At 43.8% G+C, this 70,737-nt stretch overlaps 10 non-coding genes across 10 annotated transcripts; all 10 read right to left on the bottom strand.

The window, feature by feature from the left end:
• Positions 1 to 9,845: 9,845 nt before the first annotated feature.
• trnas-aga (transfer RNA serine (anticodon AGA)) lies at positions 9,846 to 9,927 on the bottom strand. The gene has a single exon. It is a non-coding gene; the product is annotated as a tRNA-Ser (tRNA).
• Positions 9,928 to 12,663: 2,736 nt separating this feature from the next.
• On the bottom strand, positions 12,664 to 12,745 carry trnas-aga (transfer RNA serine (anticodon AGA)). The gene has a single exon. It is a non-coding gene; the product is annotated as a tRNA-Ser (tRNA).
• A 2,443-nt stretch (positions 12,746 to 15,188) lies between these two features.
• Positions 15,189 to 15,261, bottom strand: trnav-aac (transfer RNA valine (anticodon AAC)). Its single transcript has one exon. It is a non-coding gene; the product is annotated as a tRNA-Val (tRNA).
• Positions 15,262 to 15,517: 256 nt separating this feature from the next.
• trnas-aga (transfer RNA serine (anticodon AGA)) lies at positions 15,518 to 15,599 on the bottom strand. The gene has a single exon. It is a non-coding gene; the product is annotated as a tRNA-Ser (tRNA).
• Positions 15,600 to 17,939: 2,340 nt separating this feature from the next.
• Positions 17,940 to 18,012, bottom strand: trnav-aac (transfer RNA valine (anticodon AAC)). The gene has a single exon. It is a non-coding gene; the product is annotated as a tRNA-Val (tRNA).
• Positions 18,013 to 18,268: 256 nt separating this feature from the next.
• Positions 18,269 to 18,350, bottom strand: trnas-aga (transfer RNA serine (anticodon AGA)). The gene has a single exon. It is a non-coding gene; the product is annotated as a tRNA-Ser (tRNA).
• Positions 18,351 to 20,924: 2,574 nt separating this feature from the next.
• Positions 20,925 to 21,006, bottom strand: trnas-aga (transfer RNA serine (anticodon AGA)). Its single transcript has one exon. It is a non-coding gene; the product is annotated as a tRNA-Ser (tRNA).
• Positions 21,007 to 26,361: 5,355 nt separating this feature from the next.
• trnas-aga (transfer RNA serine (anticodon AGA)) lies at positions 26,362 to 26,443 on the bottom strand. The gene has a single exon. It is a non-coding gene; the product is annotated as a tRNA-Ser (tRNA).
• A 2,271-nt stretch (positions 26,444 to 28,714) lies between these two features.
• On the bottom strand, positions 28,715 to 28,787 carry trnav-aac (transfer RNA valine (anticodon AAC)). The gene has a single exon. It is a non-coding gene; the product is annotated as a tRNA-Val (tRNA).
• Positions 28,788 to 39,601: 10,814 nt separating this feature from the next.
• On the bottom strand, positions 39,602 to 39,674 carry trnav-aac (transfer RNA valine (anticodon AAC)). The gene has a single exon. It is a non-coding gene; the product is annotated as a tRNA-Val (tRNA).
• Between the last annotated feature and the right edge of the window lie 31,063 nt (positions 39,675 to 70,737).

Genomic DNA, 70,737 nt, shown 5'->3' on the forward strand with positions numbered 1-70,737 from the left:
GGTAATGCTGCTGGGGTCTGGTGGTGGAGCTAGTGGGGTCTGGTGGTGATGCTGCTGGGGTCTGGTGGAAGCTCCTGGGGTCTGGTGGTGGAAGCTCCTGAGGTCTGGTGGTGGAAGCTCCTGGGGTCTGGTGGTGGAAGCTCCTGGGGTCTGGTGGTGATGCTGCTGGGGTATGGTGGTGGAGCTAGTGGGGTCTGGTGTTGGAAGCTCCTGGGGTCTGGTGGTGGAGCTAGTGGGGTCTGGTGTTAATGCTGCTGGGGTTTGGTGGTGGAGTTAGTGACTTACATGTTTTGAAAAAGGCGGGCATGACGAAAAGATCCTGTAAAAAATCTCTGTAATATGTTTCTTTTTTTCCTGTAAAGTTGGACATTTGAAAGATTAGGTAAATGGGGAATGACTGGCTTTTAATCAGTTGCCATCAAGATGGCCACATCTGAGTGAGCGTCTGTTGCAGACTCCAGATTGCTGCATTAATTTGGGCTGCTTAAACCTCTTTAAAACCCTCACCAAAGTGCACAGATATAAGGTTATCGACTAGATTTGTTTACTGTCGTTTTAGCCATTGTTAAGCCCTACTGTGGAGTTACCTGGTCTCCTGTAGTGAGGGAATTGTTTGTACAGCGGCATGGCGGAGAAGGTCGACCTCTATTCAATCTGGCAAGCCATTCAACAAGTCAAAGTTGATATGACGGCTCATTTTGACAGTAAAATTGAGACCATCCAAACTGGTCTGATCAACATTCAGGGATCATTATCAACAATGTGTGAACAAATATCGGAGGTCCAACAGCGTGTGAGCGCTAATGAAGACAACCTCAGTGATTTGACAAAACGAGTGCAAGTGCTGGAAAAAGAGAACATCTACCTGAGGGATAAAGCCGAGGAAGCCGAGAACAGAAGCCGGTCGTCCAACTTGCGGTTCATCGGTATTCCAGAGCATAAAGAAGGGGGAGACGTGATCGCCTTCATGAGCCAGCTGATTCTTCAACTTCTGGGAAAAGACAACTTTTCAGCGGCACCGGTCATTGAAAGAGCCCATCGCACTCCCACCTTCAGCTCCAACACCAGCTCCGCTCCTCCCCGACCCATCCTGGTCAAGTTTCTGCAGTTCCAGGACAAAGTGAAGATTTTACGGCTGGCCAGGATGAAAGGTGAGCTCATCCATATGGGTGCGCGTATCCATGTGTATCCTGATTTCAGCGCTGGGTTAGTGAAGAAACGGCGGCAGTTTGACGCTGTCAAAAAGTCTCTCCGTGCCGCGGACATGAAGTACTCTCTGATGTATCCTGCCAAGTTGAGAGTGATGGTGGAGGGAAAGCCAAAATTCTTCAGTTCTCCTAAAGAGGCTGAGTCCTTCTTCCATCATCTTTCCTCCCCGTCCTCGTCATCCTCCTCCCCTGGATGAAGTTGTGAGTAGCGTTGCCATGTCCTGAAGTTGCCAGCTTCGCAACTTATTCCGCTTGAGGGATGACTTCTTTTTTTATTTTTTCTCTCTACTTTTAGTTCTTTCCTTCTCTCTTTTTCTTTCTCTCTCTCGCTCTCTCTCCCCGCTCTCTCCCAGACTATTATTGACTTTTGAGACTGTCATTTGGGGTAACCCGGAGTCAGATATGGCTCGACCATAGACATATATGGGCTCGACTATGTGTTTGCCGTAAACAGACACTGAAAACTCCGTAAAGAAAGAAGCACTCAAAGCACGCAAAGTTAAAACTGTTGCAAAGACTGTGAAACTAAGGGTGCTTGAACGTTACTGGACAGGGGCGGAGCCACCATTGTAAAGTTATGAGGGAGTAATATAATAACATAATAGAACATTAAATGCAATAGGCTACAATTTGAGTTGGGGGGGAGGGGGGGGGGTAATTGTGCCAAGTGATTATTTGAATAAATTGAAAAAAAAGAAAAAAAGGGAAGGCGCTTTTGTTTTGTATTGTTGGAAATGTGTTATGTCTGACTTTGTTATTGAGCTTATAGCCTAGTTTAAAACTGCATGATCTTAACAAGCTCAGTTAGCTGGTTTTTGTGTGTGAGCATGCTCATAGAGGTATGCTGATGCATGTGTGCATTCAGATGCAGCATAAATGTTTTTGTTCTGTTTAAAAAAAAAGGGAGAGAAAAGAAAAAAAAAAGGGTCCTTTTTTTAATTTATTTTATAGTATAAAAGTGCCCTCTTATTTGTAATTTTTTCTTTCACCTATTAGTTAGGCAGCAATCTGAGTCTGCGGTAGATAGCTCAGCTATCCTGCCTCTCGTCTTTATGTGGTTGTGTGTGAGTCTTTATGTGTCTATGTGTGTATCTGTGTGTTTTGTTTGTCTGTCTGTCTGTCCAATGTGTTGCTCTTGCTCCTCACCCAATATCACTGACTACTTCCCTGTTGATCTACTTCTGGAATTTGTTGTCCATGTCTGGCGTTGATTGTGACCACTCAGCTTCATCTGATGATGAGGTAGATGGGGAAACGTCCACAAGTGTTGATTGTGATAGTTTGGAACTGGAAACTTTCATTTACACGGATTATAAACAGCAAAGTATGGTGAATGAAATTGATCCTGATAATAACTTTTTTGCGAATATAAGTAATGATTGTAAGTACTATACGGATATGAAATTTAATAGAATGATTAATACTGAAAACAAAATTTCATTTATCCATTTTAACAGCAGAAGTCTGTATACAAATTATAGTTCCATTAAAGAATACTTAGAGCATTTTGATTCACCATTTAATGTAATTGCCATGTCTGAGACCTGGTTAAATACTGAAAAAGGTACAGAATTCAATATGTGTGGTTACGAAATGTTTTACACAAACAGACAACACAAAAAAGGAGGGGGTGTCGCACTCTATATTAACAAAAACTTTGACTGTAAAATCATAGAAAACATGTCACTGGCTGTGGATGAGGTATTTGAATGTGTAACAGTTGAAATTCAATTGAAAAGAAGAAAGAATATTATTATAAGCTGTATCTATAGGGCCCCGGGTTCAAATATTGATCTATTCAAAGAGTGGATGGAGAAAATGTTTTCTGTAATTAACCAAAAGGATTTGTTCATATGTGGGGATTTTAATATTGACCTTTTAAATGCTAAGAAGCATAAACCAACAGAGGAATTTGTTGATGTAATGTTTAGCATGTGTTTGTTCCCAAAAATCACCAGACCAAGCAGAATAACGTCACACAGTGCTACCTTAATAGATAACATCTTCACTAACATTTTGGATAACAATACTGTGAGTGGACTATTACTTAACGATACTAGTGATCACCTTCCAGTTTTTGTAGTGTATGATATCAAGTATAGATGGGTAAAGAACCTAGACAGATGCAAATATATAAGAGTTAAAACAGAAGAATCAATCAATGCATTGAAAACTGATCTAATTACTCAAAACTGGGAATTAATATATCAAGAAAATGACTGTGATAAAGCGTATGACTTATTTCTTGAAACTTTAAAAAAATTGTATGACAGAAATTGTCCGATTAAAAAATATGTCAAGAAACAAAAGTATGTAAATCCATGGTTAACAAAAGGACTAATAAATGCTTGCAAAAAGAAAAATCTTCTATATAGAAAATTCATCAAAGTTAGAACTAAAGATGCTGAAGCCAAATATAAAATATATAAAAATAAATTAATTAATATCATTAGGAATTGTAAAAAGGATTACTATACTACATTACTTGAAAATAATAAAAGCAATATCAAGGGTTTATGGAAGGTGCTCAATACAATTATTAGAAACGGATCAAAGGAGGAGAACTATCCAGATTATTTTGGCATTGATCCGGTTGAGTGAACGCTGGCACGTCTGGCTGCCGCTGCTCTCCGGTTGTTCTTTAAAAGTTTTATGATTCCACGCATCGTCGACAGCAGACCATCTACTTCAACTGGAACCTGGTACTGTTGTTGCATTCCACGGGACTATAACAGAAACATACTGCATCACCAGTTTTGTATTCTCCGGGCAAGCTCGTAGCGTGCTGGGGTTCCTTACCTTGAATACCCGGCTACTGCTGCTGCTGCTCGGCTCACCATCCCGTGGACCATGGCGCTGATTCACAAGCTCGCTGTGAGCCTTGTGCTCCTGTGGACAGTCTTGTCCCTTTTAATTCATCCGGCGTCTACATTGATCCAGTACATGAGCGCGGAGCTCCTCCAACTCCGGTTCCTCCGCCCCGCCGCTCCCCCGTCTGTGCTGCACCTCTTCCCGGACATCTCTCACCTTCCTCCCCGTCGGAGACACATCCACCGCGGAGCCGGACGGAGCTATACTATCAACGACTCCACTGCCATTCATTCCATCTGGTCCTCCGGTCGCCGTCGTCCTCCGAGAAACACCAGCAGGAAAGTGGATCACAGCGCGTTAGCCAGCCTAGCCAGGTCGGCTAGCATTAGCTTCACCAACCAACACTCCGACGTCAACTTTGGTCTCCTCAACACCCGCTCTCTCACCGGCAAAGGGCAGCTACTCCAGGACCTCCTCACCGACCGCAAGCTCGACTGTCTCTGTCTCTGTGAGACTTGGCAAACCCCGGACGACTATTCACAACTCAACGAATGCATTCCACCCGGCTTTGTTTACACCAGCAAACCACGTCTCTCCGGAAGAGGAGGCGGTCTCGCGATCTTGCATCGCGAGACTTGGAAAGCTACTGCCGTTGCCATGCCAACTGAGTCACAATCCTTCGAGGCCGTGGCTCTGCAATTGAATGGACCCATTCCTACCATTTTAGTTAATATTTACCGTCCCCCCAAACCAAACAAGGACTTTATTAATGATTTCACCACACTTCTCACTCACATCTGTGCACTTTCACCCAACATAATTCTGCTTGGCGACATAAATATTCACTTGGACAATAATAATCTTGCTCTCACCAAGGACTTCATTTCATGTCTGGACAGTTTTGGACTCAAACAATTTATCAATTTCCCCACACATTGTAAAGGACACTCATTGGACACCGTTTGCTGCTCTGGTCTCATTCCCCTCAACTTCTCTGCTGCTGACCTCCCCTTCTCCGACCACAAACTCATCTCATTTAACCTCAGTCTAACCCTGTCCAAAACCAAGCAATCCCGTGTCATAACCCTCCGTAACACCAAAAACATAAACCCAGATGACCTCACAACAGGTCTTGAAAATCTCTCCATCATTACCCCCCCATACACCCCAGACCAGCTGGTAAATCATTACAATGACGGCCTCCACTCCCTGCTCAACTCACTTGCCCCCCTCAAAACCCGGAACATCACATTTCGCCACTCTGCCCCCTGGTTCTCCCCCCACCTGCGCCAGCTGAAGGCCAAAGGCCGTCAGCTGGAGCGGCTTCACCATAAAACCGGTCTCACCATCCACCAACAAATGTATCATGCCCACATCCTACAGTATAAAAACGCCATCTCCTCAGCCAAAAACTTATACTTTGCAGCCAAAATCAATGCCGGTGCCGGGAACACCCGAGCTTTGTTTTCTGTCATTAATAACTCCCTCCGCCCCCCTGACTCCCTCCCCCCACACTTCTACTCCACAGACTACTGCAACTCCATTTTGTCATTTTTCAACGCTAAAATATCCACCATTCATCAGCAACTAGCCCCCCTCGCATCCGGTTGTCCTCCTCCCTATGTTCCAAACCCCCCAGTCTCTGTACCTCTCTCCTGTTTCCAACTCCCCTCTCCCACAGACCTCTCCAAACTCATCCGGACTTCCAAACCAACAACCTGTCAACTCGACCCCCTGCCATCCCCCCTTGTCATAGCTTCCCTTCCCTCTATACTTCCCCTGATAACAGCCATTATTCACTCATCTCTCACATCTGGTTCTGTCCCATCCCCACTCAAAAATGCCTCTATCACACCGTTATTAAAGAAACCTGGTTCAGACCCCAACAATTTCAATAATCTCCGCCCCATCTCCAATCTACCATTCCTCTCAAAAATCCTGGAAAAAGTTGTCGCCTCTCAACTACAGGCCCACCTCTCCACCAACAACCTCTACGAACAGTTTCAATCCGGTTTCCGCCCCCGCCATAGCACAGAAACAGCACTCATTAAAATCACAAACGACCTCCTGCTGGCATCTGACTCTGGACATTTATCCATCCTCATACTCCTCGACATGACCGCAGCATTTGACACCATCTCACACTCCATCCTCCTCGACCGCCTAGCATCCATTGGCATATCTGACACACCCCTACACTGGTTCCACTCCTACCTCACCAACCGCACCCAGTTTATACAGTTAAAATCATTCTCATCCCATTCCTCTCCCCTCTCCTCTGGTGTTCCCCAGGGCTCTGTCCTCGGCCCCATTCTATTCATCATCTACCTCCTCCCACTTGGCTCAATATTCCGTAAATATAACATCAACTTTCATTGCTACGCGGACGACACCCAGCTCTATATCTCCTCCAAACCCACTCCCACCCTCCCACCTCCCTCCCTCTGTGACTGTCTCCATGACATCAAAGACTGGTTCACCTCATCCCTCCTCAAACTAAACGGCAATAAAACAGAGTTAGCCCTCATTGGCACCAAAACCACACTCACCAAACAGCCCAGCTTCACACTTACCATCGACAACTCCTCGGTTTCCCCCTCCCCTCAGGTCAAGAGCCTGGGTGTCGTCCTCGACAGTACCCTTTCATTCCACACACAAATCAATAACACCATCCGGTCCGCCTACTTCCACCTCCGCAACATAAACCGCCTCCGCCCCTCACTCACCCCCAACAGCACTGCCATCCTGGTTCACTCTCTGGTCACCTCCCGTCTCGACTATTGCAACTCCCTTCTATTCGGTCTCCCCCACAAACTCCTCCATAAAATCCAGCTGGTCCAGAATGCTTCAGCCCGCATCATCACCAAAACCTCTGCCATCTCCCACATCACCCCCGTTCTTCACCAACTCCACTGGCTTCCCATCAAATACCGCATAGATTACAAAATCCTCATCAACACCTTCAACGCCATCCATAATCTTGCCCCCCCTTACCTGTCAGACCTCATCCATGTCAACACTCCCACCCGGTCACTCAGGTCTGCCTCCTCCACCAACCTCACTGTTCCCCCAGCCCGCCTGTCCACCATGGGGGGTAGAGCTTTCAGCCGCTCTGCCCCTCGCCTCTGGAACAGCCTCCCCCCCGACATCAGGAACATGGACACTCTTCCCACTTTTAAATCTCACCTCAAAACCCATCTATTTAGGCAGGCTTATGATTTATGATTTGGATTAGACTCTGCTGTCGATAATGTGTTTTTATACTTGTTTTTAACTGTTGTAATTTGTATTTTTATTGTTGTTTTCTTGCTCTGTCAGGCGACCTTGAGTATCTTGAAAGGCGCCATACAAATAAAATGTATTATTATTATTATTATTATTTTGTAGATAAAGACAAGACTATTAGGAACATGGACGATGTGGTGGATGGTTTTAATAAATTCTTTGTTGGGATTGGACCGGAGTTGGCACAAAAGATTATCGAAAGGGTTCCAATGGAAAATGAAAAACTAGACTACCTAATAGATCAAAATCCAGGTTCAATGTTCCTTAATCCTGTTGATGAAAATGAAATTATGGAAATCATTAGGAGCTGTAGCAATAAAACATCAACAGATCTTCATGGGATTGACATGGCAATAGTGAAAAAGGTCATAGATGGAATTTTAAAACCTTTCACGCACATCTGTAATCTGTCCTTCCAGTCAGGAAAATTCCCAAATTCAATGAAAACTGCGAAAGTAATACCATTGTTTAAATCTGGGGACAGCCATCTATTTACAAACTACAGACCAGTCTCCCTATTGCCGCAATTCTCCAAGTTACTGGAGAAGCTATTTGCTGCCAGATTAAATAGCTTTGTAGAGAAGCATAATTTGTTATCGGATAGTCAGTATGGGTTCAGAAAAAACAGATCTACTTCACATGCACTTATTGATTTAATAGAAGAAATAACCACACATTTAGACAAAGGGAGGTTCACCATTGGAGTTTTTATTGATTTGAAAAAAGCTTTTGACACCATAGATCATGATATTTTGCTAAAAAAGATGGAGAGATATGGCACTAGGGGGACTGTTTTGAACTGGCTGAGAAGCTATCTAGGTAACAGGAAACAGTCTGTCCAAATCGGCAATCATATTTCCTCAGAAAGAAATATCACTTGTGGTGTGCCTCAAGGGTCAATATTGGGGCCTTTACTCTTTATTTTGTACATAAATGACATCTGTAAAGTTTCAAAAGTTATGAAATTTGTACTTTTCGCCGATGATACCAACATGATTTGTTCTGGTGAGGGCTTGCAGCAGCTTTTACAAGAAATCACGCAGGAAATGAATAAATTGAAAGACTGGTTTGATTATAACAAATTGTCACTTAATCTAGAAAAAACAAAACTAATTTTATTTGGCAGACGTAAAGTTGACATTCCAGTGCAAATAATAATAGATAATATAAGTATCGAAAGAGTGAATCATATCACATTTCTTGGCGTGATAATTGATAAAAAAATCTGCTGGAAAACTCACATTGGCTATGTATGTTCCAAGATTGCAAAGAGTGTGGGTGTTATGAGGCGATCTAGGTTCATACTTAACCAACAGTCTCTACTTATTTTATATTATTCTTTTGTTTTGCCATATTTGAGTTACTGTGTGGAAGTCTGGGGTAATGCATATAAAACCAACCTGTTGCCTCTATATATATTACAAAAAAGAGCCATACGAACAGTTTTCAATGTCAGGTTCAATGATCACACTAATTTACTTTTTCTTAAGGCCTCTGCGTTAAAATTTTTTGATTTGGTCAAATTGAAAACTGCATTAATCATGTACAAAGCTAAAAACTATCTTCTGCCAAGTTTAATTCAAAAATTATTTTATGACAGGGAAGGTGGTAAAAGGTATGACTTAAGAGGAAAACTTAAATTACAACAACAAAGTGTAAGATCAACTCTTAAGAGTATGTGTGTTTCTGTTGGAGGGGTTATTCTGTGGAACAGCCTTGAAGATGAAATTAAACTTAGTCAAAGTGTCAGTCAATTTAAAAGCAAGTACAGAAAAGCAGTCTTTGAATTGTATAAAAGGGAAGAAGAGAGAAACTGATGAAATGATTGAGGGGAAGAGGTTTTAAGGGAGTAACTTTGTGTTATGGTTGTCTTTGTTATATGTGTGTTGGCGGGGGATGGAAATGAATAAGCTTTGCTTCTGCCATCCCCTTTTCAAACAGTGTTTGTTTTTGTTTTGTTATAGTGTCTGTTGTTGGTATTGTTGTTTGTTCTGTTCAATGGTGTCCTGTAACTTTCTGTTCTTGTTTTGTAGTACAAGAGTTGTGGTTTTGTTGGTTTGAAATAAATAAAATGATATTGTGGAACTGCAACGAAATTCATTTCTGCATAAGACCCAATGCGAGAAAGAGATGGTCGACCTTCCTGTGCCGAGCACCAAGAAGAGGATTAGAGGGGTTTTACAAGTCCAAATAATATTATTGCAGTAATACATGTTTGCCCCCAGTTTCGAACAGGGGACCTTTCGCGTGTTAGGCAAACTTGATAACCACTACACTACAGAAACTTGCATGCTTTGAAAATGGCGGGCGTAACGAAAAAAAAATCCTATCTTCAAATCATTCATGTTAGAAATAAATGCGTGATTTCATATAAGTTGTCCTGGTGCGGTAAAATTAAAAATCATCCATCGGTATTACCATGCTGGGTAGAAAATACAAAATGTACCACAAGGGAAGCCAACTGATTACTTTTGAAAGACAGTACTGGATATGCTTAATAACTGCAAATTAGGCTGTCGTCTTGCACATTCAAACATTACTCGTTGTTGGCAGGATTCGAACCTGCGCGGGGAATCCCCAATGGATTTCTAGTCCATCGCCTTAACCACTCGGCCACAACAACCTGTCAGCTGTGTGTATGTGTGTGTGTGTGTGTGTGTGTGTGTGTGTGTGTGTGTGTGTGTGTGTGTGTGTGTGTGAATCTTCAGAAATAGACAATTTAGAGTCTTTATTTTAAAATGGTTGGTTTTACTTTATTTTAAAATGGTTGGTTTTACTTTATTAGGTTGAGACATATTTTCATCCTCATTTTGATTAAATGCATTTTCATCAACAGTCAGTGCAGTATGTTCATAGATCATACATCCACTTTCTTGTTTCCAAAAAGCTCTGGATAGATTTCAGTTAATCTCTCACATCTCATGTATGAGAGGATCTCTTAAGTAGCAGAGGATGGTTTCGATCCATCGACCTCTGGGTTATGGGCCCAGCACGCTTCCGCTGCGCCACTCTGCTGTATAACCAGGATGTGACTCCGCCACACAGTGGGGGGGAGGGGGGTAGGGGACTTAAAAGCGGGTCCCCTGGTTCGGACGGTGAGCCGGGTCTCTGGGTGGCTCCAGGTGAGCCGGGTTGTTGAGGTTGTTGAGTTGTTGTTGGGGTCTGGTGGTGGAAGCTCCTGAGGTGTGGTGGTGATGCTGCTGGGGTCTGGTGGTGCAGCTAGTGGGGTCTGGTGGTGGAAGCTCCTGGGGTCAGGTGATGGAAGCTCCTGGGGTCAGGTGATGGAAGCTCCTTGGGTCTGGTGATGGAAATTCCTGGGGTCTGGTGGTGGAAGCTCCTGGGGTCTGGTGGTGATGCTGCTGGGGTCTGGTGGTGATGCTGCTGGGGTCTGGTGGTGGAGCTAGTGGTGTCTGGTGGTGGAAGCTCCTGAGGTGTGGTGGTGATGCTGCTGTCGTCTGGTGGTGGAGCTAGTGGTGTCTGGTGGTGGAAGCTCCTGGGGTCAAAGTCCAGAGTGCTAACCATTACACCATGGAACCCTGTTCAGCTTTTATTGTGTTTTTATTGTGGTCCTGAAACCAGAACATGAGTAAAAAACAATATGCGCTTGAGCATCTGACAGAGTGCTGTCCATGGTGCTAGGAGCGTCTGGGTGTTTATGGTACCAGGGCCCTGGTCCTCCAGGCCCAAGGGCTGGCTCTTTCACTCCAGTGGCCGGTCGGTGGGGGGCTTAAAAGCGGGTCCCCGGGTTCGGACGGTGAGCCGGGTCTTTGGGTGGCTCCAGGTGAGCCGGGTTTTTGAGGTTGTTGAGTTGTTGTTAGGGTTTGGTGGTGGAAGCTCCTGAGGTGTGGTGGTGATGCTGCTGGGGTCTGGTGGTGCAGCTAGAGGGGTCTGGTGGTGGAAGCTCCTGGGGTCTGGTGATGGAAGCTCCTGGGGTGTGGTGGTGGAAGCTCCTGGGTTCTGGTGGTGATGCTGCTGGGGTCTGGTGCTGATGCTGCTGGGGTCTGGTGGTGGAAGCTCCTGGGGTCTGGTGGTGGAAGCTCCTGAGGTCTGGTGGTGGAAGCTCCTGGGGTCTGGTGGTGGAAGCTCCTGGGGTCTGGTGGTGGAAGCTCCTGGGGTCTGGTGGTGGAAGCTCCTGGGGTCTGGTGCTGATGCTGCTGGGGTCTGGTGGTGGAGCTAGTGGGGTCTGGTGTTGGAAGCTCCTGGGGTCTGGTGGTGGAGCTAGTAGGGTCTGGTGGTGGATGGGGTCTGGTGGTGATGCTGCTGGGGTCTGGTGGTGGAGCTAGTGGGGTCTTGTGGTGGATGGGGTCTGGTGGTAATGCTGCTGGGGTCTGGTGGTGGAGCTAGTAGGGTCTGGTGGTGGATGGGGTCTGGTGGTAATGCTGCTGGGGTCTGGTGGTGGAGCTAGTGGGGTCTGGTGGTGATGCTGCTGGGGTCTGGTGGAAGCTCCTGGGGTCTGGTGGTGGAAGCTCCTGGGGTCTGGTGGTGGAAGCTCCTGGGGTCTGGTGGTGGAAGCTCCTGGGGTCTGGTGGTGATGCTGCTGGGGTCTGGTGGAAGCTCCTGGGGTCTGGTGGTGGAAGCTCCTGAGGTCTGGTGGTGGAAGCTCCTGGGGTCTGGTGGTGGAAGCTCCTGGGGTCTGGTGGTGATGCTGCTGGGGTATGGTGGTGGAGCTAGTGGGGTCTGGTGTTGGAAGCTCCTGGGGTCTGGTGGTGGAGCTAGTGGGGTCTGGTGTTAATGCTGCTGGGGTTTGGTGGTGGAGCTAGTGACTTACATGTTTTGAAAAAGGCGGGCATGACGAAAAGATCCTGTAAAAAATCTCTGTAATATGTTTCTTTTTTTCCTGTAAAGTTGGACATTTGAAAGATTAGGTAAATGGGGAATGACTGGCTTTTAATCAGTTGTGGAACTGCAACGAAATTCATTTCTGCATAAGACCCAATGCGAGAAAGAGATGGTCGACCTTCCTGTGCCGAGCACCAAGAAGAGGATTAGAGGGGTTTTACAAGTCCAAATAATATTATTGCAGTAATACATGTTTGCCCCCAGTTTCGAACAGGGGACCTTTCGCGTGTTAGGCAAACTTGATAACCACTACACTACAGAAACTTGCATGCTTTGAAAATGGCGGGCGTAGCGAAAAAAAAATCCTATCTTCAAATCATTCATGTTAGAAATAAATGTGTGATTTCATATAAGTTGTCCTGGTGCGGTAAAATTAAAAATCATCCATCGGTATTACCATGCTGGGTAGAAAATACAAAATGTACCACAAGGGAAGCCAACTGATTACTTTTGAAAGATAGTACTGGATATGATTAATAACTGCAAATTAGGCTGTCGTCTTGCACATTCAAACATTACTCGTTGTTGGCGGGATTCGAACCTGCGCGGGGAATCCCCAATGGATTTCTAGTCCATCGCCTTAACCACTCGGCCACAACAACCTGTCAGCTGTGTGTATGTGTGTGTGTGTGTGTGTGTGTGTGTGTGTGTGTGTGTGTGTGTGTGAATCTTCAGAAATAGACAATTTAGAGTCTTTATTTTAAAATGGTTGGTTTTACTTTATTTTAAAATGGTTGGTTTTACTTTATTAGGTTGAGACATATTTTCATCCTCATTTTGATTAAATGCATTTTCATCAACAGTCAGTGCAGTATGTTCATAGATCATACATCCACTTTCTTGTTTCCAAAAAGCTCTGGATAGATTTCAGTTAATCTCTCACATCTCATGTATGAGAGGATCTCTTAAGTAGCAGAGGATGGTTTTGATCCATCGACCTCTGGGTTATGGGCCCAGCACGCTTCCGCTGGGCCACTCTGCTGTATAACCAGGATGTGACTCCGCCACACAGTGGGGGGGAGGGGGGTAGGGCTCTTAAAAGCGGGTCCCCTGGTTCGGACGGTGAGCCGGGTCTCTGGGTGGCTCCAGGTGAGCCGGGTTGTTGAGGTTGTTGAGTTGTTGTTGGGGTCTGGTGGTGGAAGCTCCTGAGGTGTGGTGGTGATGCTGCTGGGGTCTGGTGGTGCAGCTAGTGGGGTCTGGTGGTGGAAGCTCCTGGGGTCTGGTGATGGAAGCTCCTGGGGTCAGGTGATGGAAGCTCCTTGGGTCTGGTGATGGAAATTCCTGGGGTCTGGTGGTGGAAGCTCCTGGGGTCTGGTGGTGATGCTCCTGGGGTCTGGTGGAGATGCTGCTGGGGTCTGGTGGTGGAGCTAGTGGTGTCTGGTGGTGGAAGCTCCTGAGGTGTGGTGGTGATGCTGCTGTCGTCTGGTGGTGGAGCTAGTGGTGTCTGGTGGTGGAAGCTCCTGGGGTCAAAGTCCAGAGTGCTAACCATTACACCATGGAACCCTGTTCAGCTTTTATTGTGTTTTTATTGTGGTCCTGAAACCAGAACATGAGTAAAAAACAATATGCGCTTGAGCATCTGACAGAGTGCTGTCCATGGTGCTAGGAGCGTCTGGGTGTTTATGGTACCAGGGCCCTGGTCCTCCAGGCCCAAGGGCTGGCTCTTTCACTCCAGTGGCTGGTCGGTGGGGGGCTTAAAAGCGGGTCCCCGGGTTCGGACGGTGAGCCGGGTCTTTGGGTGGCTCCAGGTGAGCCGGGTTTTTGAGGTTGTTGAGTTGTTGTTAGGGTTTGGTGGTGGAAGCTCCTGAGGTGTGGTGGTGATGCTGCTGGGGTCTGGTGGTGCAGCTAGAGGGGTCTGGTGGTGGAAGCTCCTGGGGTCTGGTGATGGAAGCTCCTGGGGTGTGGTGGTGGAAGCTCCTGGGTTCTGGTGGTGATGCTGCTGGGGTCTGGTGCTGATGCTGCTGGGGTCTGGTGGTGGAAGCTCCTGGGGTCTGGTGGTGGAAGCTCCTGAGGTCTGGTGGTGGAAGCTCCTGGGGTCTGGTGGTGATGCTGCTGGGGTCTGGTATTGATGCTGCTGGGGTCTGGTGGTGGAAGCTCCTGGGGTCTGGTGGTGGAAGCTCCTGGGGTCTGGTGGTGGAAGCTCCTGAGGTCTGGTGGTGGAAACTCCTGGGGTCTGGTGGTGGAAGCTCCTGGGGTCTGGTGGTGGAAGCTCCTGGGGTCTGGTGGTGGAAGCTCCTGGGGTCTGGTGGTGGAAGCTCCTGGGGTCTGGTGCTGATGCTGCTGGGGTCTGGTGGTGGAGCTAGTGGGGTCTGGTGTTGGAAGCTCCTGGGGTCTGGTGGTGGAGCTAGTAGGGTCTGGTGGTGGATGGGGTCTGGTGGTGATGCTGCTGGGGTCTGGTGGTGGAGCTAGTGGGGTCTTGTGGTGGATGGGGTCTGGTGGTAATGCTGCTGGGGTCTGGTGGTGGAGCTAGTAGGGTCTGGTGGTGGATGGGGTCTGGTGGTAATGCTGCTGGGGTCTGGTGGTGGAGCTAGTGGGGTCTGGTGGTGATGCTGCTGGGGTCTGGTGGAAGCTCCTGGGGTCTGGTGGTGGAAGCTCCTGAGGTCTGGTGGTGGAAGCTCCTGGGGTCTGGTGGTGGAAGCTCCTGGGGTCTGGTGGTGATGCTGCTGGGGTATGGTGGTGGAGCTAGTGGGGTCTGGTGTTGGAAGCTCCTGGGGTCTGGTGGTGGAGCTAGTGGGGTCTGGTGTTAATGCTGCTGGGGTTGTGTGGTGGAGCTAGTGACTTACATGTTTTGAAAAAGGCGGGCATGACGAAAAGATCCTGTAAAAAATCTCTGTAATATGTTTCTTTTTTTCCTGTAAAGTTGGACATTTTAAAGATTAGGTAAATGGGGAATGACTGGCTTTTAATCAGTTGTGGAACTGCAACGAAATTCATTTCTGCATAAGACCCAATGCGAGAAAGAGATGGTCGACCTTCCTGTGCCGACCACCAACAAGAGGATTAGAGGGGTTTTCCAAGTCCAAATAATATTATTGCAGTAATACATGTTTCCGCCCAGTTTCGAACAGGGGACCTTTCGCGTGTTAGGCGAACGTGATAACCACTACACTACGGAAACTTGCATGCTTTGAAAATGGCGGGCGTAACGAAAAAAAAATCCTATCTTCAAATCATTCATGTTAGAAATAAATGTGTGATTTCATATAAGTTGTCCTGGTGCGGTAAAATTAAAAATCATCCATCGGTATTACCATGCTGGGTAGAAAATACAAAATGTACCACAAAGGAAGCCAACTGATTACTTTTGAAAGACAGTACTGGATATGATTAATAACAGCAAATTAGGCTGTCGTCTTGCACATTCAAACATTACTCGTTGTTGGCAGGATTCGAACCTGCGCGGGGAATCCCCAATGGATTTCTAGTCCATCGCCTTAACCACTCGGCCACAACAACTTGTCAGCTGTGTGTGTGTGTGTGTGTGTGTGTGTGTGTGTGTGTGTGTGAATCTTCAGAAATAGACAATTTAGAGTCTTTATTTTAAAATGGTTGGTTTTACTTTATTTTAAAATGGTTGGTTTTACTTTATTAGGTTGAGACATATTTTCATCCTCATTTTGATTAAATGCATTTTCATCAACAGTCAGTGCAGTATGTTCATAGATCATACATCCACTTTCTTGTTTCCAAAAAGCTCTGGATAGATTTCAGTTAATCTCTCACATCTCATGTATGAGAGGATCTCTTAAGTAGCAGAGGATGGTTTCGATCCATCGACCTCTGGGTTATGGGCCCAGCACGCTTCCGTTGCGCCACACTGCTGTATAACCAGGATGTGACTCCGCCACACAGTGGGGGGGTGGGGGGTAGGGGACTTAAAAGCGGGTCCCCTGGTTCGGACGGTGAGCCGGGTCTCTGGGTGGCTCCAGGTGAGCCGGGTTGTTGAGGTTGTTGAGTTGTTGTTGGGGTCTGGTGGTGGAAGCTCCTGAGGTGTGGTGGTGATGCTGCTGGGGTCTGGTGGTGCAGCTAGTGGGGTCTGGTGGTGGAAGCTCCTGGGGTCTGGTGATGGAAGCTCCTGGGGTCAGGTGATGGAAGCTCCTTGGGTCTGGTGATGGAAATTCCTGGGGTCTGGTGGTGGAAGCTCCTGAGGTGTGGTGGTGATGCTGCTGTCGTCTGGTGGTGGAGCTAGTGGTGTCTGGTGGTGGAAGCTCCTGGGGTCAAAGTCCAGAGTGCTAACCATTACACCATGGAACCCTGTTCAGCTTTTATTGTGTTTTTATTGTGGTCCTGAAACCAGAACATGAGTAAAAAACAATATGCGCTTGAGCATCTGACAGAGTGCTGTCCATGGTGCTAGGAGCGTCTGGGTGTTTATGGTACCAGGGCCCTGGTCCTCCAGGCCCAAGGGCTGGCTCTTTCACTCCAGTGGCCGGTCGGTGGGGGGCTTAAAAGCGGGTCCCCGGGTTCGGACGGTGAGCCGGGTCTTTGGGTGGCTCCAGGTGAGCCGGGTTTTTGAGGTTGTTGAGTTGTTGTTAGGGTTTGGTGGTGGAAGCTCCTGAGGTGTGGTGGTGATGCTGCTGGGGTCTGGTGGTGCAGCTAGACGGGTCTGGTGGTGGAAGCTCCTGGGGTCTGGTGATGGAAGCTCCTGGGGTGTGGTGGTGGAAGCTCCTGGGTTCTGGTGGTGATGCTGCTGGGGTCTGGTGCTGATGCTGCTGGGGTCTGGTGGTGGAAGCTCCTGGGGTCTGGTGGTGGAAGCTCCTGAGGTCTGGTGGTGGAAGCTCCTGGGGTCTGGTGGTGATGCTGCTGGGGTCTGGTGCTGATGCTGCTGGGGTCTGGTGGTGGAAGCTCCTGGGGTCTGGTGGTGGAAGCTCCTGGGGTCTGGTGGTGGAAGCTCCTGAGGTCTGGTGGTGGAAGCTCCTGGGGTCTGGTGGTGGAAGCTCCTGGGGTCTGGTGGTGGAAGCTCCTGGGGTCTGGTGGTGGAAGCTCCTGGGGTCTGGTGGTGGAAGCTCCTGGGGTCTGGTGCTGATGCTGCTGGGGTCTGGTGGTGGAGCTAGTGGGGTCTGGTGTTGGAAGCTCCTGGGGTCTGGTGGTGGAGCTAGTAGGGTCTGGTGGTGGATGGGGTCTGGTGGTGATGCTGCTGGGGTCTGGTGGTGGAGCTAGTGGGGTCTTGTGGTGGATGGGGTCTGGTGGTAATGCTGCTGGGGTCTGGTGGTGGAGCTAGTAGGGTCTGGTGGTGGATGGGGTCTGGTGGTAATGCTGCTGGGGTCTGGTGGTGGAGCTAGTGGGGTCTGGTGGTGATGCTGCTGGGGTCTGGTGGAAGCTCCTGGGGTCTGGTGGTGGAAGCTCCTGAGGTCTGGTGGTGGAAGCTCCTGGGGTCTGGTGGTGGAAGCTCCTGGGGTCTGGTGGTGATGCTGCTGGGGTATGGTGGTGGAGCTAGTGGGGTCTGGTGTTGGAAGCTCCTGGGGTCTGGTGGTGGAGCTAGTGGGGTCTGGTGTTAATGCTGCTGGGGTTTGGTGGTGGAGCTAGTGACTTACATGTTTTGAAAAAGGCGGGCATGACGAAAAGATCCTGTAAAAAATCTCTGTAATATGTTTCTTTTTTTCCTGTAAAGTTGGACATTTTAAAGATTAGGTAAATGGGGAATGACTGGCTTTTAATCAGTTGTGGAACTGCAACGAAATTCATTTCTGCATAAGACCCAATGCGAGAAAGAGATGGTCGACCTTCCTGTGCCGAGCACCAACAAGAGGATTAGAGGGGTTTTCCAAGTCCAAATAATATTATTGCAGTAATACATGTTTCCGCCCAGTTTCGAACAGGGGACCTTTCGCGTGTTAGGCGAACGTGATAACCACTACACTACGGAAACTTGCATGCATTGAAAATGGCGGGCGTAACGAAAAAAAAATCCTATCTTCAAATCATTCATGTTAGAAATAAATGTGTGATTTCATATAAGTTGTCCTGGTGCGGTAAAATTAAAAATCATCCATCGGTATTACCATGCTGGGTAGAAAATACAAAATGTACCACAAGGGAAGCCAACTGATTACTTTTGAAAGACAGTACTGGATATGATTAATAACTGCAAATTAGGCTGTCGTCTTGCACATTCAAACATTACTCGTTGTTGGCAGGATTCAAACCTGCGCGGGGAATCCCCAATGGATTTCTAGTCCATCGCCTTAACCACTCGGCCACAACAACCTGTCAGCTGTGTGTATGTGTGTGTGTGTGTGTGTGTGTGTGTGTGTGAATCTTCAGAAATAGACAATTTAGAGTCTTTATTTTAAAATGGTTGGTTTTACTTTATTTTAAAATGGTTGGTTTTACTTTATTAGGTTGAGACATATTTTCATCCTCATTTTGATTAAATGCATTTTCATCAACAGTCAGTGCAGTATGTTCATAGATCATACATCCACTTTCTTGTTTCCAAAAAGCTCTTGATAGATTTCAGTTAATCTCTCACATCTCATGTATGAGAGGATCTCTTAAGTATCAGAGGATGGTTTCGATCCATCGACCTCTGGGTTATGGGCCCAGCACGCTTCCGCTGCGCCACTCTGCTGTATAACCAGGATGTGACTCCGCCACACAGTGATGGGGAGGGGGGTAGGGGACTTAAAAGCGGGTCCCCTGGTTCGGACGGTGAGCCGGGTCTCTGGGTGGCTCCAGGTGAGCCGGGTTGTTGAGGTTGTTGAGTTGTTGTTGGGGTCTGGTGGTGGAAGCTCCTGAGGTGTGGTGGTGATGCTGCTGGGGTCTGGTGGTGCAGCTAGTGGGGTCTGGTGGTGGAAGCTCCTGGGGTCTGGTGATGGAAGCTCCTGGGGTCAGGTGATGGAAGCTCCTTGGGTCTGGTGATGGAAATTCCTGGGGTCTGGTGGTGGAAGCTCCTGGGGTCTGGTGGTGATGCTGCTGGGGTCTGGTGGTGATGCTGCTGGGGTCTGGTGGTGGAGCTAGTGGTGTCTGGTGGTGGAAGCTCCTGAGGTGTGGTGGTGATGCTGCTGTCGTCTGGTGGTGGAGCTAGTGGTGTCTGGTGGTGGAAGCTCCTGGGGTCAAAGTCCAGAGTGCTAACCATTACACCATGGAACCCTGTTCAGCTTTTATTGTGTTTTTATTGTGGTCCTGAAACCAGAACATGAGTAAAAAACAATATGCGCTTGAGCATCTGACAGAGTGCTGTCCATGGTGCTAGGAGCGTCTGGGTGTTTATGGTACCAGGGCCCTGGTCCTCCAGGCCCAAGGGCTGGCTCTTTCACTCCAGTGGCCGGTCGGTGGGGGGCTTAAAAGCGGGTCCCCGGGTTCGGACGGTGAGCCGGGTCTTTGGGTGGCTCCAGGTGAGCCGGGTTTTTGAGGTTGTTGAGTTGTTGTTAGGGTTTGGTGGTGGAAGCTCCTGAGGTGTGGTGGTGATGCTGCTGGGGTCTGGTGGTGCAGCTAGAGGGGTCTGGTGGTGGAAGCTCCTGGGGTCTGGTGATGGAAGCTCCTGGGGTGTGGTGGTGGAAGCTCCTGGGTTCTGGTGGTGATGCTGCTGGGGTCTGGTGCTGATGCTGCTGGGGTCTGGTGGTGGAAGCTCCTGGGGTCTGGTGGTGGAAGCTCCTGAGGTCTGGTGGTGGAAGCTCCTGGGGTCTGGTGGTGGAAGCTCCTGGGGTCTGGTGGTGGAAGCTCCTGGGGTCTGGTGGTGGAAGCTCCTGGGGTCTGGTGCTGATGCTGCTGGGGTCCGGTGGTGGAGCTAGTGGGGTCTGGTGTTGGAAGCTCCTGGGGTCTGGTGGTGGAGCTAGTAGGGTCTGGTGGTGGATGGTGTCTGGTGGTGATGCTGCTGGGGTCTGGTGGTGGAGCTAGTGGGGTCTTGTGGTGGATGGGGTCTGGTGGTAATGCTGCTGGGGTCTGGTGGTGGAGCTAGTAGGGTCTGGTGGTGGATGGGGTCTGGTGGTAATGCTGCTGGGGTCTGGTGGTGGAGCTAGTGGGGTCTGGTGGTGATGCTGCTGGGGTCTGGTGGAAGCTCCTGGGGTCTGGTGGTGGAAGCTCCTGAGGTCTGGTGGTGGAAGCTCCTGGGGTCTGGTGGTGATGCTGCTGGGGTATGGTGGTGGAGCTAGTGGGGTCTGGTGTTGGAAGCTCCTGGGGTCTGGTGGTGGAGCTAGTGGGGTCTGGTGTTAATGCTGCTGGGGTTTGGTGGTGGAGCTAGTGACTTACATGTTTTGAAAAAGGCGGGCATGACGAAAAGATCCTGTAAAAAATCTCTGTAATATGTTTCTTTTTTTCCTGTAAAGTTGGACATTTGAAAGATTAGGTAAATGGGGAATGACTGGCTTTTAATCAGTTGTGGAACTGCAACGAAATTCATTTCTGCATAAGACCCAATGCGAGAAAGAGATGGTCGACCTTCCTGTGCCGAGCACCAAGAAGAGGATTAGAGGGGTTTTCCAAGTCCAAATAATATTATTGCAGTAATACATGTTTCCTCCCAGTTTCGAACAGGGGACCTTTCGCGTGTTAGGCGAACGTGATAACCACTACACTACGAAAACTTGCATGCTTTGAAAATGGCGGGCGTAACGAAAAAAAAATCCTATCTTCAAATCATTCATGTTAAAAATAAATGTGTGATTTCATATAAGTTGTCCTGGTGCGGTAAAATTAAAAATCATCCATCGGTATTACCATGCTGGGTAGAAAATACAAAATGTACCACAAGGGAAGCCAACTGATTACTTTTGAAAGACAGTACTGGATATGATTAATAACTGCAAATTAGGCAGTCGTCTTGCACATTCAAACATTACTCGTTGTTGGCAGGATTCGAACCTGCGCGGGGAATCCCCAATGGATTTCTAGTCCATCGCCTTAACCACTCGGCGACAACAACCTGTCAGCTGTGTGTATGTGTGTGTGTGTGTGTGTGAATCTTCAGAAATAGACAATTTAGAGTCTTTATTTTAAAATGGTTGGTTTTACTTTATTTTAAAATGGTTGGTTTTACTTTATTAGGTTGAGACATATTTTCATCCTCATTTTGATTAAATGCATTTTCATCAACAGTCAGCATCAACAGCCAGTATGTTCATAGTTCATAGATCATACATCCACTTTCTTGTTTCCAAAAAGCTCTGGATAGATTTCAGTTAATCTCTCACATCTCATGTATGAGAGGATCTCTTAAGTAGCAGAGGATGGTTTCGATCCATCGACCGCTGGGTTATGGGCCCAGCACGCTTCCGCTGCGCCACTCTGCTGTATAACCAGGATGTGACTCCGCCACACAGTGGGGGGGAGGGGGGTAGGGGACTTAAAAGCGGGTCCCCTGGTTCGGACGGTGAGCCGGGTCTCTGGGTGGCTCCAGGTGAGCCGGGTTGTTGAGGTTGTTGAGTTGTTGTTGGGGTCTGGTGGTGGAAGCTCCTGAGGTGTGGTGGTGATGCTGCTGGGGTCTGGTGGTGCAGCTAGTGGGGTCTGGTGGTGGAAGCTCCTGGGGTCTGGTGATGGAAGCTCCTGGGGTCAGGTGATGGAAGCTCCTTGGGTCTGGTGATGGAAATTCCTGGGGTCTGGTGGTGGAAGCTCCTGGGGTCTGGTGGTGATGCTGCTGGGGTCTGGTGGTGATGCTGCTGGGGTCTGGTGGTGGAGCTAGTGGTGTCTGGTGGTGGAAGCTCCTGAGGTGTGGTGGTGATGCTGCTGTCGTCTGGTGGTGGAGCTAGTGGTGTCTGGTGGTGGAAGCTCCTGGGGTCAAAGTCCAGAGTGCTAACCATTACACCATGGAACCCTGTTCAGCTTTTATTGTGTTTTTATTGTGGTCCTGAAACCAGAACATGAGTAAAAAACAATATGCGCTTGAGCATCTGACAGAGTGCTGTCCATGGTGCTAGGAGCGTCTGGGTGTTTATGGTAGCAGGGCCCTGGTCCTCCAGGCCCAAGGGCTGGCTCTTTCACTCCAGTGGCCGGTCGGTGGGGGGCTTAAAAGCGGGTCCCCGGGTTCGGACGGTGAGCCGGGTCTTTGGGTGGCTCCAGGTGAGCCGGGTTTTTGAGGTTGTTGAGTTGTTGTTAGGGTTTGGTGGTGGAAGCTCCTGAGGTGTGGTGGTGATGCTGCTGGGGTCTGGTGGTGCAGCTAGAGGGGTCTGGTGGTGGAAGCTCCTGGGGTCTGGTGATGGAAGCTCCTGGGGTGTGGTGGTGGAATATCCTGGGTTCTGGTGGTGATGCTGCTGGGGTCTGGTGCTGATGCTGCTGGGGTCTGGTGGTGGAAGCTCCTGGGGTCTGGTGGTGGAAGCTCCTGAGGTCTGGTGGTGGAAGCTCCTGGGGTCTGGTGGTGGAAGCTCCTGGGGTCTGGTGGTGGAAGCTCCTGGGGTCTGGTGGTGGAAGCTCCTGGGGTCTGGTGCTGATGCTGCTGGGGTCTGGTGGTGGAGCTAGTGGGGTCTGGTGTTGGAAGCTCCTGGGGTCTGGTGGTGGAGCTAGTAGGGTCTGGTGGTGGATGGGGTCTGGTGGTGATGCTGCTGTGGTCTGGTGGTGGAGCTAGTGGGGTCTTGTGGTGGATGGGGTCTGGTGGTAATGCTGCTGGGGTCTGGTGGTGGAGCTAGTAGGGTCTGGTGGTGGATGGGGTCTGGTGGTAATGCTGCTGGGGTCTGGTGGTGGAGCTAGTGGGGTCTGGTGGTTATGCTGCTGTGGTCTGGTGGAAGCTCCTGGGGTCTGGTGGTGGAAGCTCCTGGGGTCTGGTGGTGGAAGCTCCTGGGGTCTGGTGGTGGAAGCTCCTGGGGTCTGGTGGTGATGCTGCTGGGGTATGGTGGTGGAGCTAGTGTGGTCTGGTGTTGGAAGCTCCTGGGGTCTGGTGGTGGAGCTAGTGGGGTCTGGTGTTAATGCTGCTGGGGTTTGGTGGTGGAGCTAGTGACTTACATGTTTTGAAAAAGGCGGGCATGACGAAAAGATCCTGTAAAAAATCTCTGTAATATGCTTCTTTTTTTCCTGTAAAGTTGGACATTTGAAAGATTAGGTAAATGGGGAATGACTGGCTTTTAATCAGTTGTGGAACTGCAACGAAATTCATTTCTGCATAAGACCCAATGCGAGAAAGAGATGGTCGACCTTCCTGTGCCGAGCACCAAGAAGAGGATTAGAGGGGTTTTCCAAGTCCAAATAATATTATTGCAGTAATACATGTTTCTGCCCAGTTTCGAACAGGGGGCCTTTCGCGTGTTAGGCGAACGTGATAACCACTACACTACGGAAACTTGCATGCTTTGAAAATGGCGGGCGTAACGAAAAAACAATCCTATCTTCAAATCATTCATGTTAGAAATAAATGTGTGATTTAATATAAGTTGTCCTGGTGCGGTAAAATTAAAAATCATCCATCGGTATTACCATGCTGGGTAGAAAATACAAAATGTACCACAAGGGAAGCCAACTGATTACTTTTGAAAGACAGTACTGGATATGATTAATAACTGCAAATTAGGCAGTCGTCTTGCACATTCAAACATTACTCGTTGTTGGCAGGATTCGAACCTGCGCGGGGAATCCCCAATGGATTTCTAGTCCATCGCCTTAACCACTCGGCCACAAAAACCTGTCAGCCGCGTGTGTGTGTGTGTGTGTGTGTGTGTGTGTGTGTGTGTGTGTGTGTGTGTGTGTGTGTGTGTGTGTGTGTGTGTGTGTGTGTGTGTGTGTGTGTGTGTGTGTGTGTGTGTGTGTGTGTGTGTGTGTGTGTGTGTGAATCTTCAGAAATAGACAATTTAGAGTCTTTATTTTAAAATGGTTGGTTTTACTTTATTTTAAAATGGTTGGTTTTACTTTATTAGGTTGAGACATATTTTCATCCTCATTTTGATTAAATGCATTTTCATCAACAGTCAGTGCAGTATGTTCATAGATCATACATCCACTTTCTTGTTTCCAAAAAGCTCTGGATAGATTTCAGTTAATCTCTCACATCTCATGTATGAGAGGATCTCTTAAGTAGCAGAGGATGGTTTCGATCCATCGACCTCTGGGTTATGGGCCCAGCACGCTTCCGCTGCGCCACTCTGCTGTATAACCAGGATATGACTCCGCCACACAGTGATGGGGAGGGGGGTAGGGGACTTAAAAGCGGGTCCCCTGGTTCGGACGGTGAGCCGGGTCTCTGGGTGGCTCCAGGTGAGCCGGGTTGTTGAGGTTGTTGAGTTGTTGTTGGGGTCTGGTGGTGGAAGCTCCTGAGGTGTGGTGGTGATGCTGCTGGGGTCTGGTGGTGCAGCTAGTGGGGTCTGGTGGTGGAAGCTCCTGGGGTCTGGTGATGGAAGCTCCTGGGGTCAGGTGATGGAAGCTCCTTGGGTCTGGTGATGGAAATTCCTGGGGTCTGGTGGTGGAAGCTCCTGGGGTCTGGTGGTGATGCTGCTGGGGTCTGGTGGTGATGCTGCTGGGGTCTGGTGGTGGAGCTAGTGGTGTCTGGTGGTGGAAGCTCCTGAGGTGTGGTGGTGATGCTGCTGTCGTCTGGTGGTGGAGCTAGTGGTGTCTGGTGGTGGAAGCTCCTGGGGTCAAAGTCCAGAGTGCTAACCATTACACCATGGAACCCTGTTCAGCTTTTATTGTGTTTTTATTGTGGTCCTGAAACCAGAACATGAGTAAAAAACAATATGCGCTTGAGCATCTGACAGAGTGCTGTCCATGGTGCTAGGAGCGTCTGGGTGTTTATGGTACCAGGGCCCTGGTCCTCCAGGCCCAAGGGCTGGCTCTTTCACTCCAGTGGCCGGTCGGTGGGGGGCTTAAAAGCGGGTCCCCGGGTTCGGACGGTGAGCCGGGTCTTTGGGTGGCTCCAGGTGAGCCGGGTTTTTGAGGTTGTTGAGTTGTTGTTAGGGTTTGGTGGTGGAAGCTCCTGAGGTGTGGTGGTGATGCTGCTGGGGTCTGGTGGTGCAGCTAGAGGGGTCTGGTGGTGGAAGCTCCTGGGGTCTGGTGATGGAAGCTCCTGGGGTGTGGTGGTGGAAGCTCCTGGGTTCTGGTGGTGATGCTGCTGGGGTCTGGTGCTGATGCTGCTGGGGTCTGGTGGTGGAAGCTCCTGGGGTCTGGTGGTGGAAGCTCCTGAGGTCTGGTGGTGGAAGCTCCTGGGGTCTGGTGGTGGAAGCTCCTGGGGTCTGGTGGTGGAAGCTCCTGGGGTCTGGTGGTGGAAGCTCCTGGGGTCTGGTGCTGATGCTGCTGGGGTCCGGTGGTGGAGCTAGTGGGGTCTGGTGTTGGAAGCTCCTGGGGTCTGGTGGTGGAGCTAGTAGGGTCTGGTGGTGGATGGTGTCTGGTGGTGATGCTGCTGGGGTCTGGTGGTGGAGCTAGTGGGGTCTTGTGGTGGATGGGGTCTGGTGGTAATGCTGCTGGGGTCTGGTGGTGGAGCTAGTAGGGTCTGGTGGTGGATGGGGTCTGGTGGTAATGCTGCTGGGGTCTGGTGGTGGAGCTAGTGGGGTCTGGTGGTGATGCTGCTGGGGTCTGGTGGAAGCTCCTGGGGTCTGGTGGTGGAAGCTCCTGAGGTCTGGTGGTGGAAGCTCCTGGGGTCTGGTGGTGATGCTGCTGGGGTATGGTGGTGGAGCTAGTGGGGTCTGGTGTTGGAAGCTCCTGGGGTCTGGTGGTGGAGCTAGTGGGGTCTGGTGTTAATGCTGCTGGGGTTTGGTGGTGGAGCTAGTGACTTACATGTTTTGAAAAAGGCGGGCATGACGAAAAGATCCTGTAAAAAATCTCTGTAATATGTTTCTTTTTTTCCTGTAAAGTTGGACATTTGAAAGATTAGGTAAATGGGGAATGACTGGCTTTTAATCAGTTGTGGAACTGCAACGAAATTCATTTCTGCATAAGACCCAATGCGAGAAAGAGATGGTCGACCTTCCTGTGCCGAGCACCAAGAAGAGGATTAGAGGGGTTTTCCAAGTCCAAATAATATTATTGCAGTAATACATGTTTCCTCCCAGTTTCGAACAGGGGACCTTTCGCGTGTTAGGCGAACGTGATAACCACTACACTACGAAAACTTGCATGCTTTGAAAATGGCGGGCGTAACGAGAAAAAAAATCCTATCTTCAAATCATTCATGTTAAAAATAAATGTGTGATTTCATATAAGTTGTCCTGGTGCGGTAAAATTAAAAATCATCCATCGGTATTACCATGCTGGGTAGAAAATACAAAATGTACCACAAGGGAAGCCAACTGATTACTTTTGAAAGACAGTACTGGATATGATTAATAACTGCAAATTAGGCAGTCGTCTTGCACATTCAAACATTACTCGTTGTTGGCAGGATTCGAACCTGCGCGGGGAATCCCCAATGGATTTCTAGTCCATCGCCTTAACCACTCGGCGACAACAACCTGTCAGCTGTGTGTATGTGTGTGTGTGTGTGTGTGAATCTTCAGAAATAGACAATTTAGAGTCTTTATTTTAAAATGGTTGGTTTTACTTTATTTTAAAATGGTTGGTTTTACTTTATTAGGTTGAGACATATTTTCATCCTCATTTTGATTAAATGCATTTTCATCAACAGTCAGCATCAACAGCCAGTATGTTCATAGTTCATAGATCATACATCCACTTTCTTGTTTCCAAAAAGCTCTGGATAGATTTCAGTTAATCTCTCACATCTCATGTATGAGAGGATCTCTTAAGTAGCAGAGGATGGTTTCGATCCATCGACCGCTGGGTTATGGGCCCAGCACGCTTCCGCTGCGCCACTCTGCTGTATAACCAGGATGTGACTCCGCCACACAGTGGGGGGGAGGGGGGTAGGGGACTTAAAAGCGGGTCCCCTGGTTCGGACGGTGAGCCGGGTCTCTGGGTGGCTCCAGGTGAGCCGGGTTGTTGAGGTTGTTGAGTTGTTGTTGGGGTCTGGTGGTGGAAGCTCCTGAGGTGTGGTGGTGATGCTGCTGGGGTCTGGTGGTGCAGCTAGTGGGGTCTGGTGGTGGAAGCTCCTGGGGTCTGGTGATGGAAGCTCCTGGGGTCAGGTGATGGAAGCTCCTTGGGTCTGGTGATGGAAATTCCTGGGGTCTGGTGGTGGAAGCTCCTGGGGTCTGGTGGTGATGCTGCTGGGGTCTGGTGGTGATGCTGCTGGGGTCTGGTGGTGGAGCTAGTGGTGTCTGGTGGTGGAAGCTCCTGAGGTGTGGTGGTGATGCTGCTGTCGTCTGGTGGTGGAGCTAGTGGTGTCTGGTGGTGGAAGCTCCTGGGGTCAAAGTCCAGAGTGCTAACCATTACACCATGGAACCCTGTTCAGCTTTTATTGTGTTTTTATTGTGGTCCTGAAACCAGAACATGAGTAAAAAACAATATGCGCTTGAGCATCTGACAGAGTGCTGTCCATGGTGCTAGGAGCGTCTGGGTGTTTATGGTAGCAGGGCCCTGGTCCTCCAGGCCCAAGGGCTGGCTCTTTCACTCCAGTGGCCGGTCGGTGGGGGGCTTAAAAGCGGGTCCCCGGGTTCGGACGGTGAGCCGGGTCTTTGGGTGGCTCCAGGTGAGCCGGGTTTTTGAGGTTGTTGAGTTGTTGTTAGGGTTTGGTGGTGGAAGCTCCTGAGGTGTGGTGGTGATGCTGCTGGGGTCTGGTGGTGCAGCTAGAGGGGTCTGGTGGTGGAAGCTCCTGGGGTCTGGTGATGGAAGCTCCTGGGGTGTGGTGGTGGAATCTCCTGGGTTCTGGTGGTGATGCTGCTGGGGTCTGGTGCTGATGCTGCTGGGGTCTGGTGGTGGAAGCTCCTGGGGTCTGGTGGTGGAAGCTCCTGAGGTCTGGTGGTGGAAGCTCCTGGGGTCTGGTGGTGGAAGCTCCTGGGGTCTGGTGGTGGAAGCTCCTGGGGTCTGGTGGTGGAAGCTCCTGGGGTCTGGTGCTGATGCTGCTGGGGTCTGGTGGTGGAGCTAGTGGGGTCTGGTGTTGGAAGCTCCTGGGGTCTGGTGGTGGAGCTAGTAGGGTCTGGTGGTGGATGGGGTCTGGTGGTGATGCTGCTGTGGTCTGGTGGTGGAGCTAGTGGGGTCTTGTGGTGGATGGGGTCTGGTGGTAATGCTGCTGGGGTCTGGTGGTGGAGCTAGTAGGGTCTGGTGGTGGATGGGGTCTGGTGGTAATGCTGCTGGGGTCTGGTGGTGGAGCTAGTGGGGTCTGGTGGTTATGCTGCTGGGGTCTGGTGGAAGCTCCTGGGGTCTGGTGGTGGAAGCTCCTGGGGTCTGGTGGTGGAAGCTCCTGGGGTCTGGTGGTGGAAGCTCCTGGGGTCTGGTGGTGATGCTGCTGGGGTATGGTGGTGGAGCTAGTGTGGTCTGGTGTTGGAAGCTCCTGGGGTCTGGTGGTGGAGCTAGTGGGGTCTGGTGTTAATGCTGCTGGGGTTTGGTGGTGGAGCTAGTGACTTACATGTTTTGAAAAAGGCGGGCATGACGAAAAGATCCTGTAAAAAATCTCTGTAATATGCTTCTTTTTTTCCTGTAAAGTTGGACATTTGAAAGATTAGGTAAATGGGGAATGACTGGCTTTTAATCAGTTGTGGAACTGCAACGAAATTCATTTCTGCATAAGACCCAATGCGAGAAAGAGATGGTCGACCTTCCTGTGCCGAGCACCAAGAAGAGGATTAGAGGGGTTTTCCAAGTCCAAATAATATTATTGCAGTAATACATGTTTCTGCCCAGTTTCGAACAGGGGGCCTTTCGCGTGTTAGGCGAACGTGATAACCACTACACTACAGAAACTTGCATGCTTTGAAAATGGCGGGCGTAACGAAAAAACAATCCTATCTTCAAATCATTCATGTTAGAAATAAATGTGTGATTTAATATAAGTTGTCCTGGTGCGGTAAAATTAAAAATCATCCATCGGTATTACCATGCTGGGTAGAAAATACAAAATGTACCACAAGGGAAGCCAACTGATTACTTTTGAAAGACAGTACTGGATATGATTAATAACTGCAAATTAGGCAGTCGTCTTGCACATTCAAACATTACTCGTTGTTGGCAGGATTCGAACCTGCGCGGGGAATCCCCAATGGATTTCTAGTCCATCGCCTTAACCACTCGGCCACAAAAACCTGTCAGCCGCGTGTGTGTGTGTGTGTGTGTGTGTGTGTGTGTGTGTGTGTGTGTGTGTGTGTGTGTGTGTGTGTGTGTGTGTGTGTGTGTGTGTGTGTGTGTGTGTGTGTGTGTGTGTGTGTGTGTGTGTGTGTGTGTGAATCTTCAGAAATAGACAATTTAGAGTCTTTATTTTAAAATGGTTGGTTTTACTTTATTTTAAAATGGTTGGTTTTACTTTATTAGGTTGAGACATATTTTCATCCTCATTTTGATTAAATGCATTTTCATCAACAGTCAGTGCAGTATGTTCATAGATCATACATCCACTTTCTTGTTTCCAAAAAGCTCTGGATAGATTTCAGTTAATCTCTCACATCTCATGTATGAGAGGATCTCTTAAGTAGCAGAGGATGGTTTCGATCCATCGACCTCTGGGTTATGGGCCCAGCACGCTTCCGCTGCGCCACTCTGCTGTATAACCAGGATATGACTCCGCCACACAGTGATGGGGAGGGGGGTAGGGGACTTAAAAGCGGGTCCCCTGGTTCGGACGGTGAGCCGGGTCTCTGGGTGGCTCCAGGTGAGCCGGGTTGTTGAGGTTGTTGAGTTGTTGTTGGGGTCTGGTGGTGGAAGCTCCTGAGGTGTGGTGGTGATGCTGCTGGGGTCTGGTGGTGCAGCTAGTGGGGTCTGGTGGTGGAAGCTCCTGGGGTCTGGTGATGGAAGCTCCTGGGGTCAGGTGATGGAAGCTCCTTGGGTCTGGTGATGGAAATTCCTGGGGTCTGGTGGTGGAAGCTCCTGGGGTCTGGTGGTGATGCTGCTGGGGTCTGGTGGTGATGCTGCTGGGGTCTGGTGGTGGAGCTAGTGGTGTCTGGTGGTGGAAGCTCCTGAGGTGTGGTGGTGATGCTGCTGTCGTCTGGTGGTGGAGCTAGTGGTGTCTGGTGGTGGAAGCTCCTGGGGTCAAAGTCCAGAGTGCTAACCATTACACCATGGAACCCTGTTCAGCTTTTATTGTGTTTTTATTGTGGTCCTGAAACCAGAACATGAGTAAAAAACAATATGCGCTTGAGCATCTGACAGAGTGCTGTCCATGGTGCTAGGAGCGTCTGGGTGTTTATGGTACCAGGGCCCTGGTCCTCCAGGCCCAAGGGCTGGCTCTTTCACTCCAGTGGCCGGTCGGTGGGGGGCTTAAAAGCGGGTCCCCGGGTTCGGACGGTGAGCCGGGTCTTTGGGTGGCTCCAGGTGAGCCGGGTTTTTGAGGTTGTTGAGTTGTTGTTAGGGTTTGGTGGTGGAAGCTCCTGAGGTGTGGTGGTGATGCTGCTGGGGTCTGGTGGTGCAGCTAGAGGGGTCTGGTGGTGGAAGCTCCTGGGGTCTGGTGATGGAAGCTCCTGGGGTGTGGTGGTGGAAGCTCCTGGGTTCTGGTGGTGATGCTGCTGGGGTCTGGTGCTGATGCTGCTGGGGTCTGGTGGTGGAAGCTCCTGGGGTCTGGTGGTGGAAGCTCCTGAGGTCTGGTGGTGGAAGCTCCTGGGGTCTGGTGGTGGAAGCTCCTGGGGTCTGGTGGTGGAAGCTCCTGGGGTCTGGTGGTGGAAGCTCCTGGGGTCTGGTGCTGATGCTGCTGGGTTCCGGTGGTGGAGCTAGTGGGGTCTGGTGTTGGAAGCTCCTGGGGTCTGGTGGTGGAGCTAGTAGGGTCTGGTGGTGGATGGTGTCTGGTGGTGATGCTGCTGGGGTCTGGTGGTGGAGCTAGTGGGGTCTTGTGGTGGATGGGGTCTGGTGGTAATGCTGCTGGGGTCTGGTGGTGGAGCTAGTAGGGTCTGGTGGTGGATGGGGTCTGGTGGTAATGCTGCTGGGGTCTGGTGGTGGAGCTAGTGGGGTCTGGTGGTGATGCTGCTGGGGTCTGGTGGAAGCTCCTGGGGTCTGGTGGTGGAAGCTCCTGAGGTCTGGTGGTGGAAGCTCCTGGGGTCTGGTGGTGATGCTGCTGGGGTATGGTGGTGGAGCTAGTGGGGTCTGGTGTTGGAAGCTCCTGGGGTCTGGTGGTGGAGCTAGTGGGGTCTGGTGTTAATGCTGCTGGGGTTTGGTGGTGGAGCTAGTGACTTACATGTTTTGAAAAAGGCGGGCATGACGAAAAGATCCTGTAAAAAATCTCTGTAATATGTTTCTTTTTTTCCTGTAAAGTTGGACATTTGAAAGATTAGGTAAATGGGGAATGACTGGCTTTTAATCAGTTGTGGAACTGCAACGAAATTCATTTCTGCATAAGACCCAATGCGAGAAAGAGATGGTCGACCTTCCTGTGCCGAGCACCAAGAAGAGGATTAGAGGGGTTTTCCAAGTCCAAATAATATTATTGCAGTAATACATGTTTCCTCCCAGTTTCGAACAGGGGACCTTTCGCGTGTTAGGCGAACGTGATAACCACTACACTACGAAAACTTGCATGCTTTGAAAATGGCGGGCGTAACGAAAAAAAAATCCTATCTTCAAATCATTCATGTTAAAAATAAATGTGTGATTTCATATAAGTTGTCCTGGTGCGGTAAAATTAAAAATCATCCATCGGTATTACCATGCTGGGTAGAAAATACAAAATGTACCACAAGGGAAGCCAACTGATTACTTTTGAAAGACAGTACTGGATATGATTAATAACTGCAAATTAGGCAGTCGTCTTGCACATTCAAACATTACTCGTTGTTGGCAGGATTCGAACCTGCGCGGGGAATCCCCAATGGATTTCTAGACCATCGCCTTAACCACTCGGCGACAACAACCTGTCAGCTGTGTGTATGTGTGTGTGTGTGTGTGTGAATCTTCAGAAATAGACAATTTAGAGTCTTTATTTTAAAATGGTTGGTTTTACTTTATTTTAAAATGGTTGGTTTTACTTTATTAGGTTGAGACATATTTTCATCCTCATTTTGATTAAATGCATTTTCATCAACAGTCAGCATCAACAGCCAGTATGTTCATAGTTCATAGATCATACATCCACTTTCTGGTTTCCAAAAAGCTCTGGATAGATTTCAGTTAATCTCTCACATCTCATGTATGAGAGGATCTCTTAAGTAGCAGAGGATGGTTTCGATCCATCGACCGCTGGGTTATGGGCCCAGCACGCTTCCGCTGCGCCACTCTGCTGTATAACCAGGATGTGACTCCGCCACACAGTGGGGGGGAGGGGGGTAGGGGACTTAAAAGCGGGTCCTCTGGTTCGGACGGTGAGCCGGGTCTCTGGGTGGCTCCAGGTGAGCCGGGTTGTTGAGGTTGTTGAGTTGTTGTTGGGGTCTGGTGGTGGAAGCTCCTGAGGTGTGGTGGTGATGCTGCTGGGGTCTGGTGGTGCAGCTAGTGGGGTCTGGTGGTGGAAGCTCCTGGGGTCTGGTGATGGAAGCTCCTGGGGTCAGGTGATGGAAGCTCCTTGGGTCTGGTGATGGAAATTCCTGGGGTCTGGTGGTGGAAGCTCCTGGGGTCTGGTGGTGATGCTGCTGGGGTCTGGTGGTGATGCTGCTGGGGTCTGGTGGTGGAGCTAGTGGTGTCTGGTGGTGGAAGCTCCTGAGGTGTGGTGGTGATGCTGCTGTCGTCTGGTGGTGGAGCTAGTGGTGTCTGGTGGTGGAAGCTCCTGGGGTCAAAGTCCAGAGTGCTAACCATTACACCATGGAACCCTGTTCAGCTTTTATTGTGTTTTTATTGTGGTCCTGAAACCAGAACATGAGTAAAAAACAATATGCGCTTGAGCATCTGACAGAGTGCTGTCCATGGTGCTAGGAGCGTCTGGGTGTTTATGGTAGCAGGGCCCTGGTCCTCCAGGCCCAAGGGCTGGCTCTTTCACTCCAGTGGCCGGTCGGTGGGGGGCTTAAAAGCGGGTCCCCGGGTTCGGACGGTGAGCCGGGTCTTTGGGTGGCTCCAGGTGAGCCGGGTTTTTGAGGTTGTTGAGTTGTTGTTAGGGTTTGGTGGTGGAAGCTCCTGAGGTGTGGTGGTGATGCTGCTGGGGTCTGGTGGTGCAGCTAGAGGGGTCTGGTGGTGGAAGCTCCTGGGGTCTGGTGATGGAAGCTCCTGGGGTGTGGTGGTGGAATCTCCTGGGTTCTGGTGGTGATGCTGCTGGGGTCTGGTGCTGATGCTGCTGGGGTCTGGTGGTGGAAGCTCCTGGGGTCTGGTGGTGGAAGCTCCTGAGGTCTGGTGGTGGAAGCTCCTGGGGTCTGGTGGTGGAAGCTCCTGGGGTCTGGTGGTGGAAGCTCCTGGGGTCTGGTGGTGGAAGCTCCTGGGGTCTGGTGCTGATGCTGCTGGGGTCTGGTGGTGGAGCTAGTGGGGTCTGGTGTTGGAAGCTCCTGGGGTCTGGTGGTGGAGCTAGTAGGGTCTGGTGGTGGATGGGGTCTGGTGGTGATGCTGCTGTGGTCTGGTGGTGGAGCTAGTGGGGTCTTGTGGTGGATGGGGTCTGGTGGTAATGCTGCTGGGGTCTGGTGGTGGAGCTAGTAGGGTCTGGTGGTGGATGGGGTCTGGTGGTAATGCTGCTGGGGTCTGGTGGTGGAGCTAGTGGGGTCTGGTGGTTATGCTGCTGGGGTCTGGTGGAAGCTCCTGGGGTCTGGTGGTGGAAGCTCCTGGGGTCTGGTGGTGGAAGCTCCTGGGGTCTGGTGGTGGAAGCTCCTGGGGTCTGGTGGTGATGCTGCTGGGGTATGGTGGTGGAGCTAGTGTGGTCTGGTGTTGGAAGCTCCTGGGGTCTGGTGGTGGAGCTAGTGGGGTCTGGTGTTAATGCTGCTGGGGTTTGGTGGTGGAGCTAGTGACTTACATGTTTTGAAAAAGGCGGGCATGACGAAAAGATCCTGTAAAAAATCTCTGTAATATGCTTCTTTTTTTCCTGTAAAGTTGGACATTTGAAAGATTAGGTAAATGGGGAATGACTGGCTTTTAATCAGTTGTGGAACTGCAACGAAATTCATTTCTGCATAAGACCCAATGCGAGAAAGAGATGGTCGACCTTCCTGTGCCGAGCACCAAGAAGAGGATTAGAGGGGTTTTCCAAGTCCAAATAATATTATTGCAGTAATACATGTTTCTGCCCAGTTTCGAACAGGGGGCCTTTCGCGTGTTAGGCGAACGTGATAACCACTACACTACGGAAACTTGCATGCTTTGAAAATGGCGGGCGTAACGAAAAAACAATCCTATCTTCAAATCATTCATGTTAGAAATAAATGTGTGATTTAATATAAGTTGTCCTGGTGCGGTAAAATTAAAAATCATCCATCGGTATTACCATGCTGGGTAGAAAATACAAAATGTACCACAAGGGAAGCCAACTGATTACTTTTGAAAGACAGTACTGGATATGATTAATAACTGCAAATTAGGCAGTCGTCTTGCACATTCAAACATTACTCGTTGTTGGCAGGATTCGAACCTGCGCGGGGAATCCCCAATGGATTTCTAGTCCATCGCCTTAACCACTCGGCGACAACAACCTGTCAGCTGTGTGTATGTGTGTGTGTGTGTGTGTGAATCTTCAGAAATAGACAATTTAGAGTCTTTATTTTAAAATGGTTGGTTTTACTTTATTTTAAAATGGTTGGTTTTACTTTATTAGGTTGAGACATATTTTCATCCTCATTTTGATTAAATGCATTTTCATCAACAGTCAGCATCAACAGCCAGTATGTTCATAGTTCATAGATCATACATCCACTTTCTGGTTTCCAAAAAGCTCTGGATAGATTTCAGTTAATCTCTCACATCTCATGTATGAGAGGATCTCTTAAGTAGCAGAGGATGGTTTCGATCCATCGACCGCTGGGTTATGGGCCCAGCACGCTTCCGCTGCGCCACTCTGCTGTATAACCAGGATGTGACTCCGCCACACAGTGGGGGGGAGGGGGGTAGGGGACTTAAAAGCGGGTCCCCTGGTTCGGACGGTGAGCCGGGTCTCTGGGTGGCTCCAGGTGAGCCGGGTTGTTGAGGTTGTTGAGTTGTTGTTGGGGTCTGGTGGTGGAAGCTCCTGAGGTGTGGTGGTGATGCTGCTGGGGTCTGGTGGTGCAGCTAGTGGGGTCTGGTGGTGGAAGCTCCTGGGGTCTGGTGATGGAAGCTCCTGGGGTCAGGTGATGGAAGCTCCTTGGGTCTGGTGATGGAAATTCCTGGGGTCTGGTGGTGGAAGCTCCTGGGGTCTGGTGGTGATGCTGCTGGGGTCTGGTGGTGATGCTGCTGGGGTCTGGTGGTGGAGCTAGTGGTGTCTGGTGGTGGAAGCTCCTGAGGTGTGGTGGTGATGCTGCTGTCGTCTGGTGGTGGAGCTAGTGGTGTCTGGTGGTGGAAGCTCCTGGGGTCAAAGTCCAGAGTGCTAACCATTACACCATGGAACCCTGTTCAGCTTTTATTGTGTTTTTATTGTGGTCCTGAAACCAGAACATGAGTAAAAAACAATATGCGCTTGAGCATCTGACAGAGTGCTGTCCATGGTGCTAGGAGCGTCTGGGTGTTTATGGTAGCAGGGCCCTGGTCCTCCAGGCCCAAGGGCTGGCTCTTTCACTCCAGTGGCCGGTCGGTGGGGGGCTTAAAAGCGGGTCCCCGGGTTCGGACGGTGAGCCGGGTCTTTGGGTGGCTCCAGGTGAGCCGGGTTTTTGAGGTTGTTGAGTTGTTGTTAGGGTTTGGTGGTGGAAGCTCCTGAGGTGTGGTGGTGATGCTGCTGGGGTCTGGTGGTGCAGCTAGAGGGGTCTGGTGGTGGAAGCTCCTGGGGTCTGGTGATGGAAGCTCCTGGGGTGTGGTGGTGGAATCTCCTGGGTTCTGGTGGTGATGCTGCTGGGGTCTGGTGCTGATGCTGCTGGGGTCTGGTGGTGGAAGCTCCTGGGGTCTGGTGGTGGAAGCTCCTGAGGTCTGGTGGTGGAAGCTCCTGGGGTCTGGTGGTGGAAGCTCCTGGGGTCTGGTGGTGGAAGCTCCTGGGGTCTGGTGGTGGAAGCTCCTGGGGTCTGGTGCTGATGCTGCTGGGGTCTGGTGGTGGAGCTAGTGGGGTCTGGTGTTGGAAGCTCCTGGGGTCTGGTGGTGGAGCTAGTAGGGTCTGGTGGTGGATGGGGTCTGGTGGTGATGCTGCTGTGGTCTGGTGGTGGAGCTAGTGGGGTCTTGTGGTGGATGGGGTCTGGTGGTAATGCTGCTGGGGTCTGGTGGTGGAGCTAGTAGGGTCTGGTGGTGGATGGGGTCTGGTGGTAATGCTGCTGGGGTCTGGTGGTGGAGCTAGTGGGGTCTGGTGGTTATGCTGCTGGGGTCTGGTGGAAGCTCCTGGGGTCTGGTGGTGGAAGCTCCTGGGGTCTGGTGGTGGAAGCTCCTGGGGTCTGGTGGTGGAAGCTCCTGGGGTCTGGTGGTGATGCTGCTGGGGTATGGTGGTGGAGCTAGTGTGGTCTGGTGTTGGAAGCTCCTGGGGTCTGGTGGTGGAGCTAGTGGGGTCTGGTGTTAATGCTGCTGGGGTTTGGTGGTGGAGCTAGTGACTTACATGTTTTGAAAAAGGCGGGCATGACGAAAAGATCCTGTAAAAAATCTCTGTAATATGCTTCTTTTTTTCCTGTAAAGTTGGACATTTGAAAGATTAGGTAAATGGGGAATGACTGGCTTTTAATCAGTTGTGGAACTGCAACGAAATTCATTTCTGCATAAGACCCAATGCGAGAAAGAGATGGTCGACCTTCCTGTGCCGAGCACCAAGAAGAGGATTAGAGGGGTTTTCCAAGTCCAAATAATATTATTGCAGTAATACATGTTTCTGCCCAGTTTCGAACAGGGGGCCTTTCGCGTGTTAGGCGAACGTGATAACCACTACACTACGGAAACTTGCATGCTTTGAAAATGGCGGGCGTAACGAAAAAACAATCCTATCTTCAAATCATTCATGTTAGAAATAAATGTGTGATTTAATATAAGTTGTCCTGGTGCGGTAAAATTAAAAATCATCCATCGGTATTACCATGCTGGGTAGAAAATACAAAATGTACCACAAGGGAAGCCAACTGATTACTTTTGAAAGACAGTACTGGATATGATTAATAACTGCAAATTAGGCAGTCGTCTTGCACATTCAAACATTACTCGTTGTTGGCAGGATTCGAACCTGCGCGGGGAATCCCCAATGGATTTCTAGTCCATCGCCTTAACCACTCGGCCACAAAAACCTGTCAGCCGCGTGTGTGTGTGTGTGTGTGTGTGTGTGTGTGTGTGTGTGTGTGTGTGTGTGTGTGTGTGTGTGTGTGTGTGTGTGTGTGTGTGTGTGTGTGTGTGTGTGTGTGTGTGTGTGTGTGTGTGTGTGTGTGTGTGTGTGTGTGTGTGTGTGTGTGTGTGTGAATCTTCAGAAATAGACAATTTAGAGTCTTTATTTTAAAATGGTTGGTTTTACTTTATTTTAAAATGGTTGGTTTTACTTTATTAGGTTGAGACATATTTTCATCCTCATTTTGATTAAATGCATTTTCATCAACAGTCAGTGCAGTATGTTCATAGATCATACATCCACTTTCTTGTTTCCAAAAAGCTCTGGATAGATTTCAGTTAATCTCTCACATCTCATGTATGAGAGGATCTCTTAAGTAGCAGAGGATGGTTTCGATCCATCGACCTCTGGGTTATGGGCCCAGCACGCTTCCGCTGCGCCACTCTGCTGTATAACCAGGATATGACTCCGCCACACAGTGATGGGGAGGGGGGTAGGGGACTAAAAGCGGGTCCCCTGGTTCGGACGGTGAGCCGGGTCTCTGGGTGGCTCCAGGTGAGCCGGGTTGTTGAGGTTGTTGAGTTGTTGTTGGGGTCTGGTGGTGGAAGCTCCTGAGGTGTGGTGGTGATGCTGCTGGGGTCTGGTGGTGCAGCTAGTGGGGTCTGGTGGTGGAAGCTCCTGGGGTCTGGTGATGGAAGCTCCTGGGGTCAGGTGATGGAAGCTCCTTGGGTCTGGTGATGGAAATTCCTGGGGTCTGGTGGTGGAAGCTCCTGGGGTCTGGTGGTGATGCTGCTGGGGTCTGGTGGTGATGCTGCTGGGGTCTGGTGGTGGAGCTAGTGGTGTCTGGTGGTGGAAGCTCCTGAGGTGTGGTGGTGATGCTGCTGTCGTCTGGTGGTGGAGCTAGTGGTGTCTGGTGGTGGAAGCTCCTGGGGTCAAAGTCCAGAGTGCTAACCATTACACCATGGAACCCTGTTCAGCTTTTATTGTGTTTTTATTGTGGTCCTGAAACCAGAACATGAGTAAAAAACAATATGCGCTTGAGCATCTGACAGAGTGCTGTCCATGGTGCTAGGAGCGTCTGGGTGTTTATGGTACCAGGGCCCTGGTCCTCCAGGCCCAAGGGCTGGCTCTTTCACTCCAGTGGCCGGTCGGTGGGGGGCTTAAAAGCGGGTCCCCGGGTTCGGACGGTGAGCCGGGTCTTTGGGTGGCTCCAGGTGAGCCGGGTTTTTGAGGTTGTTGAGTTGTTGTTAGGGTTTGGTGGTGGAAGCTCCTGAGGTGTGGTGGTGATGCTGCTGGGGTCTGGTGGTGCAGCTAGAGGGGTCTGGTGGTGGAAGCTCCTGGGGTCTGGTGATGGAAGCTCCTGGGGTGTGGTGGTGGAAGCTCCTGGGTTCTGGTGGTGATGCTGCTGGGGTCTGGTGCTGATGCTGCTGGGGTCTGGTGGTGGAAGCTCCTGGGGTCTGGTGGTGGAAGCTCCTGAGGTCTGGTGGTGGAAGCTCCTGGGGTCTGGTGGTGGAAGCTCCTGGGGTCTGGTGGTGGAAGCTCCTGGGGTCTGGTGGTGGAAGCTCCTGGGGTCTGGTGCTGATGCTGCTGGGGTCCGGTGGTGGAGCTAGTGGGGTCTGGTGTTGGAAGCTCCTGGGGTCTGGTGGTGGAGCTAGTAGGGTCTGGTGGTGGATGGTGTCTGGTGGTGATGCTGCTGGGGTCTGGTGGTGGAGCTAGTGGGGTCTTGTGGTGGATGGGGTCTGGTGGTAATGCTGCTGGGGTCTGGTGGTGGAGCTAGTAGGGTCTGGTGGTGGATGGGGTCTGGTGGTAATGCTGCTGGGGTCTGGTGGTGGAGCTAGTGGGGTCTGGTGGTGATGCTGCTGGGGTCTGGTGGAAGCTCCTGGGGTCTGGTGGTGGAAGCTCCTGAGGTCTGGTGGTGGAAGCTCCTGGGGTCTGGTGGTGATGCTGCTGGGGTATGGTGGTGGAGCTAGTGGGGTCTGGTGTTGGAAGCTCCTGGGGTCTGGTGGTGGAGCTAGTGGGGTCTGGTGTTAATGCTGCTGGGGTTTGGTGGTGGAGCTAGTGACTTACATGTTTTGAAAAAGGCGGGCATGACGAAAAGATCCTGTAAAAAATCTCTGTAATATGTTTCTTTTTTTCCTGTAAAGTTGGACATTTGAAAGATTAGGTAAATGGGGAATGACTGGCTTTTAATCAGTTGTGGAACTGCAACGAAATTCATTTCTGCATAAGACCCAATGCGAGAAAGAGATGGTCGACCTTCCTGTGCCGAGCACCAAGAAGAGGATTAGAGGGGTTTTCCAAGTCCAAATAATATTATTGCAGTAATACATGTTTCCGCCCAGTTTCGAACAGGGGACCTTTCGCGTGTTAGGCGAACGTGATAACCACTACACTACGAAAACTTGCATGCTTTGAAAATGGCGGGCGTAACGAAAAAAAAATCCTATCTTCAAATCATTCATGTTAGAAATAAATGTGTGATTTCATATAAGTTGTCCTGGTGCGGTAAAATTAAAAATCATCCATCGGTATTACCATGCTGGGTAGAAAATACAAAATGTACCACAAGGGAAGCCAACTGATTACTTTTGAAAGACAGTACTGGATATGATTAATAACTGCAAATTAGGCAGTCGTCTTGTTTCAGGTACAAAATGACTGTTTCTCGCTGAGAAAATGCCAAAAAGCGGATTTCTGTCATAACATTGTTTTACCTTCTGATTTTTTAAGGCAAGCTATTGAAAACGTTAGAAAATTGGAAAAAGGAGTCTATGTAGTTGATTTGAGAGACTCATTTCATTATTGGACTCACCAAACCACTTACAGTGTTTCAGGTACAAAATGACTGTTTCTCGCTGAGAAAATGCAAAAAAGCGGATTTCTGTCATAACATTGATTTACCTTCTGATTTTTTAAGGCAAGCTATTGAAAACGTCAGAAAATTGGAGAAAGGAGTCTATGTAGTTCATTTGAGAGACTCATTTCATTATTGGACTCACCAAACCACTTACAGTGTTTCAGGTACAAAATGACCGTTTCTCGCTGAGAAAATGCCAAAAAGCGGATTTCTGTAATAACATTGTTTTACCTTCTGATTTTTTAAGGCAAGCTATTGAAAACGTCAGAAAATTGGAGAAAGGAGTCTATGTAGTTGATTTGAGAGACTCATTTCATTATTGGACTCACCAAACCACTTACAGTGTTTCAGGTACAAAATGACTGTTTCTCGCTGAGAAAATGCCAAAAAGCGGATTTTTGTCATAACATTGATTTACCTTCTGATTTTTCAAGGCAAGCTATTGAAAACGTTAGAAAATTGGAGAAAGGTGTCTATGTAGTTGATTTGAGAGACTCATTTCATTATTGGACTCACCAAACCACTTACAGTGTTTCAGGTACAAAATGACTGTTTCTCGCTGAGAAAATGCCAAAAAGCGGATTTCTGTCATAACATTGATATACCTTCTGATTTTTTAAGGCAAGCTATTGAAAACGTTAGAAAATTGGAGAAAGGTGTCTATGTAGTTGATTTGAGCGACTCATTTCATTATTGGACTCACCAAACCACTTACAGTGTTTCAGGTACAAAATGACTGTTTCTCGCCTAGAAAATGCCAAAAAGCGGATTTCTGTAATAACATTGTTTTACCTTCTGAATTTTTAAGGCAACCTATTGAAGACGTCAGAAAATTGGAGAAAGGAGTCTATGTAGTTGATTTGAGGGACTCATTTCATTATTGGACTCACCAAACCACTTACAGTGTTTCAGGTACAAAATGACTGTTTCTCGCTGAGAAACTGCCAAAAAGCGGATTTCTGTCATAACATTGATTTACCTTCTGATTTTTTAAGGCAAGCTATTGAAAACGTTAGAAAATTGGAGAAAGTTGTCTATGTAGTTGATTTGAGCGACTCATTTCATTATTGGACTCACCAAACCACTTACAGTGTTTCAGGTACAAAATGACCGTTTCTCGCTGAGAAAATGCCAAAAAGCGGATTTCTGTAATCACATTGTTTTACCTTCTGATTTTTTAAGGCAAGCTATTGAAAACGTTAGAAAATTGGAAAAACTAGTCTATGTAGTTGATTTGAGAGACTCATTTCATTATTGGACTCACCAAACCACTTACAGTGTTTCAGGTACAAAATGACTGTTTCTCGCTGAGAAAATGCCAAAAAGCGGATTTCTGTCATAACATTGATTTACCTTCTGATTTTTCAAGGCAAGCTATTGAAAACGTTAGAAAATTGGAGAAAGGTGTCTATGTAGTTGATTTGAGAGACTCATTTCATTATTGGACTCACCAAACCACTTACAGTGTTTCAGGTACAAAATGACTGTTTCTCGCTGAGAAAATGCCAAAAAGCGGATTTCTGTCATAACATTGTTTTACCTTCTGATTTTTTAAGGCAAGCTATTGAAAACGTTAGAAAATTGGAGAAAGGAGTCGAAGTAGTTGATTTGAGAGACTCATTTCATTATTGGACTCACCAAACCACTTACAGTGTTTCAGGTACAAAATGACTGTTTCTCGCCTAGAAAATGCCAAAAAGCGGATTTCTGTAATAACATTGTTTTACCTTCTGAATTTTTAAGGCAACCTATTGAAAACGTCAGAAAATTGGAGAAAGGAGTCTATGTAGTTGATTTGAGGGACTCATTTCATTATTGGACTCACCAAACCACTTACAGTGTTTCAGGTACAAAATGACTGTTTCTCGCTGAGAAACTGCCAAAAAGCGGATTTCTGTCATAACATTGATTTACCTTCTGATTTTTTAAGGCAAGCTATTGAAAACGTTAGAAAATTGGAGAAAGGTGTCTATGTAGTTGATTTGAGCGACTCATTTCATTATTGGACTCACCAAACCACTTACAGTGTTTCAGGTACAAAATGACTGTTTCTCGCTGAGAAAATGCCAAAAAGCGGATTTCTGTCATAACATTGATTTACCTTCTGATTTTTCAAGGCAAGCTATTGAAAACGTCAGAAAATTGGAGAAAGTAGTCTATGTAGTTGATTTGAGAGACTCATTTCATTATTGGACTCACCAAACCACTTACAGTGTTTCAGGTACAAAATGACTGTTTCTCGCTGAGAAAATGCCAAAAAGCGGATTTCTGTCATAACATTGATTTACCTTCTGATTTTTCAAGGCAAGCTATTGAAAACGTTAGAAAATTGGAGAAAGGTGTCTATGTAGTTGATTTGAGAGACTCATTTCATTATTGGACTCACCAAACCACTTACAGTGTTTCAGGTACAAAATGACTGTTTCTCGCTGAGAAAATGCCAAAAAGCGGATTTCTGTCATAACATTGATTTACCTTCTGATTTTTCAAGGCAAGCTATTGAAAACGTCAGAAAATTGGAGAAAGGAGTCTAAGTAGTTGATTTGAGAGACTCATTTCATTATTGGACTCACCAAACCACTTACAGTGTTTCAGGTACAAAATGACTGTTTCTCACTGAGAAACTGCCAAAAAGCGGATTTCTGTCATAACATTGATTTACCTTCTGATTTTTTAAGGCAAGCTATTGAAAACGTTAGAAAATTGGAGAAAGGTGTCTATGTAGTTGATTTGAGCGACTCATTTCATTATTGGACTCACCAAACCACTTACAGTGTTTCAGGTACAAAATGACTGTTTCTCGCTGAGAAAATGCCAAAAAGCGGATTTCTGTCATAACATTGATTTACCTTCTGATTTTTCAAGGCAAGCTATTGAAAACGTCAGAAAATTGGAGAAAGGAGTCTAAGTAGTTGATTTGAGAGACTCATTTCATTATTGGACTCACCAAACCACTTACAGTGTTTCAGGTACAAAATGACTGTTTCTCGCCTAGAAAATGCCAAAAAGCGGATTTCTGTAATAACATTGTTTTACCTTATGAATTTTTAAGGCAACCTATTGAAAACGTCAGAAAATTGGAGAAAGGAGTCTATGTAGTTGATTTGAGGGACTCATTTCATTGTTGGACTCACCAAACCACTTACAGTGTTTCAGGTACAAAATGACTGTTTCTCGCTGAGAAACTGCCAAAAAGCGGATTTCTGTCATAACATTGATTTACCTTCTGATTTTTTAAGGCAAGCTATTGAAAACGTTAGAAAATTGGAGAAAGGTGTCTATGTAGTTGATTTGAGCGACTCATTTCATTATTGGACTCACCAAACCACTTACAGTGTTTCAGGTACAAAATGACTGTTTCTCGCTGAGAAAATGCCAAAAAGCGGATTTCTGTCATAACATTGATTTACCTTCTGATTTTTCAAGGCAAGCTATTGAAAACGTCAGAAAATTGGAAAAAGGAGTCTATGTAGTTGATTTGAGAGACTCATTTCATTATTGGACTCACCAAACCACTTACAGTGTTTCAGGTACAAAATGACTGTTTCTCGCTGAGAAAATGCCAAAAAGCGGATTTCTGTCATAACATTGTTTTACCTTCTGATTTTTTAAGGCAAGCTATTGAAAACGTTAGAAAATTGGAAAAACTAGTCTATGTAGTTGATTTGAGAGACTCATTTCATTATTGGACTCACCAAACCACTTACAGTGTTTCAGGTACAAAATGACTGTTTCTCGCTGAGAAAATGCCAAAAAGCGGATTTCTGTCATAACATTGATTTACCTTCTGATTTTTCAAGGCAAGCTATTGAAAACGTTAGAAAATTGGAGAAAGGTGTCTATGTAGTTGATTTGAGAGACTCATTTCATTATTGGACTCACCAAACCACTTACAGTGTTTCAGGTACAAAATGACTGTTTCTCGCCTAGAAAATGCCAAAAAGCGGATTTCTGTCATAACATTGTTTTACCTTCTGAATTTTTAAGGCAACCTATTGAAAACGTTAGAAAATTGGAGAAAGGAGTCTATGTAGTTGATTTGAGGGACTCATTTCATTATTGGACTCACCAAACCACTTACAGTGTTTCAGGTACAAAATGACTGTTTCTCGCTGAGAAACTGCCAAAAAGCGGATTTCTGTCATAACATTGATTTACCTTCTGATTTTTTAAGGCAAGCTATTGAAAACGTTAGAAAATTGGAGAAAGGTGTCTATGTAGTTGATTTGAGCGACTCATTTCATTATTGGACTCACCAAACCACTTACAGTGTTTCAGGTACAAAATGACTGTTTCTCGCTGAGAAAATGCCAAAAAGCGGATTTCTGTCATAACATTGATTTACCTTCTGATTTTTCAAGGCAAGCTATTGAAAACGTCAGAAAATTGGAGAAAGGAGTCTATGTAGTTGATTTGAGAGACTCATTTCATTATTGGACTCACCAAACCACTTACAGTGTTTCAGGTACAAAATGACTGTTTCTCGCTGAGAAAATGCCAAAAAGCGGATTTCTGTCATAACATTGATTTACCTTCTGATTTTTCAAGGCAAGCTATTGAAAACGTTAGAAAATTGGAGAAAGGTGTCTATGTAGTTGATTTGAGAGACTCATTTCATTATTGGACTCACCAAACCACTTACAGTGTTTCAGGTACAAAATGACTGTTTCTCGCTGAGAAAATGCCAAAAAGCGGATTTCTGTCATAACATTGATTTACCTTCTGATTTTTCAAGGCAAGCTATTGAAAACGTCAGAAAATTGGAGAAAGGAGTCTAAGTAGTTGATTTGAGAGACTCAATTCATTATTGGACTCACCAAACCACTTACAGTGTTTCAGGTACAAAATGACTGTTTCTCACTGAGAAACTGCCAAAAAGCGGATTTCTGTCATAACATTGATTTACCTTCTGATTTTTTAAGGCAAGCTATTGAAAACGTTAGAAAATTGGAGAAAGGTGTCTATGTAGTTGATTTGAGCGACTCATTTCATTATTGGACTCACCAAACCACTTACAGTGTTTCAGGTACAAAATGACTGTTTCTCGCTGAGAAAATGCCAAAAAGCGGATTTCTGTCATAACATTGATTTACCTTCTGATTTTTCAAGGCAAGCTATTGAAAACGTCAGAAAATTGGAGAAAGGAGTCTAAGTAGTTGATTTGAGAGACTCATTTCATTATTGGACTCACCAAACCACTTACAGTGTTTCAGGTACAAAATGACTGTTTCTCACTGAGAAACTGCCAAAAAGCGGATTTCTGTCATAACATTGATTTACCTTCTGATTTTTTAAGGCAAGCTATTGAAAACGTTAGAAAATTGGAGAAAGGTGTCTATGTAGTTGATTTGAGCGACTCATTTCATTATTGGACTCACCAAACCACTTACAGTGTTTCAGGTACAAAATGACTGTTTCTCGCTGAGAAAATGCCAAAAAGCGGATTTCTGTCATAACATTGATTTACCTTCTGATTTTTCAAGGCAAGCTATTGAAAACGTCAGAAAATTGGAGAAAGGAGTCTAAGTAGTTGATTTGAGAGACTCATTTCATTATTGGACTCACCAAACCACTTACAGTGTTTCAGGTACAAAATGACTGTTTCTCGCCTAGAAAATGCCAAAAAGCGGATTTCTGTAATAACATTGTTTTACCTTCTGAATTTTTAAGGCAACCTATTGAAAACGTCAGAAAATTGGAGAAAGGAGTCTATGTAGTTGATTTGAGGGACTCATTTCATTGTTGGACTCACCAAACCACTTACAGTGTTTCAGGTACAAAATGACTGTTTCTCGCTGAGAAACTGCCAAAAAGCGGATTTCTGTCATAACATTGATTTACCTTCTGATTTTTTAAGGCAAGCTATTGAAAACGTTAGAAAATTGGAGAAAGGTGTCTATGTAGTTGATTTGAGCGACTCATTTCATTATTGGACTCACCAAACCACTTACAGTGTTTCAGGTACAAAATGACTGTTTCTCGCTGAGAAAATGCCAAAAAGCGGATTTCTGTCATAACATTGATTTACCTTCTGATTTTTCAAGGCAAGCTATTGAAAACGTCAGAAAATTGGAGAAAGGAGTCTATGTAGTTGATTTGAGAGACTCATTTCATTATTGGACTCACCAAACCACTTACAGTGTTTCAGGTACAAAATGACTGTTTCTCGCTGAGAAAATGCCAAAAAGCGGATTTCTGTCATAACATTGTTTTACCTTCTGATTTTTTAAGGCAAGCTATTGAAAACGTTAGAAAATTGGAAAAACTAGTCTATGTAGTTGATTTGAGAGACTCATTTCATTATTGGACTCACCAAACCACTTACAGTGTTTCAGGTACAAAATGACTGTTTCTCGCTGAGAAAATGCCAAAAAGCGGATTTCTGTCATAACATTGATTTACCTTCTGATTTTTCAAGGCAAGCTATTGAAAACGTTAGAAAATTGGAGAAAGGTGTCTATGTAGTTGATTTGAGAGACTCATTTCATTATTGGACTCACCAAACCACTTACAGTGTTTCAGGTACAAAATGACTGTTTCTCGCCTAGAAAATGCCAAAAAGCGGATTTCTGTCATAACATTGTTTTACCTTCTGAATTTTTAAGGCAACCTATTGAAAACGTTAGAAAATTGGAGAAAGGAGTCTATGTAGTTGATTTGAGGGACTCATTTCATTATTGGACTCACCAAACCACTTACAGTGTTTCAGGTACAAAATGACTGTTTCTCGCTGAGAAACTGCCAAAAAGCGGATTTCTGTCATAACATTGATTTACCTTCTGATTTTTTAAGGCAAGCTATTGAAAACGTTAGAAAATTGGAGAAAGGTGTCTATGTAGTTGATTTGAGCGACTCATTTCATTATTGGACTCACCAAACCACTTACAGTGTTTCAGGTACAAAATGACTGTTTCTCGCTGAGAAAATGCCAAAAAGCGGATTTCTGTCATAACATTGATTTACCTTCTGATTTTTCAAGGCAAGCTATTGAAAACGTCAGAAAATTGGAGAAAGGAGTCTATGTAGTTGATTTGAGAGACTCATTTCATTATTGGACTCACCAAACCACTTACAGTGTTTCAGGTACAAAATGACTGTTTCTCGCTGAGAAAATGCCAAAAAGCGGATTTCTGTCATAACATTGATTTACCTTCTGATTTTTCAAGGCAAGCTATTGAAAACGTTAGAAAATTGGAGAAAGGTGTCTATGTAGTTGATTTGAGAGACTCATTTCATTATTGGACTCACCAAACCACTTACAGTGTTTCAGGTACAAAATGACTGTTTCTCGCTGAGAAAATGCCAAAAAGCGGATTTCTGTCATAACATTGATTTACCTTCTGATTTTTCAAGGCAAGCTATTGAAAACGTCAGAAAATTGGAGAAAGGAGTCTAAGTAGTTGATTTGAGAGACTCATTTCATTATTGGACTCACCAAACCACTTACAGTGTTTCAGGTACAAAATGACTGTTTCTCACTGAGAAACTGCCAAAAAGCGGATTTCTGTCATAACATTGATTTACCTTCTGATTTTTTAAGGCAAGCTATTGAAAACGTTAGAAAATTGGAGAAAGGTGTCTATGTAGTTGATTTGAGCGACTCATTTCATTATTGGACTCACCAAACCACTTACAGTGTTTCAGGTACAAAATGACTGTTTCTCGCTGAGAAAATGCCAAAAAGCGGATTTCTGTCATAACATTGATTTACCTTCTGATTTTTCAAGGCAAGCTATTGAAAACGTCAGAAAATTGGAGAAAGGAGTCTAAGTAGTTGATTTGAGAGACTCATTTCATTATTGGACTCACCAAACCACTTACAGTGTTTCAGGTACAAAATGACTGTTTCTCGCCTAGAAAATGCCAAAAAGCGGATTTCTGTAATAACATTGTTTTACCTTCTGAATTTTTAAGGCAACCTATTGAAAACGTCAGAAAATTGGAGAAAGGAGTCTATGTAGTTGATTTGAGGGACTCATTTCATTGTTGGACTCACCAAACCACTTACAGTGTTTCAGGTACAAAATGACTGTTTCTCGCTGAGAAACTGCCAAAAAGCGGATTTCTGTCATAACATTGATTTACCTTCTGATTTTTTAAGGCAAGCTATTGAAAACGTTAGAAAATTGGAGAAAGGTGTCTATGTAGTTGATTTGAGCGACTCATTTCATTATTGGACTCACCAAACCACTTACAGTGTTTCAGGTACAAAATGACTGTTTCTCGCAGAGAAAATGCCAAAAAGCGGATTTCTGTCATAACATTGATTTACCTTCTGATTTTTCAAGGCAAGCTATTGAAAACGTCAGAAAATTGGAGAAAGGAGTCTATGTAGTTGATTTGAGAGACTCATTTCATTATTGGACTCACCAAACCACTTACAGTGTTTCAGGTACAAAATGACCGTTTCTCGCTGAGAAAATGCCAAAAAGCGGATTTCTGTAATAACATTGTTTTACCTTCTGATTTTTTAAGGCAAGCTATTGAAAACGTTAGAAAATTGGAAAAACTAGTCTATGTAGTTGACTTGAGAGACTCATTTCATTGTTGGACTCACCAAACCACTTACAGTGTTTCAGGTACAAAATGACTGTTTCTCGCTGAGAAACTGCCAAAAAGCGGATTTCTGTCATAACATTGATTTACCTTCTGATTTTTTAAGGCAAGCTATTGAAAACGTTAGAAAATTGGAGAAAGGTGTCTATGTAGTTGATTTGAGCGACTCATTTCATTATTGGACTCACCAAACCACTTACAGTGTTTCAGGTACAAAATGACTGTTTCTCGCTGAGAAAATGCCAAAAAGCGGATTTCTGTCATAACATTGATTTACCTTCTGATTTTTCAAGGCAAGCTATTGAAAACGTCAGAAAATTGGAGAAAGGAGTCTATGTAGTTGATTTGAGAGACTCATTTCATTATTGGACTCACCAAACCACTTACAGTGTTTCAGGTACAAAAGGACTGTTTCTCGCTGAGAAAATGCCAAAAAGCGGATTTCTGTCATAACATTGATTTACCTTCTGATTTTTCAAGGCAAGCTATTGAAAACGTTAGAAAATTGGAGAAAGGTGTCTATGTAGTTGATTTGAGAGACTCATTTCATTATTGGACTCACCAAACCACTTACAGTGTTTCAGGTACAAAATGACTGTTTCTCGCTGAGAAAATGCCAAAAAGCGGATTTCTGTAATAACATTGTTTTACCTTCTGATTTTTTAAGGCAAGCTATTGAAAACGTTAGAAAATTGGAAAAACTAGTCTATGTAGTTGATTTGAGAGACTCATTTCATTATTGGACTCACCAAACCACTTACAGTGTTTCAGGTACAAAATGACTGTTTCTCGCTGAGAAAATGCCAAAAAGCGGATTTCTGTCATAACATTGATTTACCTTCTGATTTTTCAAGGCAAGCTATTGAAAACGTAAGAAAATTGGAGAAAGGAGTCTAAGTAGTTGATTTGAGAGACTCATTTCATTATTGGACTCACCAAACCACTTACAGTGTTTCAGGTACAAAATGACTGTTTCTCGCCTAGAAAATGCCAAAAAGCGGATTTCTGTAATAACATTGTTTTACATTCTGAATTTTTAAGGCAAGCTATTGAAAACGTTAGAAAATTGGAGAAAGGTGTCTATGTAGTTGATTTGAGCGTCTCATTTCATTATTGGACTCACCAAACCACTTACAGTGTTTCAGGTACAAAATGACTGTTTCTCGCTGAGAAAATGCCAAAAAGCGGATTTCTGTCATAACATTGATTTACCTTCTGATTTTTTAAGGCAAGCTATTGAAAACGTTAGAAAATTGGAGAAAGGTGTCTATGTAGTTGATTTGAGCGACTCATTTCATTATTGGACTCACCAAACCACTTACAGTGTTTCAGGTACAAAATGACTGTTTCTCGCCTAGAAAATGCCAAAAAGCGGATTTCTGTAATAACATTGTTTTACCTTCTGAATTTTTAAGGCAACCTATTGAAAACGTCAGAAAATTGGAGAAAGGAGTCTATGTAGTTGATTTGAGGGACTCATTTCATTATTGGACTCACCAAACCACTTACAGTGTTTCAGGTACAAAATGACTGTTTCTCGCCTAGAAAATGCCAAAAAGCGGATTTCTGTCATAACATTGTTTTACCTTCTGAATTTTTAAGGCAACCTATTGAAAACGTTAGAAAATTGGAGAAAAGAGTCTATGTAGTTGATTTGAGGGACTCATTTCATTATTGGACTCACCAAACCACTTACAGTGTTTCAGGTACAAAATGACTGTTTCTCGCTGAGAAACTGCCAAAAAGCGGATTTCTGTCATAACATTGATTTACCTTCTGATTTTTTAAGGCAAGCTATTGAAAACGTTAGAAAATTGGAGAAAGGTGTCTATGTAGTTGATTTGAGCGACTCATTTCATTATTGGACTCACCAAACCACTTACAGTGTTTCAGGTACAAAATGACTGTTTCTCGCTGAGAAAATGCCAAAAAGCGGATTTCTGTCATAACATTGATTTACCTTCTGATTTTTTAAGGCAAGCTATTGAAAACGTTAGAAAATTGGAGAAAGGTGTCTATGTAGTTGATTTGAGCGACTCATTTCATTATTGGACTCACCAAACCACTTACAGTGTTTCAGGTACAAAATGACTGTTTCTCGCTGAGAAAATGCCAAAAAGCGGATTTCTGTCATAACATTGATTTACCTTCTGATTTTTCAAGGCAAGCTATTGAAAACGTCAGAAAATTGGAGAAAGGAGTCTAAGTAGTTGATTTGAGAGACTCATTTCATTATTGGACTCACCAAACCACTTACAGTGTTTCAGGTACAAAATGACTGTTTCTCGCCTAGAAAATGCCAAAAAGCGGATTTCTGTAATAACATTGTTTTACCTTCTGAATTTTTAAGGCAACCTATTGAAAACGTCAGAAAATTGGAGAAAGGAGTCTATGTAGTTGATTTGAGGGACTCATTTCATTGTTGGACTCACCAAACCACTTACAGTGTTTCAGGTACAAAATGACTGTTTCTCGCTGAGAAACTGCCAAAAAGCGGATTTCTGTCATAACATTGATTTACCTTCTGATTTTTTAAGGCAAGCTATTGAAAACGTTAGAAAATTGGAGAAAGGTGTCTATGTAGTTGATTTGAGCGACTCATTTCATTATTGGACTCACCAAACCACTTACAGTGTTTCAGGTACAAAATGACTGTTTCTCGCAGAGAAAATGCCAAAAAGCGGATTTCTGTCATAACATTGATTTACCTTCTGATTTTTCAAGGCAAGCTATTGAAAACGTCAGAAAATTGGAGAAAGGAGTCTATGTAGTTGATTTGAGAGACTCATTTCATTATTGGACTCACCAAACCACTTACAGTGTTTCAGGTACAAAATGACCGTTTCTCGCTGAGAAAATGCCAAAAAGCGGATTTCTGTAATAACATTGTTTTACCTTCTGATTTTTTAAGGCAAGCTATTGAAAACGTTAGAAAATTGGAAAAACTAGTCTATGTAGTTGACTTGAGAGACTCATTTCATTGTTGGACTCACCAAACCACTTACAGTGTTTCAGGTACAAAATGACTGTTTCTCGCTGAGAAACTGCCAAAAAGCGGATTTCTGTCATAACATTGATTTACCTTCTGATTTTTTAAGGCAAGCTATTGAAAACGTTAGAAAATTGGAGAAAGGTGTCTATGTAGTTGATTTGAGCGACTCATTTCATTATTGGACTCACCAAACCACTTACAGTGTTTCAGGTACAAAATGACTGTTTCTCGCTGAGAAAATGCCAAAAAGCGGATTTCTGTCATAACATTGATTTACCTTCTGATTTTTCAAGGCAAGCTATTGAAAACGTCAGAAAATTGGAGAAAGGAGTCTATGTAGTTGATTTGAGAGACTCATTTCATTATTGGACTCACCAAACCACTTACAGTGTTTCAGGTACAAAAGGACTGTTTCTCGCTGAGAAAATGCCAAAAAGCGGATTTCTGTCATAACATTGATTTACCTTCTGATTTTTCAAGGCAAGCTATTGAAAACGTTAGAAAATTGGAGAAAGGTGTCTATGTAGTTGATTTGAGAGACTCATTTCATTATTGGACTCACCAAACCACTTACAGTGTTTCAGGTACAAAATGACTGTTTCTCGCTGAGAAAATGCCAAAAAGCGGATTTCTGTAATAACATTGTTTTACCTTCTGATTTTTTAAGGCAAGCTATTGAAAACGTTAGAAAATTGGAAAAACTAGTCTATGTAGTTGATTTGAGAGACTCATTTCATTATTGGACTCACCAAACCACTTACAGTGTTTCAGGTACAAAATGACCGTTTCTCGCTGAGAAAATGCCAAAAAGCGGATTTCTGTAATAACATTGTTTTACCTTCTGATTTTTTAAGGCAAGCTATTGAAAACGTTAGAAAATTGGAAAAACTAGTCTATGTAGTTGACTTGAGAGACTCATTTCATTGTTGGACTCACCAAACCACTTACAGTGTTTCAGGTACAAAATGACTGTTTCTCGCTGAGAAACTGCCAAAAAGCGGATTTCTGTCATAACATTGATTTACCTTCTGATTTTTTAAGGCAAGCTATTGAAAACGTAAGAAAATTGGAGAAAGGAGTCTAAGTAGTTGATTTGAGAGACTCATTTCATTATTGGACTCACCAAACCACTTACAGTGTTTCAGGTACAAAATGACTGTTTCTCGCCTAGAAAATGCCAAAAAGCGGATTTCTGTAATAACATTGTTTTACATTCTGAATTTTTAAGGCAAGCTATTGAAAACGTTAGAAAATTGGAGAAAGGTGTCTATGTAGTTGATTTGAGCGTCTCATTTCATTATTGGACTCACCAAACCACTTACAGTGTTTCAGGTACAAAATGACTGTTTCTCGCTGAGAAAATGCCAAAAAGCGGATTTCTGTCATAACATTGATTTACCTTCTGATTTTTTAAGGCAAGCTATTGAAAACGTTAGAAAATTGGAGAAAGGTGTCTATGTAGTTGATTTGAGCGACTCATTTCATTATTGGACTCACCAAACCACTTACAGTGTTTCAGGTACAAAATGACTGTTTCTCGCCTAGAAAATGCCAAAAAGCGGATTTCTGTAATAACATTGTTTTACCTTCTGAATTTTTAAGGCAACCTATTGAAAACGTCAGAAAATTGGAGAAAGGAGTCTATGTAGTTGATTTGAGGGACTCATTTCATTATTGGACTCACCAAACCACTTACAGTGTTTCAGGTACAAAATGACTGTTTCTCGCTGAGAAACTGCCAAAAAGCGGATTTCTGTCATAACATTGATTTACCTTCTGATTTTTTAAGGCAAGCTATTGAAAACGTTAGAAAATTGGAGAAAGGTGTCTATGTAGTTGATTTGAGCGACTCATTTCATTATTGGACTCACCAAACCACTTACAGTGTTTCAGGTACAAAATGACCGTTTCTCGCTGAGAAAATGCCAAAAAGCGGATTTCTGTAATAACATTGTTTTACCTTCTGATTTTTTAAGGCAAGCTATTGAAAACGTTAGAAAATTGGAAAAACTAGTCTATGTAGTTGATTTGAGAGACTCATTTCATTATTGGACTCACCAAACCACTTACAGTGTTTCAGGTACAAAATGACTGTTTCTCGCCTAGAAAATGCCAAAAAGCGGATTTCTGTAATAACATTGTTTTTCCTTCTGAATTTTTAAGGCAACCTATTGAAAACGTCAGAAAATTGGAGAAAGGAGTCTATGTAGTTGATTTGAGGGACTCATTTCATTATTGGACTCACCAAACCACTTACAGTGTTTCAGGTACAAAATGACTGTTTCTCGCTGAGAAACTGCCAAAAAGCGGATTTCTGTCATAACATTGATTTACCTTCTGATTTTTTAAGGCAAGCTATTGAAAACGTTAGAAAATTGGAGAAAGGTGTCTATGTAGTTGATTTGAGCGACTCATTTCATTATTGGACTCACCAAACCACTTACAGTGTTTCAGGTACAAAATGACTGTTTCTCGCTGAGAAACTGCCAAAAAGCGGATTTCTGTCATAACATTGATTTACCTTCTGATTTTTTAAGGCAAGCTATTGAAAACGTTAGAAATTTGGAGAAAGGTGTCTATGTAGTTGATTTGAGCGACTCATTTCATTATTGGACTCACCAAACCACTTACAGTGTTTCAGGTACAAAATGACTGTTTCTCGCTGAGAAAATGCCAAAAAGCGGATTTCTGTCATAACATTGATTTACCTTCTGATTTTTCAAGGCAAGCTATTGAAAACGTCAGAAAATTGGAGAAAGGAGTCTATGTAGTTGATTTGAGAGACTCATTTCATTATTGGACTCACCAAACCACTTACAGTGTTTCAGGTACAAAATGACCGTTTCTCGCTGAGAAAATGCCAAAAAGCGGATTTCTGTAATAACATTGTTTTACCTTCTGATTTTTTAAGGCAAGCTATTGAAAACGTTAGAAAATTGGAAAAACTAGTCTATGTAGTTGACTTGAGAGACTCATTTCATTATTGGACTCACCAAACCACTTACAGTGTTTCAGGTACAAAATGACTGTTTCTCGCTGAGAAACTGCCAAAAAGCGGATTTCTGTCATAACATTGATTTACCTTCTGATTTTTCAAGGCAAGCTATTGAAAACGTTAGAAAATTGGAGAAAGGTGTCTATGTAGTTGATTCGAGCGACTCATTTCATTATTGGACTCACCAAACCACTTACAGTGTTTCAGGTACAAAATGACTGTTTCTCGCTGAGAAAATGCCAAAAAGCGGATTTCTGTCATAACATTGATTTACCTTCTGATTTTTCAAGGCAAGCTATTGAAAACGTCAGAAAATTGGAGAAAGGAGTCTATGTAGTTGATTTGAGAGACTCATTTCATTATTGGACTCACCAAACCACTTACAGTGTTTCAGGTACAAAATTACTGTTTCTCGCCTAGAAAATGCCAAAAAGCGGATTTCTGTAATAACATTGTTTTACATTCTGAATTTTTAAGGCAAGCTATTGAAAACGTTAGAAAATTGGAGAAAGGTGTCTATGTAGTTGATTTGAGCGTCTCATTTCATTATTGGACTCACCAAACCACTTACAGTGTTTCAGGTACAAAATGACTGTTTCTCGCTGAGAAAATGCCAAAAAGCGGATTTCTGTCATAACATTGATTTACCTTCTGATTTTTTAAGGCAAGCTATTGAAAACGTTAGAAAATTGGAGAAAGGTGTCTATGTAGTTGATTTGAGCGACTCATTTCATTATTGGACTCACCAAACCACTTACAGTGTTTCAGGTACAAAATGACTGTTTCTCGCTGAGAAACTGCCAAAAAGCGGATTTCTGTCATAACATTGATTTACCTTCTGATTTTTTAAGGCAAGCTATGGAAAACGTCAGAAAATTGGAGAAAGGAGTCTATGTAGTTGATTTGAGAGACTCATTTCAGTATTGGACTCACCAAACCACTTACAGTGTTTCAGGTACAAAATGACTGTTTCTCGCTGAGAAAATGGCAAAAAGCGGATTTCTGTAATAACATTGTTTTACCTTCTGATTTTTTAAGGCAAGCTATTGAAAACGTTAGAAAATTGGAAAAACTAGTCTATGTAGTTGATTTGAGAGACTCATTTCATTATTGGACTCACCAAACCACTTACAGTGTTTCAGGTACAAAATGACTGTTTCTCGCTGAGAAAATGGCAAAAAGCGGATTTCTGTAATAACATTGTTTTACCTTCTGATTTTTTAAGGCAAGCTATTGAAAACGTTAGAAAATTGGAAAAACTAGTCTATGTAGTTGATTTGAGAGACTCATTTCATTATTGGACTCACCAAACCACTTACAGTGTTTCAGGTACAAAATGACTGTTTCTCGCTGAGAAAATGCCAAAAAGCGGATTTCTGTCATAACATTGATTTACCTTCTGATTTTTCAAGGCAAGATATTGAAAACGTTAGAAAATTGGAGAAAGGTGTCTATGTAGTTGATTTGAGTGACTCATTTCATTATTGGACTCACCAAACCACTTACAGTGTTTCAGGTACAAAATGACTGTTTCTCGCTGAGAAAATGCCAAAAAGCGGATTTCTGTCATAACATTGATTTACCTTCTGATTTTTCAAGGCAAGCTATTGAAAACGTCGGAAAATTGGAGAAAGGAGTCTAAGTAGTTGATTTGAGAGACTCATTTCATTATTGGACTCACCAAACCACTTACAGTGTTTCAGGTACAAAATGACTGTTTCTCGCCTAGAAAATGCCAAAAAGCGGATTTCTGTAATAACATTGTTTTACCTTCTGAATTTTTAAGGCAACCTATTGAAAACGTCAGAAAATTGGAGAAAGGAGTCTATGTAGTTGATTTGAGAGACTCATTTCATTATTGGACTCACCAAACCACTTACAGTGTTTCAGGTACAAAATGACTGTTTCTCGCTGAGAAACTGCCAAAAAGCGGATTTCTGTCATAACATTGATTTACCTTCATATTTTTTAAGGCAAGCTATTCAAAACGTCAGAAAATTGGAGAAAGGAGTCTATGTAGTTGATTTGAGAGACTCATTTCATTATTGGACTCACCAAACCACTTACAGTGTTTCAGGTACAAAATGACTGTTTCTCGCTGAGAAAATGCCAAAAAGCGGATTTCTGTCATAACATTGATTTACCTTCTGATTTTTTAAGGCAAGCTATTGAAAACGTTAGAAAATAGGAGAAAGGTGTCTATGTAGTTTATTTGAGAGACTCATTTCATTATTGGACTCACCAAACCACTTACAGTGTTTCAGGTACAAAATGACTGTTTCTCGCCTAGAAAATGCCAAAAAGCGGATTTCTGTAATAACATTGTTTTACCTTCTGAATTTTTAAGGCAACCTATTGAAAACGTCAGAAAATTGGAGAAAGGAGTCTAAGTAGTTGATTTGAGAGACTCATTTCATTATTGGACTCACCAAACCACTTACAGTGTTTCAGGTACAAAATGACCGTTTCTCGCTCAGAAAATGCCAAAAAGCGGATTTCTATAATAACATTGTTTTACCTTCTGATTTTTTAAGGCAAGCTATTGAAAACGTTGGAAAATTGGAGAAAGGAGTCTATGTAGTTGATTTGAGAGACTCATTTCATTATTGGACTCACCAAACCACTTACAGTGTTTCAGGTACAAAATGACTGTTTCTCGCTGAGAAAATGCCAAAAAGCGGATTTCTGTAATAACATTGTTTTACCTTCTGATTTTTTAAGGCAAGGCAAGGTGAAAACGTCAGAAAATTGGAGAAAGGAGTCTATGTAGTTGATTTGAGAGACTCATTTCATTATTGGACTCACCAAACCACTTACAGTGTTTCAGGTACAAAATGACTGTTTCTCGCTGAGAAACTGCCAAAAAGCGGATTTCTGTCATAACATTGATTTACCTTCATATTTTTTAAGGCAAGCTATTCAAAACGTCAGAAAATTGGAGAAAGGAGTCTATGTAGTTGATTTGAGAGACTCATTTCATTATTGGACTCACCAAACCACTTACAGTGTTTCAGGTACAAAATGACTGTTTCTCGCTGAGAAAATGCCAAAAAGCGGATTTCTGTCATAACATTGATTTACCTTCTGATTTTTCAAGGCAAGCTATTGAAAACGTCAGAAAATTGGAGAAAGGAGTCTATGTAGTTGATTTGAGAGACTCATTTCATTATTGGACTCACCAAACCACTTACAGTGTTTCAGGTACAAAATGACTGTTTCTCGCTGAGAAAATGCCAAAAAGCGGATTTCTGTCATAACATTGATTTACCTTCTGATTTTTCAAGGCAAGCTATTGAAAACGTTAGAAAATTGGAGAAAGGTGTCTATGTAGTTGATTTGAGTGACTCATTTCATTATTGGACTCACCAAACCACTTACAGTGTTTCAGGTACAAAATGACTGTTTCTCGCTGAGAAAATGCCAAAAAGCGGATTTCTGTCATAACATTGATTTACCTTCTGATTTTTCAAGGCAAGCTATTGAAAACGTCGGAAAATTGGAGAAAGGAGTCTAAGTAGTTGATTTGAGAGACTCATTTCATTATTGGACTCACCAAACCACTTACAGTGTTTCAGGTACAAAATGACTGTTTCTCGCCTAGAAAATGCCAAAAAGCGGATTTCTGTAATAACATTGTTTTACCTTCTGAATTTTTAAGGCAACCTATTGAAAACGTCAGAAAATTGGAGAAAGGAGTCTAAGTAGTTGATTTGAGAGACTCATTTCATTATTGGACTCACCAAACCACTTACAGTGTTTCAGGTACAAAATGACCGTTTCTCGCTGAGAAAATGCCAAAAAGCGGATTTCTGTAATAACATTGTTTTACCTTCTGATTTTTTAAGGCAAGCTATTGAAAACGTTGGAAAATTGGAGAAAGGAGTCTATGTAGTTGATTTGAGAGACTCATTTCATTATTGGACTCACCAAACCACTTACAGTGTTTCAGGTACAAAATGACTGTTTCTCGCTGAGAAAATGCCAAAAAGCGGATTTCTGTAATAACATTGTTTTACCTTCTGATTTTTGAAGGCAAGGCAAGGTGAAAACGTCAGAAAATTGGAGAAAGGAGTCTATGTAGTTGATTTGAGAGACTCATTTCATTATTGGACTCACCAAACCACTTACAGTGTTTCAGGTACAAAATGACTGTTTCTCGCTGAGAAACTGCCAAAAAGCGGATTTCTGTCATAACATTGATTTACCTTCATATTTTTTAAGGCAAGCTATTCAAAACGTCAGAAAATTGGAGAAAGGAGTCTATGTAGTTGATTTGAGAGACTCATTTCATTATTGGACTCACCAAACCACTTACAGTGTTTCAGGTACAAAATGACTGTTTCTCGCTGAGAAAATGCCAAAAAGCGGATTTCTGTCATAACATTGATTTACCTTCTGATTTTTTAAGGCAAGCTATTGAAAACGTTAGAAAATAGGAGAAAGGTGTCTATGTAGTTTATTTGAGAGACTAATTTCATTATTGGACTCACCAAACCACTTACAGTGTTTCAGGTACAAAATGACTGTTTCTCGCTGAGAAAATGCCAAAAAGCGGATTTCTGTCATAACATTGATTTACCTTCTGATTTTTCAAGGCAAGCTATTGAAAACGTCGGAAAATTGGAGAAAGGAGTCTAAGTAGTTGATTTGAGAGACTCATTTCATTATTGGACTCACCAAACCACTTACAGTGTTTCAGGTACAAAATGACTGTTTCTCGCCTAGAAAATGCCAAAAAGCGGATTTCTGTAATAACATTGTTTTACCTTCTGAATTTTTAAGGCAACCTATTGAAAACGTCAGAAAATTGGAGAAAGGAGTCTAAGTAGTTGATTTGAGAGACTCATTTCATTATTGGACTCACCAAACCACTTACAGTGTTTCAGGTACAAAATGACCGTTTCTCGCTCAGAAAATGCCAAAAAGCGGATTTCTGTAATAACATTGTTTTACCTTCTGATTTTTTAAGGCAAGCTATTGAAAACGTTGGAAAATTGGAGAAAGGAGTCTATGTAGTTGATTTGAGAGACTCATTTCATTATTGGACTCACCAAACCACTTACAGTGTTTCAGGTACAAAATGACTGTTTCTCGCTGAGAAAATGCCAAAAAGCGGATTTCTGTAATAACATTGTTTTACCTTCTGATTTTTTAAGGCAAGGCAAGGTGAAAACGTCAGAAAATTGGAGAAAGGAGTCTATGTAGTTGATTTGAGAGACTCATTTCATTATTGGACTCACCAAACCACTTACAGTGTTTCAGGTACAAAATAACTGTTTCTCGCTGAGAAACTGCCAAAAAGCGGATTTCTGTCATAACATTGATTTACATTCATATTTTTTAAGGCAAGCTATTCAAAACGTCAGAAAATTGGAGAAAGGAGTCTATGTAGTTGATTTGAGAGACTCATTTCATTATTGGACTCACCAAACCACTTACAGTGTTTCAGGTACAAAATGACTGTTTCTCGCTGAGAAAATGCCAAAAAGCGGATTTCTGTCATAACATTGATTTACCTTCTGATTTTTTAAGGCAAGCTATTGAAAACGTTAGAAAATAGGAGAAAGGTGTCTATGTAGTTTATTTGAGAGACTAATTTCATTATTGGACTCACCAAACCACTTACAGTGTTTCAGGTACAAAATGACTGTTTCTCGCTGAGAAAATGCCAAAAAGCGGATTTCTGTCATAACATTGATTTACCTTCTGATTTTTTAAGGCAAGCTATTCAAAACGTCAGAAAATTGGAGAAAGGAGTCTATGTAGTTGATTTGAGAGACTCATTTCATTATTGGACTCACCAAACCACTTACAGTGTTTCAGGTACAAAATGACTGTTTCTCGCTGAGAAACTGCCAAAAAGCGGATTTCTGTCATAACATTGATTTACCTTCTGATTTTTTAAAGGCAAGCTATTGAAAACGTCAGAAAATTGGAGGAAGGAGTCTATGTAGTAGATTTGAGAGACTAATTTCATTATTGGACTCACCAAACCACCTACAGTGTTTCAGGTACAAAATGACTGTTTCTCGCTGAGAAAATGCCAAAAAGCGGATTTCTGTCATAACATTGATTTACCTTCTGATTTTTTAAGGCAAGCTATTGAAAACGTCAGAAAATTGGAGAAAGGAGTCTATGTAGTTGATTTGAGGGACTCATTTCATTATTGGACTCACCAAACCACTTACAGTGTTTCAGGTACAAAATGACCGTTTCTCGCTGAGAAAATGCCAAAAAGCGGATTTCTGTAATAACATGGTTTTACCTTCTGATTTTTTAAGGCAAGCTATTGAAAACATCAGAAAATTGGAGAAAGGAGTCTATGTAGTTGATTTGAGCGACTCATTTCATTATTGGACTCACCAAACCACTTACAGTGTTTCAGGTACAAAATGACTGTTTCTCGCTGAGAAAATGCCAAAAAGCGGATTTCTGTCATAACATTGATTTACCTTCTGATTTTTTAAGGCAAGCTATTGAAAACGTTAGAAAATTGGAGAAAGGTGTCTATGTAGTTGATTTGAGGGACTCATTTCATTATTGGACTCACCAAACCACTTACAGTGTTTCAGGTACAAAATGACTGTTTCTCGCTGAGAAAATGCCAAAAAGCGGATTTCTGTCATAACATTGATTTACCTTCTGATTTTTTAAGGCAAGCTATTCAAAACGTCAGAAAATTGGAGAAAGGAGTCCATGTAGTTGATTTGAGAGACTCATTTCATTATTGGACTCACCAAACCACTTACAGTGTTTCAGGTACAAAATGACTGTTTCTCGCTGAGAAACTGCCAAAAAGCGGATTTCTGTCATAACATTGATTTACCTTCTGATTTTTTAAAGGCAAGCTATTGAAAACGTCAGAAAATTGGAGGAAGGAGTCTATGTAGTAGATTTGAGAGACTCATTTCATTATTGGACTCACCAAACCACCTACAGTGTTTCAGGTACAAAATGACTGTTTCTCGCTGAGAAAATGCCAAAAAGCGGATTTCTGTCATAACATTGATTTACCTTCTGATTTTTTAAGGCAAGCTATTGAAAACGTCAGAAAATTGGAGAAAGGAGTCTATGTAGTTGATTTGAGGGACTCATTTCATTATTGGACTCACCAAACCACTTACAGTGTTTCAGGTACAAAATGACCGTTTCTCGCTGAGAAAATGCCAAAAAGCGGATTTCTGTAATAACATGGTTTTACCTTCTGATTTTTTAAGGCAAGCTATTGAAAACATCAGAAAATTGGAGAAAGGAGTCTATGTAGTTGATTTGAGCGACTCATTTCATTATTGGACTCACCAAACCACTTACAGTGTTTCAGGTACAAAATGACCGTTTCTCGCTGAGAAAATGCCAAAAAGCGGATTTCTGTGATAACATTGTTTTACCTTCTGATTTTTTAAGGCAAGCTATTGAAAACGTCAGAAAATTGGAGAAAGGAGTCTATGTAGTTGATTTGAGGGACTCATTTCATTATTGGACTCACCAAACCACTTACAGTGTTTCAGGTACAAAATGACTGTTTCTCGCTGAGAAAATGCCAAAAAGCGGATTTCTGTCATAACATTGATTTACCTTCTGATTTTTTAAGGCAAGCTATTGAAAACGTTAAAAAAATGGAGAAAGGTGTCTATGTAGTTGATTTGAGGGACTCATTTCATTATTGGACTCACCAAACCACTTACAGTGTTTCAGGTACAAAATGACTGTTTCTCGCTGAGAAAATGCCAAAAAGCGGATTTCTGTCATAACATTGATTTACCTTCTGATTTTTTAAGGCAAGCTATTCAAAACGTCAGAAAATTGGAGAAAGGAGTCCATGTAGTTGATTTGAGAGACTCATTTCATTATTGGACTCACCAAACCACTTACAGTGTTTCAGGTACAAAATGACTGTTTCTCGCTGAGAAAATGCCAAAAAGCGGATTTCTGTAATAACATTGTTTTACCTTCTGATTTTTTAAGGCAAGCTATTGAAAACGTTGGAAAATTGGAGAAAGGAGTCTATGTAGTTGATTTGAGAGACTCATTTCATTATTGGACTCACCAAACCACTTACAGTTTTTCAGGTACAAAATGACTGTTTCTCGCTGAGAAAATGCCAAAAAGCGGATTTCTGTCATAACATTGATTTACCTTCTGATTTTTTAAGGCAAGCTATTGAAAACGTCAGAAAATTGGAGAAAGGAGTCTATGTAGTTGATTTGAGGGACTCATTTCATTATTGGACTCACTTACAGTGTTTCAAGTACAAAATGACCGTTTCTCGCTGAGAAAATGCCAAAAAGCGGATTTCTGTAATAACATTGTTTTACCTTCTGATTTGTTAAGGCAAGCTATTGAAAACGTCAGAAAATTGGAGAAAGGAGTCTATGTAGTTGATTTGAGGGACTCATTTCATTATTGGACTCACCAAACCACTTACAGTGTTTCAGGTACAAAATGACTGTTTCTCGCTGAGAAAATGCCAAAAAGCGGATTTCTGTAATAACATTGTTTTACCTTCTGATTTTTTAAGGCAAGCTATTCAAAACGTCAGAAAATTGGAGAAAGGAGTCTATGTAGTTGATTTGAGGGACTCATTTCATTATTGGACTCACCAAACCACTTACACTGTTTCAGGTACAAAATGACTGTTTCTCGCTGACAAAATGCCAAAAAGTGGATTTCTGTAATAACATTGTTTTACCTTCTGATTTTTTAAGGAAAGCTATTGAAAACGTCAGAAAATTGGAGAAAGGAGTCTATGTAGTTGATTTGAGCGACTCATTTCATTATTGGACTCACCAAACCACTTACAGTGTTTCAGGTACAAAATGACCGTTTCTCGCTGAGAAAATGCCAAAAAGCGGATTTCTGTAATAACATTGTTTTACCTTCTGATTTTTTAAGGCAAGCTATTGAAAACGTCAGAAAATTGGAGAAAGGAGTCTATGTAGTTGATTTGAGGGACTCATTTCATTATTGGACTCACCAAACCACTTACAGTGTTTCAGGTACAAAATGACTGTTTCTCGCCTAGAAAATGCCAAAAAGCGGATTTCTGTAATAACATTGTTTTACCTTCTGAATTTTTAAGGCAACCTATTGAAAACGTCAGAAAATTGGAGAAAGGAGTCTAAGTAGTTGATTTGAGAGACTCATTTCATTATTGGACTCACCAAACCACTTACAGTGTTTCAGGTACAAAATGACCGTTTCTCGCTGAGAAAATGCCAAAAAGCGGATTTCTGTAATAACATTGTTTTACCTTCTGATTTTTTAAGGCAAGCTATTGAAAACGTTGGAAAATTGGAGAAAGGAGTCTATGTAGTTGATTTGAGAGACTCATTTCATTATTGGACTCACCAAACCACTTACAGTGTTTCAGGTACAAAATGACTGTTTCTCGCTGAGAAAATGCCAAAAAGCGGATTTCTGTAATAACATTGTTTTACCTTCTGATTTTTTAAGGCAAGGCAAGGTGAAAACGTCAGAAAATTGGAGAAAGGAGTCTATGTAGTTGATTTGAGAGACTCATTTCATTATTGGACTCACCAAACCACTTACAGTGTTTCAGGTACAAAATGACTGTTTCTCGCTGAGAAACTGCCAAAAAGCGGATTTCTGTCATAACATTGATTTACCTTCATATTTTTTAAGGCAAGCTATTCAAAACGTCAGAAAATTGGAGAAAGGAGTCTATGTAGTTGATTTGAGAGACTCATTTCATTATTGGACTCACCAAACCACTTACAGTGTTTCAGGTACAAAATGACTGTTTCTCGCTGAGAAAATGCCAAAAAGCGGATTTCTGTCATAACATTGATTTACTTTCTGATTTTTTAAAGGCAAGCTATTGAAAACGTCAGAAAATTGGAGGAAGGAGTCTATGTAGTAGATTTGAGAGACTCATTTCATTATTGGACTCACCAAACCACCTACAGTGTTTCAGGTACAAAATGACTGTTTCTCGCTGAGAAAATGCCAAAAAGCGGATTTCTGTCATAACATTGATTTACCTTCTGATTTTTTAAGGCAAGCTATTGAAAACGTCAGAAAATTGGAGAAAGGAGTCTATGTAGTTGATTTGAGGGACTCATTTCATTATTGGACTCACCAAACCACTTACAGTGTTTCAGGTACAAAATGACCGTTTCTCGCTGAGAAAATGCCAAAAAGCGGATTTCTGTAATAACATGGTTTTACCTTCTGATTTTTTAAGGCAAGCTATTGAAAACATCAGAAAATTGGAGAAAGGAGTCTATGTAGTTGATTTGAGCGACTCATTTCATTATTGGACTCACCAAACCACTTACAGTGTTTCAGGTACAAAATGACCGTTTCTCGCTGAGAAAATGCCAAAAAGCGGATTTCTGTCATAACATTGTTTTACCTTCTGATTTTTTAAGGCAAGCTATTGAAAACGTCAGAAAATTGGAGAAAGGAGTCTATGTAGTTGATTTGAGGGACTCATTTCATTATTGGACTCACCAAACCACTTACAGTGTTTCAGGTACAAAATGACTGTTTCTCGCTGAGAAAATGCCAAAAAGCGGATTTCTGTCATAACATTGATTTACCTTCTGATTTTTTAAGGCAAGCTATTGAAAACGTTAGAAAATTGGAGAAAGGTGTCTATGTAGTTGATTTGAGGGACTCATTTCATTATTGGACTCACCAAACCACTTACAGTGTTTCAGGTACAAAATGACTGTTTCTCGCTGAGAAAATGCCAAAAAGCGGATTTCTGTCATAACATTGATTTACCTTCTGATTTTTTAAGGCAAGCTATTCAAAACGTCAGAAAATTGGAGAAAGGAGTCCATGTAGTTGATTTGAGAGACTCATTTCATTATTGGACTCACCAAACCACTTACAGTGTTTCAGGTACAAAATGACTGTTTCTCGCTGAGAAACTGCCAAAAAGCGGATTTCTGTCATAACATTGATTTACCTTCTGATTTTTTAAAGGCAAGCTATTGAAAACGTCAGAAAATTGGAGGAAGGAGTCTATGTAGTAGATTTGAGAGACTCATTTCATTATTGGACTCACCAAACCACCTACAGTGTTTCAGGTACAAAATGACTGTTTCTCGCTGAGAAAATGCCAAAAAGCGGATTTCTGTCATAACATTGATTTACCTTCTGATTTTTTAAGGCAAGCTATTGAAAACGTCAGAAAATTGGAGAAAGGAGTCTATGTAGTTGATTTGAGGGACTCATTTCATTATTGGACTCACCAAACCACTTACAGTGTTTCAGGTACAAAATGACCGTTTCTCGCTGAGAAAATGCCAAAAAGCGGATTTCTGTAATAACATGGTTTTACCTTCTGATTTTTTAAGGCAAGCTATTGAAAACATCAGAAAATTGGAGAAAGGAGTCTATGTAGTTGATTTGAGCGACTCATTTCATTATTGGACTCACCAAACCACTTACAGTGTTTCAGGTACAAAATGACCGTTTCTCGCTGAGAAAATGCCAAAAAGCGGATTTCTGTGATAACATTGTTTTACCTTCTGATTTTTTAAGGCAAGCTATTGAAAACGTCAGAAAATTGGAGAAAGGAGTCTATGTAGTTGATTTGAGGGACTCATTTCATTATTGGACTCACCAAACCACTTACAGTGTTTCAGGTACAAAATGACTGTTTCTCGCTGAGAAAATGCCAAAAAGCGGATTTCTGTCATAACATTGATTTACCTTCTGATTTTTTAAGGCAAGCTATTGAAAACGTTAAAAAATTGGAGAAAGGTGTCTATGTAGTTGATTTGAGGGACTCATTTCATTATTGGACTCACCAAACCACTTACAGTGTTTCAGGTACAAAATGACTGTTTCTCGCTGAGAAAATGCCAAAAAGCGGATTTCTGTCATAACATTGATTTACCTTCTGATTTTTTAAGGCAAGCTATTCAAAACGTCAGAAAATTGGAGAAAGGAGTCCATGTAGTTGATTTGAGAGACTCATTTCATTATTGGACTCACCAAACCACTTACAGTGTTTCAGGTACAAAATGACTGTTTCTCGCTGAGAAAATGCCAAAAAGCGGATTTCTGTAATAACATTGTTTTACCTTCTGATTTTTTAAGGCAAGCTATTGAAAACGTTGGAAAATTGGAGAAAGGAGTCTATGTAGTTGATTTGAGAGACTCATTTCATTATTGGACTCACCAAACCACTTACAGTTTTTCAGGTACAAAATGACTGTTTCTCGCTGAGAAAATGCCAAAAAGCGGATTTCTGTCATAACATTGATTTACCTTCTGATTTTTTAAGGCAAGCTATTGAAAACGTCAGAAAATTGGAGAAAGGAGTCTATGTAGTTGATTTGAGGGACTCATTTCATTATTGGACTCACTTACAGTGTTTCAAGTACAAAATGACCGTTTCTCGCTGAGAAAATGCCAAAAAGTGGATTTCTGTAATAACATTGTTTTACCTTCTGATTTGTTAAGGCAAGCTATTGAAAACGTCAGAAAATTGGAGAAAGGAGTCTATGTAGTTGATTTGAGGGACTCATTTCATTATTGGACTCACCAAACCACTTACAGTGTTTCAGGTACAAAATGACTGTTTCTCGCTGAGAAAATGCCAAAAAGCGGATTTCTGTAATAACATTGTTTTACCTTCTGATTTTTTAAGGCAAGCTATTCAAAACGTCAGAAAATTGGAGAAAGGAGTCTATGTAGTTGATTTGAGGGACTCATTTCATTATTGGACTCACCAAACCACTTACACTGTTTCAGGTACAAAATGACTGTTTCTCGCTGACAAAATGCCAAAAAGTGGATTTCTGTAATAACATTGTTTTACCTTCTGATTTTTTAAGGCAAGCTATTGAAAACGTCAGAAAATTGGAGAAAGGAGTCTATGTAGTTGATTTGAGAGACTCATTTCATTATTGGACTCACCAAACCACTTACAGTGTTTCAGGTACAAAATGACTGTTTCTCGCTGAGAAACTGCCAAAAAGCGGATTTCTGTCATAACATTGATTTACCTTCTTATTTTTTAAGGCAAGCTATTGAAAACGTCAGAAAATTGGAGAAAGGAGTCTATGTAGTTGATTTGAGAGACTCATTTCAAATATTGGACTCACCAAACCACTTACAGTGTTTCAGGTACAAAATGGCTGTTTCTCGCTGAGAAAATGCCAAAAAGCGGATTTCTGTAATAACATTGTTTTACCTTCTGATTTTTTAAGGCAAGCTATTGAAAACGTTGGAAAATTGGAGAAAGGAGTCTATGTAGTTGATTTGAGGGACTCATTTCATTATTGGACCCACCAAACCACTTACAGTGTTTCAGGTACAAAATGACCGTTTCTCGCTGAGAAAATGCCAAAAAGCGGATTTCTGTAATAACATTGTTTTACCTTCTGATTTTTTAAGGCAAGCTATTGAAAACGTCAGAAAATTGGAGAAAGGAGTCTATGTAGTTGATTTGAGGGACTCATTTCATTATTGGACTCACCAAACCACTTACAGTGTTTCAGGTACAAAATGACTGTTTCTCGCTGAGAAAATGCCAAAAAGCGGATTTCTGTAATAACATTGTTTTACCTTCTGATTTTTTAAGGCAAGCTATTGAAAACGTCAGAAAATTGGAGAAAGGAGTCTATGTAGTTGATTTGAGAGACTCATTTCATTATTGGACTCACCAAACCACTTACAGTGTTTCAGGTACAAAATGACTCTTTCTCGCTGAGAAACTGCCAAAAAGCGGATTTCTGTCATAACATTGATTTACCTTCTGATTTTTTAAGGCAAGCTATTGAAAACGTCAGAAAATTGGAGAAAGGAGTCTATGTAGTTGATTTGAGAGACTCATTTCATTATTGGACTCACCAAACCACTTACAGTGTTTCAGGTACAAAATGACTGTTTCTCGCAGAGAAAATGCCAAAAAGCGGATTTCTGTCATAACATTGATTTACCTTCTGAATTTTTAAGGCAAGCTATTGAAAACGTTAGAAAATTGGAGAAAGGTGTCTATGTAGTTGATTTGCGAGACTCATTTCATTATTGGACTCACCAAACCACTTACAGTGTTTCAGGTACAAAATGACTGTTTCTCGCTGAGAAAATGCCAAAAAGCGGATTTCTCTTATAACATTGTTTTACCTTCTGATTTTTTAAGGCAAGCTATTGAAAACGTCAGAAAATTGGAGAAAGGAGTCTATGTAGTTGATTTGAGAGACTCATTTCATTATTGGACTCACCAAACCACTTACAGTGTTTCAGGTACAAAATGACTCTTTCTCGCTGAGAAACTGCCAAAAAGCGGATTTCTGTCATAACATTGATTTACCTTCTGATTTTTTAAGGCAAGCTATTGAAAACGTCAGAAAATTGGAGAAAGGAGTCTATGTAGTTGATTTGAGAGACTCATTTCATTATTGGACTCACCAAACCACTTCAGGTACAAAATGACTGTTTCTCGCTGAGAAAATGCCAAAAAGCGGATTTCTGTCCTAACATTGATTTACCTTCTGATTTTTTAAGGCAAGCTATTGAAAACGTTAGAAAATTGGAGAAAGGTGTCTATGTAGTTGATTTGAGAGACTCATTTCATTATTGGACTCACCAAACCACTTACAGTGTTTCAGGTACAAAATGACTGTTTCTCGCTGAGAAACTGCCAAAAAGCGGATTTCTGTAATAACATTGTTTTACCTTCTGATTTTTTAAGGCAAGCTATTGAAAACGTTAGAAAATTGGAGAAAGGTGTCTATGTAGTTGATTTGAGAGACTCATTTCATTATTGGACTCACCAAACCACTTACAGTGTTTCAGGTACAAAATGACTGTTTCTCGCTGAGAAAATGCCAAAAAGCGGATTTCTGTCATAACATTGATTTACCTTCTGATTTTTCAAGGCAAGCTATTGAAAACGTCAGAAAATTGGAGAAAGGAGTCTATGTAGTTGATTTGAGCGACTCATTTCATTATTGGACTCACCAAACCACTTACAGTGTTTCAGGTACAAAATGACCGTTTCTCGCTGAGAAAATGCCAAAAAGCGGATTTCTGTGATAACATTGTTTTACCTTCTGATTTTTTAAGGCAAGCTATTGAAAACGTCAGAAAATTGGAGAAAGGAGTCTATGTAGTTGATTTGAGGGACTCATTTCATTATTGGACTCACCAAACCACTTACAGTGTTTCAGGTACAAAATGACTGTTTCTCGCTGAGAAAATGCCAAAAAGCGGATTTCTGTCATAACATTGATTTACCTTCTGATTTTTTAAGGCAAGCTATTGAAAACGTTAAAAAATTGGAGAAAGGTGTCTATGTAGTTGATTTGAGGGACTCATTTCATTATTGGACTCACCAAACCACTTACAGTGTTTCAGGTACAAAATGACTGTTTCTCGCTGAGAAAATGCCAAAAAGCGGATTTCTGTCATAACATTGATTTACCTTCTGATTTTTTAAGGCAAGCTATTCAAAACGTCAGAAAATTGGAGAAAGGAGTCCATGTAGTTGATTTGAGAGACTCATTTCATTATTGGACTCACCAAACCACTTACAGTGTTTCAGGTACAAAATGACTGTTTCTCGCTGAGAAAATGCCAAAAAGCGGATTTCTGTAATAACATTGTTTTACCTTCTGATTTTTTAAGGCAAGCTATTGAAAACGTTGGAAAATTGGAGAAAGGAGTCTATGTAGTTGATTTGAGAGACTCATTTCATTATTGGACTCACCAAACCACTTACAGTTTTTCAGGTACAAAATGACTGTTTCTCGCTGAGAAAATGCCAAAAAGCGGATTTCTGTCATAACATTGATTTACCTTCTGATTTTTTAAGGCAAGCTATTGAAAACGTCAGAAAATTGGAGAAAGGAGTCTATGTAGTTGATTTGAGGGACTCATTTCATTATTGGACTCACTTACAGTGTTTCAAGTACAAAATGACCGTTTCTCGCTGAGAAAATGCCAAAAAGCGGATTTCTGTAATAACATTGTTTTACCTTCTGATTTGTTAAGGCAAGCTATTGAAAACGTCAGAAAATTGGAGAAAGGAGTCTATGTAGTTGATTTGAGGGACTCATTTCATTATTGGACTCACCAAAC

This window comes from Cololabis saira, unplaced genomic scaffold (assembly GCF_033807715.1).
Source record: "Cololabis saira isolate AMF1-May2022 unplaced genomic scaffold, fColSai1.1 scf031, whole genome shotgun sequence".
NCBI classification, from domain to species: domain Eukaryota; kingdom Metazoa; phylum Chordata; class Actinopteri; order Beloniformes; family Belonidae; genus Cololabis; species Cololabis saira.